This window comes from Papio anubis, chromosome 7 (assembly GCF_008728515.1).
Source record: "Papio anubis isolate 15944 chromosome 7, Panubis1.0, whole genome shotgun sequence".
Classification (NCBI taxonomy): Eukaryota; Metazoa; Chordata; class Mammalia; order Primates; family Cercopithecidae; genus Papio; species Papio anubis.
The window spans coordinates 10811864-10883112 of NC_044982.1; the positions used below are offsets into that span (position 1 = coordinate 10811864).

Genomic DNA, 71249 nt, shown 5'->3' on the forward strand with positions numbered 1-71249 from the left:
GGAGAACAGAACCAGCTGTGTTGAATAGCAGGATAACAAAACCGGAGAGGGACAATCATGACTAACATGTCCTGGACAAGAACAATTGCACATGTTGTCCTCACCACATGCATAAGAACAAGCACCCCCACCCCACCCTGTAACCCCTCCCCTGGCCACTGGGTTCTTACCCATCCCCCAGGTATCCTGCCTAAGGGAGGATGAGAGGCATACATGTTCTACAAGCCCTGTGTCCTCACCAGGTTCATCATGGCAAATGGCTGGGAATCTGACAACCCCAAATTTCCACCTAAATTTGCATTATAAACAGCAGCCTGCAAACTGGAAACACTTGGGTTGCTTGGACTCATCTGGTCCATGATATAATGATTTGAGTTCTTGGGAAAAGTCACTCAACCTTAGTCTCAGTTTCCTCATCCATGAAATGGATGCTTTCCAATCTGTCTACCTTCCAAGGTTGTTGCTGAACTGAAAACAGAAAGGAGACACCAAATGTAGAGTCATGTTGCAGAGAACCCTTTTTCAAAGTAAGAGAGTTACACTGAGCAATGCTCTCTTCTCTCTGAATTAGGGTCATGGGGCAGAGAAGCCAGGCGATGACCGTCCAACACCTGGTGACCAGGGAGGAATGCCAGCTTTTCTATCTCATGTTATGACCAAGTCCTCTCTACTGACCTAAGCCCACTGGGAGAGAGCCCCTTCTGAGATTCCATCAGAAGACTCCCTTTGTGGATGCCACCCGGCGTGACATGTGGCATGGAACAATCTTGCTGGAACAGCCCCCTTTGAGGCAGCCTGAACTGCTCACCTCATCCCTCCAACCTGACATTTTGCTCCGTGCTGGGGCTGGAAAGTGACAGCTGAGATACTGTTCATAACCACGTTTTCCTAAAACATAACTGAGGTGCATGCAAACGCCTTGTCAAAAACGATAGTGCTTGGTGATCCATGCTGCTCCTTACAGAGGGTGTGAGAGAGAGCTGGGAAACATGGTCCTTGCCTCTGCATCCTTCATCAGGAACTCTTTAGATTAGTAATTCTTGGCCCAGAGTGATTTTGACCTCCAGCGGGTGTTTGACAATGTCTAGAGAGATTTTGGACTGTCATAATGATTGGAGAGCAGCTACTGGCATCCAGTGGGCAGAGGCCATTGACACAGCTAAACACCTTACAATGTACAGGACACCCCCACAACAGAGATCCCACCCAAAATGTCAGTAGGGCTGAGGCTGAGGAACCCTGGTCTAGATAGTATTTCAGGGCTTTTAAAAACATTGGGCAGCTGTTGTCACCCTCACTAACCTTTGCCTGTCTTTCCCTAATGGCAAATGACTCTTGAGGGGGCTTCCTGATCAACCACGTAATGAACCCAATAATGACAGTCATTGCCAAAGAAAAGGTTCTCTCTTTTGAATAGAATGATGATGTTTGCCATCCTATTTTATTTTTGCCAAAATAATACACAGGCTAGTTTACATAGTCTGTCTGTCATCCCATGAATAATGGTGCTGAGACTTGCTCGATCATCAGAACAAGTTGGTTTCCAAGGGAAAGAGGTTCTTCTTTTCCAAATCAGAGCCCTTCATGTACACAACTAAGCGTGACATTTGCAAATCACAATGCTAATCCAAAATTATATAAAATTAGATGGAGATCGAACCCAAGTCTTCATTGATGCCTTCATCTGTCAGCCAACAGAAATGTGTCAAGCTCCTTTTATGCCCAAGACCTTGTGTTCCAGCATGGGATTCCAGTGAGAAGTGGCCTCTGCCCTTTAAGGGCACACTCTGATGGGAACAGACATTTGCAGAGAAGCAATTTCAGGAAAATGGGATGGGTTGAGTGTGGAGGCATGCAACAGAAACTGACCAGTTGTTCTCCAAACCTGCTCCCTTTCCTCCTGCACACATAGTCATACCCTATTTCCCAGCCTCCTCTGAAGCCAGGGTCTCTGCATTCTGGACATTGGACTATGAGTCAGAAGTGATGGGACTCACTCACAGCCTGGCCCATGGGAGCCTCCCATGGTTGGCTCCTGTCCTTCCCTGTCTCCTACCCAGATACAGAGGATCCAGCAAAGGATTCTGAGACCCCATGGGATTGCACAGCCACAAGATGAGAGGGACATGGCTACCTGGAGGGCCTTGGGAATGACCACCTCCAAACAAGAGTATCCACCATATTCATCAGAGTTCTCCAGAGAAACAAAATCAGTACAAAATCAGTATGATACACACACACACACACACACACACACACACATATTAATTTGTTGTTATAGAGGCTCAGAAGTCCCACCATCTTCTGTCTGCAAGCTGGAGAACCAGGAAAGCCAATGATGTAATTCAGTCTCAGTCAGAAGGCTTGAGAAGCAAGAGAACCCACAGTATAAGTTGTGATCCAATGCAAAGGTCCGGAACTGGGGAGGCTGATAGTGTAACTACTGGTCTTTCCAAAGACCTAAGAACTTACAGTGCTGATGTCTGAGGGCAGGAGAAGATGGATGTCTCTACTCAAATAGAGATAGCAAATTCACCCTTCCTCTACCTTTTTGTTCTGTTTGGGCCCTGGACAGATTGGATGGTGCCCACCCACATTGGTGAAGGCAATTTTCTTTACTGATTCAAATGAGGATCTCTCCAGAAACAACCTTCCAGACACACCTACACCCAGAAATAATGTTTAACCAGCTATCTGGGCATGGCTTAGCCCAGTCAAGTCAGCACATAAAATTAGCCATCATACCCACAATGGACTGAGACATCAATTTGCATTTGTTAACCTACTGGAACTTGGGACTTCAGTTGCTACAGCAGCTAATGTTACCAATATGAACTAACGTAAGTTTTGTGCCCAGGCCATCATCTTAAGTGGAGCTGACTTGCCTTTGTGTCTGCCTTATACGTTATGGAGACCTTTATCTCAACACATGGGAGGTTTTGATGCACTAGTGCATTTATCTCTCTGTCTCTCTACAGGGGTTGCCACAGACTTACTTGACAGAAGGGACTTAGGGATGGCAATTAGACTAAGAGGGGTGCTAGGAGATTTGTCTTCAGGCTATAACTGCCCAGAAAGAGTACTGTTGCACTCCTGATACAAAAATAAAAGAGTTTCTAGAGTGGTTTTGACACACTGCAAAAGAATGAGAAAATGGCAATTACTCCATTTCAAAGAAAGGGTAAGGAGTTCCCCTACCAGCTTGCTGAAGAATAACTGGGTTGAATCTAGGGTCTGCCTTTTACCATTTGTGATGTTAGATAAGTTACTTAATCATGCTCAGCCTGCTTCTTCATCTGTAAAATGGGAGTAATGAGATCACCTGCTTCATAGAGTTAGGATTAAATAAGATGATGCGTGAAGAATGCCTCTTGTACGTTCCGGCACCCAACGACAGGCATCCTGATTATTATTATCTCCAAATCCCCAGCACTTCACCACAGTGCCCAAAAGCGTGGTAAGTGTTTGCTGAGAGAATGAATAACTGAATTTTTAAAATCACCCAAGTCAGAAGAAGATAAGAGGAAAGATATTGCTCATCCAATGCTGATTCAGCTATCATGATTAATTTCAGAGATACATTTTGCTGGCATCTTTTCCACAAGGATTCTCCCCTAGATTTAATTAGGAAGGCAAAGTCAGCATCCTACCAAGGTACTTATCCTTTTTTTATGCTCCTCTTAAAAAAACAAAGCAAAAACAAAAACAAAACAAAACAACAACAACAACAACAACAACAACTGTGATGCTATTTAGTGCAATGAAAGGTATTGTCCAGGGTTCTCACTGTAGCAGTGCACACTGCACTGAAGAGCCAGTCAGTTGTGCTACCTACCTTTGCAGAGAGAAAAGAGAAAGGGCCCTGGGGATCTAAGAGCCAATGCAAGGTCAGAAGACAAAACGATGGGGCTCAGAGGCTACTAAAAACAAGAACCTTAGGAATCATCTCAAGTCGCAGATGGGGAAGCTAAGGCCCTGGGAGGGGCCGGCCAAATTGCCCAAGATTACAAGACAGGAAGCAATAGGTGTGGTTCCAATGGCTTCTCTCTTAAGCACCTCCAGGGGTTTGGGTGGGTACATTTTGATTCTTCTTAAGCATCCCCTCCATCTTCTGTCCCCAGGATCTGGTGCAGAGTAATTTCTTCTGGCTCCTCCAGAGGTAGATATGAGTATCTGAGGGCAGTGGACACAGTCTGGACCCCTTATGTCACACTGGAAGGCAACTAGACCAAGGAGCTGAGTAAGACTCACAGCAAAGGCATCCACTCTTCCAGGAAAAATAACCTCCAAGTCCTTGGAAGAGTAGTCAGATGTGTCAGCTCCATCTGCAGACAGTAGTAAAATCAATAATATCCTTTGGTGTCAAATTGGGATTACAGTACATTTTAGGGTCCCCTTGGGGTCAAATTGCCTGCAGAATAACTCAGAGGGGGGCGGTGGAGGTAGGGGTGGGAGTTAGGATGACAAAAATCTTGCTTGATGAGCTGCCATGGGCAATATGTCCCATCAATCCAACCCCAATCCAACATGCAGCCCAATGCCCATTCACCCAGAGTGGCCACACATGCTGGAGGTTAAAGCACACCTCTGAGGGCTAGACTACCTAGGCTGGAATCCCTGTTCTCTTGCTTATCTGTAAGACTGTGGGCAAGTCACTTACCTGTGCATGACTCAGTACCCTCCTCTATAAAATGGAGATATGAATTGTCCCCACCTCATAGGGCTGCTGAGAGGGTTACATGCCGCCTAGCTCCTTGTGTATACCACCCTCTCCAACACACACACAAATCGTGATTACTGTTTCTGAACCATCTCTTCTGGGTCTGGCACTGATCTCAGCACTTCAGAGAATACAAAGATGAATGGTTCGGTCTCTGGACTTAGACACACAGAGTCCTAAGACAAGCGTCAGAGGACTCTAATGTCAGAGTCCTGAGTGAGTGGGGCCCCAGGCAGGCTCACACCGTGTGTTTTGATCAAAGGAGGGTGCTGAGCCTGGTGGTCAAGAGCCAGGGCCGGCAGCTCATGGTTGTGGGTTCTGTGCACAGCTGGCCTGGGCAGAGGGGATCCCAAGGAGAAAGGTGGCAGGTGGCAGGTGGCAGGTGTGGAGGCTGGAGGAATTATGCTGAGAGCTGGATGACAGGGAGGGTGGCTCACAAGGCTGATTCCAGAGCCTCTTTGGAGGGCAGATTTTAAAAGGGGAGGGCTTCGTGTAGAGGAGCATGAGTGTCTCCCACGTGGTAGCTTTGCCTGCCTTGCAGTTCACAGTGTTCATTTGATCCCACAACAGCCTCGGGGCAAGGCTGAGTGATGCCTTGTATTTTAGAAGTCACTTCTCAATGCCCCTGTACACTAGGCCCCTTCCTCAGCACTCAGCCTAAGGTAACACATCCAATCCTCCTGACTGCCCTTATCATCATCTCCTGTCTACAGAGGGGAAACTGAGCAGTGAGACGTTAGGTGCTTTGTCCAAGGCCCCTCAGCTAGTGGAGAAGTCAGTCCCACATGAAGCTGGCTCCACAGTCCACACCTTTAACCAATAATCCAAACAGGAGAAGTGGGGCTCAGAGCCAGGCCTGAAGTGAGATCATGAAATAAACAAGCTCACAGAATCACCCCAAGAACCAGGGGGACAAGGGTGTGATGGGAAGACACTGTCCGTACCTCTGAGGATGCGGTTTGAGGTCTGTCTTTTCCACCTGCTCATGGCAGAGCCCCTGAGGACTCACATCCTCAGCTCTCTAGAATGTAGCTTCTGTCACAAGCTTCTGTCACCATCTCCCATGGCCGGCCGAGGAGATGTGGTCCACCACCTGCCCTGGGCCACGTTCTCTAGTCCCACTTTTGACTCATATATTCAAATATCCCCAGGGCAGTGACCTGTTCAGATTCCTGTTGTAGAAGATCTTACTTGGTAGAGGGCATGATAAGAAGATTCTAGGTACAGGGAGATAATTTAGCCTAAATAATTTAGCGTAATTAAGTCTAATATGAGGCTGCTACCAGGAGACCAGGAAAGAGGTGGTACAATCCCAAGGAGCAGCAAATTAGGCAGTAAAGGCTTTGAGTTCACTCTCCATCTCCTGTATCCTGGGATGCCTGTAACTCATGACATTACACCTCCAGGATTTCAGCAGGAGGGAGCAACCTTGCAGAGTCTGACAAAGCAAGCACATTTGGTATGGGGGACTCACAAACCCACTGTGAGCCAGCTTCTTGTCCTCAAATAAAAGTGCTGCTTCATCTCTAGGCAGGGCATGGAGCAGCCAAAGGGAATTAAGTAATAAACTGCATAATGACCATAGACCCATTCCAGTCCTCTCTGTGAATTATCCCAGCACCAATACCCTCAGCCTCTGTGCTGATGAACAATTGTTCCAATCCGGAAACCAGAAGCCTGAAGTTGGCTGTTTATATATTTATCGATGTCACCCACAGGTTCTTGGAGGTGGGAGATCTAGAAAAGACTTGCTATGGTTAAACCCAATATATAATACACTGTTTATTTAGGGACTAATAAAGGCTGTCTAGGGTTCTTTTTTTTCCACATAACAGTTTCATGCCAACCATCATATTTAACACTCATAACCCTCTGAAGGGGCATTATTTTTCATTTTACAGATGAAGAAACTGCAGCTCAGAGAAGCAAGTAACTTTATTAGGCTCATAGAGGAAAGTATGCCTCTCTCCATACCTACTACATCACACTGAAATTTCTTTTTAATCCTTTTCTTCAAAATTACACAAGGCTGTTCAGAAATTTCCCTGCATGGAAAGAACGGGTTATAATCATCAACCTATTTTTCAAAGGTTATTTTTTTACATAGAGCCAAAGGGCTTCTTTCCATTCATCAAAAGCCCAGCTATCTTTCAAGGCTGTTTAAATGCTCCTATTCAAGAAGACCCCTGGGACCTCTCCAGGCCACACCAATCACCTGTGTTCATCCTTTGTTTTTTTGTTTGTTTGTTTTTTGTTGTTGTTGTTGTTTTGTGTGTGTGTGTGTGTGTGTGTGTGTGTGTGTGTGTGTGTGGTGTGTGTGGCTTTTTTCTTTCTTTCTTTCTTTTTTTTTGAGTCAGGATCTCATTCTCTCAGGTAGCCCAGGCTGGAGTACAGTGGTGAAATCATAGTTCACTGTAGCCTCAAAATCCTGGGCTTAAGTGATCTTCCTGCCTCAGCCTTTCCAGTAGGTGGGACCACAGGCATGCACCACTATGCCTGGCTAAGTTTCTTTTTTTTTTTTTTTAGACAGAGTCTCACTTGTTGCCCAGGCTGGAGTGCAATGGCACAATCTCTGCTCACTGCAACCTCTGCCTCCCAGGTTCAAATGATTCTCCTGCCTCAGCCTCCCAAGTAGCTGGGATTACAGGCATGTGCCACCACACCTTACTAATTTTATATTTTTAGTAGAGATGGGGTTTCACCATGTTGGTTAGGTTGGTCTTGAAATCCTGACCTCAAGTGATCCACCCACCTCGGCCTCCCAAAGCACTGGGATTACAGGCGTGAGCCATTGTGCCCAGCCTCTTTTTTTTTTTTTTTTTTTTTAATTTTGTAGAGATGGGGTCTCACCTAGACTGTTCTCAAACTCCTGGCCTCAAGCAGTCCTCCTTCCTCAGCCTCCTAAAGTGCTAGGATCACAGGAATGAGCCAACACCCCTGGCCCCTTTGGTTCTTGATGGTCAGCATTTCAGAAAACTTCTCTTTATTATTTAACTGCTCATTGTGACACACCATTAAGAGGATGAAAAGGCAACCCACAAAGTAGTAGAAGATATTTGCAGTACATGTGTCAAAGACTATTATTCAGAATATATAAAGAACTTCTACAAATCAACATGAAAAGACAAACAACCCAATACATAAGTGGGCAAAATACTCAGAAACTTGGCCAAAGATATTAATTTTAATGTTGATAATAAAAACGCTTTAATTGAAGTATAATAGACATACAGCATAGTGCAAGTATTTTGAGTATACAGCATGGTGAATGTTCACAAATGCACCTGTGTGACCAGCACCCAGCTCAAGAAAGGAGATCATAACTAACACCTCCATTATCCTTCAACTTATACACCCTTCCAGCTACCGTCTCTCCCCACTGAGGGTAATCCCTCTTCTAACTTCCAGCACTACGGATTAGCTTGGCTTGTTTTTGTGTGTTCTGTAAATGGAATCATGAATGGAGTCATACAATGTGTACTCCTTTGAGTCTGTCTCCTTTTGCCCACAGAATGTCTGTGAAGTTCATTCACGGCTGATTTCTTCCCCCCAACCTTATGTCTGTGAGTTTCAGCCATCTTTTTGTGCATAGCTGTAGTTTGTTCATTCTCATTGCTGAGATGGGCTTTCAGGTACTTACAAGATTGAGGCTGTTTTGAACAGCACTACAATGCACCTTCCAATACATATCTTCTGGTGGAAATGTGCACACATTCCTGTTAGGTAAGAAGAGTAGGTCCCTGAAATCTGGAATAATACTGAACCCAATTGCTGTCAATCTGAACATGATTCTGTTCATGTATTCCACCCACAAATGTCATGCCTTTTCTGCCTTCATTAAGCACTTACCATGCACTGTGGCTGTAACTTTTGCAGTTTGAAGTGTGACAACAAAAGTAGCATGAATTTCTTTTTCTTCTTTCACAATTTCATGGATAGAAGATTTGTTCTTACTGTAGATCTTAGCAACCTCAACATACTTTTTTTCTTTTTCTTTAAGTCAAGAACTTTCACCTTTTCCCTTAAAGGAAGCACTTTAAAGCTTCCTTTTGGTATATCCAAATTGCCAGCATCAATACTCTTGCACTTTGGGGCTATTATGAAGTAAAGTAAGGGTAACTTGAACATGAGCACTGCGATACCCCGACAGTCAATCTGAAAACCAAGATGGCCACTAAGTGGCAACTGGAAAGGAGTGTAGACAGCATGGATATGCTGGGAAAAGGGATGATTCACATCCCAGGCAAGACAGAGCAGGACAGTGAGAAATGTCTTCGCAATACTTAGAATAGCATGCAGTTTAAAATTTAGTAGTTACTTATTTCTGGAATTTTCCATTTAATATTTTTGCATTGCAGTTGACCATGGATAACTGAAAATGTGGAAAGCAAAACCACAGCTTTAGTAGAAATTGCCAGTTTTCCAAAGTGGTTGAATAAATGTATACTTAACAAAATATGAAAATCCAGTTGTTCACATTCTTACCAACACTTAGTATTTTCTCTTTTTCATTTTAGCAATTCTGGTAAGTATGTAACATTGATGTCTAATATTGGTTTTAAACTCCATTTTCCTGATGTCCAGTGAGGTAGAGCTTATTTATGTTTATTGGATATCTCGATAACTCTTTTGGTGAAGATCTTATCTGAGTGTTTTGCTCACCTGTATATTGAGTTGCTTGTTTTTGCATGTTGATTTCTAAGAATTCTTTACATATTCTGAATAAGAGTCTTTTTTCTGACACATGCAGTGCAAATATCTTCTAATACTCTGTAGAAGAAGTAGGTTGCCTTTTCACTCTATTAATGGTGTGTCATGACGAGCATCTTTCATTTTATCCAAATTTAGCCCAGATTTATAAGATTTTCTTTTATGGTTAGTGATTTTATGTGCTCCTTAAGAAATCTGCCTACTTTAGGATTATGAATACGTTTGATCACATTTTCCTTTAAAAGGTAAAAACTTTTCTTGTTTAAATCTGCAATCCATTGTACATGGTGTGAGGTAAGAATTGAAATTCATTTTGGTCCATGCATATATGCCTGGGAAGGCCATCCTTTCCCCACTGCTGGTGGTGTCTCTTTTCTAGGTCTGTTTCGGACTCTCTTTGCTGTTCCATTGTGGAGTTTTTCTATCCTTGAGCCTACCAAGCTGTGTTTTTGTTGTTGTTGTTGTTTTTTAGACAGGAGTCTCACTCTGTCCCCCAGGCTGGAGTGCAGTGGCGTGATCTCGGCTCACTGTAACCTCTGCCTCACGGGTTCAAGTAGTTCTCCTGCCTCATCCTCCCAAGTAGCTGGGATTACAGGTATGTACCACCACGCCTAGCTAATTTTTGTATTTTTAGTAGAGACAGGGTTTCAAAATGATGACCAGGCTGGTCTCAAACTCCTGACCTCAGGTGATCCACCCACCTTGGCCTCCCAAAGTGGGAGGTTGGGATTGTTAGATATGAGTTCTAAATTTCTTTTCAAAGAATCAATATGTCAGTATGTTCAATTCTTTGCCTTCTACTTTTAAACTTAACTTCCTCAAAAAGCAACCTTTTTCGATTACCTGCTCCACCCTGACTTATTCCGATTACCTACTTCACCTTGACTCACTCGACTACCTACTCCACCCTGACTCATTCTGATTACCTGCTCCACCCTGACTCATTCCGATTACCTCTCTGTCATAACCATTTTTCCCACCAAACCACTCACCCCCCCTCCCCCCACTCTCTTTAAATTAGCCAATCGGAATTAGTTTAGCCTGTGCGGTCTAACCCTAGCTAATAGGGGAACGACACAGCAGCAGGGGCCACGTGTGTCAAGGATAAGAACCCCTTCCCCTCCCTTGTCCAAGTGTGCGCTCACCACTGCTCCATCTGTGAGGGTGCACCCTTCTATAGAATACCTTGCCTTGCTGAGAATTAAAAAGAAAATTTTATATTCAAGTGCTATTTATTTTGTGGCACTGAAACTTTATTTGTAACAGGATTACAGGCATGAGCCACCACGCCCGGCCCATACTGTCTTAATTATTGTAGCTTTTCATCTGGTAATCCTCCAGGTTTGTTCTACTTCAATATGGCCTTGGCTGTTCTTGGTTCTTGCAGTTCCATATGAATTTTACAATTTTGTTCTTGTCAATTTCTGACAAGAACAACAACAAAAAAGATTAAACTTGCTGGGATCTTGATTGGGATTGCTTTGAGTGATGTCTTTATAATATTGAGTGTTCTGATCCATGATATATTGAATCATTCCATTTATTTAAGTTTCCTTTCTGTAATGTTTTGCAGATTTCAATATACAATCTTATGCATATTTTGTTATATTTATATATGAATAATATGCTATTTTAATAGTACCTTTAAAATTTTACTTTCTGTTTCTTGCACATAGAAATACTATTGAATTTTTTGTATATTGGTTTTGTATCTAGCAAGATGGTTGCTTAAGTTTCAAAGCATGTATTTTATTTTCCCAACAGGCTGTAATTTCTAAAGGAGATTTTGACACTGGGCTCCCAGTTTGACATACCCTAACTCCCTCACCAGTCCTTGAGATAGGTATAAATGGTCCCAGTTGAAAGATACAGCAACTGAGTATCATCAATGACTCAGTTTGCTGAAGGTCACATGGCTTTTTGTGCATGACACAGCCCAAGGCCAATGCTGGAACGTCTGATTCCAAGGTCTATATTCCTTCTGCTACAGCAGACCGGGTGACTGATATCGTACCTGAGTAAATTTCTCTTTCCTCAGCACAGAACTAGGGTCACAGAAGGTGCTTAGTTGTTTTTTGTACAAGGGCAAAAACCTTTCAAACTCATCGCTTACTTTCTCATTCTCTGTCTTCCATGAGAGCAACATGTACGTGCCAAGTTGCCAAGTTCTTCCTTTAAAGAGAGTAACTCTGGACAAAGCCCTTGGGGCTTTAATTTTGCTGCTTTCTCATGTTGCAGATTGAATTTTGTCTGAGAACTATACTTTCTGCTCCCAAAGGCTTTCACCTTGTGTTACAGACACAGAGCATTGGGCACTTTGTTGGGAGTGGGGACTGGTCAGGTAAATGGATGCACAGAGGGAGAAAGAGGTTATTCAAGGCAGGGAGGAAAGGGAGCTGGGAGGCAGGAAACAAGGAATGGAGTCCTCCTCTGACCACTTTCTGTACCAAGAGCTGGTCTGAAATTTTGGGAGGTGGGTGGTTTTTAGGAGCTCAGGTGCACAGAACTGAGTTCCTCATGGTCACTTCCTGGCACCTTAGCACCAGTTTTGTCAGAGGCATTTGAACCAGAGAGACTCCATCTTGAATAGGGGCTGGGTAAAATAAGGCTGAGACCTACTGGGCTGCATTCCCAGGAGGTTATGCATTCTTAGTCACAGGATGAGATGCGATAAGATATAGGTCATAAAGACCTGGCTGATAAAACAGGTTGTGATAAAGACGCCAGCCCCAACCCACCAAAACCAAGATGGTGATGAAAGTGACCTCTGATTGTCTTATTTGCTCATTATGTACTAATTATAATATATTAGCATGCTCAAAGACACTCCCACCAGCACCATGACAGTTTGCAAATGGCATGGCAACATCAGGAATTCATCCTATATGATCTAAAAGGGGGAGGAACACTCAGTTCCAAGAATTGCCCACCCCTTGTTTAGCATATAATCAAGAAATATGTATCCTTAGTCCAGCAGCCCAAGCTGCTGCTCTGCCTATGGAGTAACCATCTTTTATTCTTTTACTTCCTTAATAAAGTTGCTTTCACCTTATTGTATGGACTCACCCTGAATTCTTTCTTGCGTGAGATCCAAGAACCCTCTCTTGGGGTCTGGATTAGGACCCCTTTCTGGTAACAGTTTTGGGCAAGAAGCCCCTTTGGTATCTCATTATTTCTTTCCTCCATCCTCCATCCATCATCCCAATTCTGTCGATGTTATAGAGTATCCAACCTAGTGCTTATGCATCCTCCCAATTTCCCTTCTAATATTTGTTTGGATGTATAACTTTTTAAAAAAATAATTTGAGGGGTGTGGTTTTAAAAATTACATGAATGAGATGTTTTTCAACAAATCTGATTTTGTTTTTCACTTCCTTCCTTTGACAGGTGCTTTTTCAGTCTATCCAGGAGGTTCCAAAACGTAAATACAGTTTGCTCCTTGTAACTACTGTAGTATCCTCTTCCACTTTTCAAGCAATGGGGTTTCCCCATCTGAATTTTCTGTATGGACTTTGCCCATTTCCTTTAGACTTTTTGTCTTTATATTGTTGATATAAAAAAGCTCTTAGAATGCGCTAGATGTTAATTCCTCATAGGTTTTAGATACTGCAAATACATTTCCCTGTCCTGGTACCTGTCTGTCATTTTTGCTGATAGTTTTCTTCCCAATTTTTTTTTTCCTGTATGCTTTCTTGCTTTCTTTCTTTCTTTCTTTCTTTTTTTTTTGAGATAGAGTTTCACTCTTGTCCCCCAGACAGGAGTGCAGTGGCATCATCTCTGCTCACTGAAACCTCTGCCTCCTGGGTTCAAGCGATTCTCCTGCCTCAGCCTCTCGAGTAGCTAGGATTACAGGCACCCACCACCACGCCCAGCTAATTTTTTTTTTTTTTTTTGTATTTTTAGTAGAGATGGGGTTTGACCATGTTGAGCAGGCTGGTCTCGAACTCCTGACTTCAGGTGATCCACCCACATTGGCCTCCCAAAGTGCTGGGATTACAGGCGTGAGCCACCATGCCCAGCCTCCTGCATGCTTTCTAATTTGAGGGTTAAGGAGATTCTCCTGCACTCCTGAGTTACAAACATTTATATTCTTTTGCCTTTCATGTGTGCCTCTTTAATCCATTTAGAGTTTTTGTTTTGGAGTTTTGTTTTGTTTTTAAAATATTGTGAAGGATAGGAACCTAGCTTTCTCCATATAGTAAGGCAGTTTCCAAAATACTGTTTATTAAAAGGCTCATGCTTTCCTCATTAGATGATACCTTGATCTTATACATAATCTTCACATATATTGGGTTCACTCCTCTATTCCTTTGATTTATTTGTCTGTTGTTGGAAAAATTGTGCCCAATTTTATCATTATGGCTATTAGAATATTTTAAAAATGCATAAGGAACACCCTCTTTGCTTTAACTTTGCTGTTAGAAGAACTCTATTCTTCCATAAAAATTTAGAATATGTCAAGCTTTTATTGTGATTGGAATCACACTGAATTTGTCAACCACTTTGGGGGAAAACTGACATCTTTACAATACTGAGTCATCACATCCATCCAGGTGAAACAATCTCATTGCCCAAGGCATCACTCAAAGTTCTTTGTTTCACAACCAAGAAAATTAAGGAGCAAGAACACCAAGGGAGAGGTTGGAGCAAAAGTTTAATAAGCAAAAGAAGAAAGTGCAAGAGTTAAAGAAAGAGGAAAGAAACAGGAAATGTGGCTGGTAGTTAAAGACAGGTTTTCTTTAGATAAAACCTGAGAGGGACTCCTGGCCGATTTTGGTGAGAAGTGCTTTCTCTTACAGACTGTAGGGAAAAGAAAGAGAGATCAGACTGTTACTGTGTCTATGTAGAAAAGAAAGACATAAACTCCATTTTGATCTGTACCCTGAACAACTGTTTTGCCTTGAGATGCTGTTAATCTGTAACTTTAGCCCCAACCCTGTGCTCACAGAAACATGTGTTGTATGGAATCAAGGTTTAAGGGATCTAGGGCTGTGTAGGATATGCCTTGTTAACAATATGTTTACAGGCAGTACGCTTCGTAAAAGTCATCGCCATTCTCCATTCTCAATTAACCAGGGGCACAATGCACTGCGGAAAGCTGCAGGGACCTCTGCCCTGGAAAGCCGGGTATTGTCCAAGGTTTCTCCCCACTGAGACAGCCTGAGATATGGCCTTGTGGGAAGGGAAAGACCAGACCATCCCCCAGCCTGACACCCACAAAGGATCTGTGCTGAGGAGGATTAGTAAAAGAGGAAGGCCTCTTGCAGTTGAGATAAGAGGAAGGCCTCTGCCTCCTGCATGCCCCTGGGAACGGAACGTTTCAGTGTAAAACCCGATCATACATTCGTTCTGTTCTGAGAGGAGAAAACCACCCTGTGGCTGGAGGCAGGATATGCTGGCAGCAATGCTGCTCTGTTAGGCTTTGCGACGCTGAGATGTTCGGGTGGAAAGAAGCGTAAATCTGGCCTATGTGCACATTCAGGCATAGTACCTTCCCTTGAACTTATTTGTGACATAGATTCCTTTGCTCACATGTTTTCTTGCTGATCTTCTCCCCACTATCACCCTGTTCCTGCCACATTCCCTTTGCTGAGATAGTAGAAATAGTAATCAATAAATACTGAGGGAACCCAGAGACCAGTGCCGATATGGGTCCTCCATATGCTGAGCGCTGGTCCCCTGAGCCCACTGTTCTTTCTCTATACTTTGTCTCTGTGTCTTATTTCTTTCCTCAGTCTCTTGTCCCACCTGATGTGAAACACCCACAGGTGTGGAGGTGCTGGCCCCCTTCAACAGACTAAGAGTATAACAGTCTTAGGGTGAGGGGGCTTATCACAAGCTTGGAATGTTTATGTGTGTGGAGGAGTTTATGGTGGGGTTGGACTCTCTCTGAGAGGAGAGGAGTTTATCTTGGGGTAGACATCTTTCCAGCCTGGAGTGGGGTTATCTCGGGGCTAGTATCTGTGGATGTGCCTGGTTCTGTGTATCAGCTGCAGGCATATTTTAGGGAAAATCCTCTGTGCAAGTTCCCTTATCTGAGTATGCCCAAAAAAGATAAGGGGTGTGCTCACTGAAGCCCACTGGACCTCATTTCCTTATCTGTGTTTGTAGCTTGATCTTCCAAGCTGCTCTTTTTGTTAGAAAAGAATTCTTCTGAGGCCTTGTCCTAACTATCTGCCTAACTTGTTCCTTCCTCTCTCCTCTCTCATAGGCATGTGGTGGTGTCTCTCCATTTACTTGGAATTCCTCTTACATCATTTCACAGTATTTTCTTTATAAAGGTCTTATACATTTTTTTTTTTTTTTTTTTGAGATGGACTCTCACTTTTGTCACCCAGACTGGAGTGCAATGGCATGATCTCAGCTCACTACAACCTCTGCCTCCCAGGTTCAAGCGATTCTCCTGCCTCAGCTTCTGCAGTAACTGGGATTATAGGTATGCAACACCATACCCGGCTAATTTTTATATTTTTAGTAGAGACGGGGTTACCCCAAGTTGGCCAGGCTGGTCTTGAACCCCTGACCTCAGGTGATCCACCCACCCCAGCCTCCCAAAGTGCTGGGATTACAGGCATCAGTCACTGTGCCTGGGTTTTATACATTCTTTAACAGATTAATTCCTAGATATTTACTAGATTTGTCTTCATTATAAATGGTGTTTTATTTTCTATTACTTTTTCCTTGTTGGTTATTACTTATATAAAGAAACGCTACTGATTTTTGTATGTTGATCTTATATCTGGCAACATTTAATTTCATTGCTTCCAGCCCTAGAAATAATGTGTCTCAAAGTTCCCATTAAGTGCAATGTCTGCTGTTAAACAGACTTCAGATAGATGTTATTAATTAAAATAAATTCCGATGTATTTCTAGTTATGTTGTCATATATATCATGTCTCAAAAGATCTGTAATTTACAAAATACATTTTCTGCATCTATAGAAAGTTCATTGGACTTTTCTTAGTTTCTCAATTTACTGTCATTAGTGTGATGAATTATGTTGAGAAATTTTCCATTTTTTGCATTTAAAATTTTTGTTTTCCTTTTCATTTTTTAAATTTTCTATTGAGGCATAACTTCACATACTAACAGGCACAAATCTTAAGAATACAGGTCAATAAATGTTCACATATTCATCTGCTCTTGTAACCACCACCATGCCCAAAATAGAAAACATCTCTAGTACTCCACCAAGCACTCTCATTTCCTCTTCCAGTAGTAGCACTTCCCCCCAAAATGCTTGCCATTTTGAATTTCATGTACATAAAATCACATATTTATTATTGTGTGTTTGGTGTCTTTTACTGAACATTTTAGATAGAGTTTAGTGACTCCTTGTGCTACCCTCTGCCCCACTCCAGGTGGCCCAATGAGCTTCTGCCATTTCCCAACATAAAGTTTCTTTCTGGACAGCAGTTCATTCATTCAAGTATTTCTTAAGCATCTCCTGTGTGACAGGCTCTCTCCTGGCTGTGTAGGATTCAATAAAACAAAACAAAAGCTTTGCCCTTATACAGCTTACATTCCAATAGGGAGTTAGAAAAGCATAAGTCTGAAATCTTCAATGCGAGTAATGAAATAAATCATCAAGACTGCTGAGTGGGCTGAGCTGGGATTAGACATGATGAATGTATAAAATCAGAAAGATGCTATGACCTTCTCCAGCAGCACTCAGAAGCCTGGGAAGAGATAAAGTCAGCAATAGAGGGTTGGAAATTAAAATGAGGGAAAAAAAAAAAAAAAAACAGCAACTCTTTGGCTTGATTTTCCAGCAATATATTCTAATCTCTAGAGGTTATTGCCACAACTGTTCTGCTCAATTTTAACACAATATAGCAATGCCCAGACTAATCCAGTGGTCAGCTTTTTGGCACAAACAGAAACTAGGAAATGAAAAAGATTTTAGTGAGGCCTCTAAGCTTTAGGAAAAAAATGGGTGTTATCCAGCCTTTGCCATCCCTAGCATCTCACTCAGATAAGAGCATGTAAAATTAGACAGGATTAGGAGAATGAAGATGCACAGAGACCATCAGAAAGTGACGGCTAACAGGAAGAGAAGAGAAAGTAGATGAACACCTTGCAAGGCAAATGGAGCTAAGAAATACAGGAGTCGGGGAGCACAGACTTTAACTCTTAAGGGGTGAGCATCCTGATTCAGGCTCCTTGTGAACATTTCCAAATTATTACATGGTGCAATAACTTGACATGATAGAGCCCGGAAAAGAAGAGTTATTTATATTTAGTCTACTTCATTTATGAACTCAAGGATAGATGTGATGTTGTCCTCTAGAGAGAATTCTCTGCCCAACCCCCTACTGCCAATGATATTTTTAAGTTGTCATAATTGGAGGAAAAAACTTAAATTATCATGAATATAAGCCACATGATCAGTAGTTCTTAACTTTTATTAGAGTCTTAGGCCCTCTCCCTAGAAAAAGAAGTCATTTATTTACATATAAAGAAAATTTTGCACATAATTACAGGACTCTGATGCCTAGCTTTGAACTTCAGCCTGCAATCTCTGACTTATATGTAATACTCTCATGTATTAGTGATACAAAAAAATAATAAATACTGTTACTCTTCTTATTTCACTTTGCCAAAGTTAGTGAATCTTCCATGATACCCTCTCAGTTATATTTCTTAATAACAATGAGCTTAAAACCCATGTTTATAAATACAGTGTAATCCTGGTTAATCTTCCCCAGCTCCACTTCATTGCTGAGTAATTTATGCAGGGCAATATTTATTCTATATTTATTCATCTGTTCAGTGCACCACCCTGTGGCCTCACCCACCTGGAGACACCCTGGCCTGATCTCAGCTTCTTCCCATCCTCAGGCCTGTGGACCCAGGTCACAGCATGCCCCCTGCCCAGGTGCACCTGACTGCTCAATCCCTACTTTCCACCACTACCCAAATTCCCCTACAGTTTTCCTAATTCCAATTTCTTTATTAAATGTAAGAATAATGTCCTCCTTTATGGAGAGGTACTGTGACATCATCTCTGCCCAGAGTGTACTTGAACAGCAGCCCTGATTGTGCAGGAGAGTTTCCAGGACTCGACAGTCACTGAAAAGCTCTCCGTGCAGCCTTTAGATGACTTAATATCTGCATATTACAGCTCATGTCTCTGCTCTTATGGGAGCCTCTCAGGCTCTGCTCAGAGCCCATCTGCTTGCACAACACACAGAATCCTAAGAAATTCATGAATTTTTTATTGACAAAGATTAAACGCAAAATGAAGAAAGCTGGCATATATGGGGATATGAGTAACACTACACTGCGTGTGTGTGTGTGTGTGCACACATGTATGTCATCTTTGAAATCCAGGGCGCATTTCACACATATAGTATATCTCAATATACTGGCCATATTTCACATGCTCAATAGCCACTGTGGACACTGGCCACATATTGGATGGCACATCTTTAGAAAATTAATCACACAAAGGCCTTATATATAAGGGCTCTTAGAGGAATTACTCCATCAAGAAGTGAATCTAGGAAGGAAAAATGGATATAAGAAGTAAATGTAGAGTGGTGTCACTTAAGATAGTGGAGTAGGAGAAAACAGCCTTCACCCACAAACAACAAAACAAATATAGACAGTTATCCACAAACCGAAATAGCCCTGGGAGGGCTCAAAAGCCCATTACCCAGCACTTTGGGAGGCCAAGGCGGGTGGATCACAAGGTCAAGAGATCAAGATCATCCTGGTAAACATGGTGAAAACCCATCTCTACTAAAAATACAAAAATTAGCTGGGCATGGTGGTGCGTGCCTGTAATCCCAGCTACTCGGGAAGCTGAGGCAGGAGAATTGCTGAACTTGGAAGGTGGAGGTTGCAGTGAGCCAAGATCACACCACTGCACTCCAGTCTGGGGGATAAAGCGAGACTCTATCTCAAAAAAAAAAAAAAAAAAAAAAAAAAAAGCCCATTAAAGAATCTGCAGCAACACAATAGAGAAAAAACAAACAAGCAAACAAAAAAAAAAAACAGAAAACAGAGTACCCACACAGAAAGGATTGCTTGTGAGACTGGCAGAACAGAGATGCCAGAAAATGGTTAGAAACAAAGAAGAAAGGCAGAGGCTACTGGCATCAACCATATGGTAGAAGCCATCCTGTCCCCAACAACCTGCTTCTCGGGGTATAACAGCATCTTCTGCCCTGATGTTAACCACGGCCATTACCACTGGCAGTATGAAAGAGGGAGAAACTCTTGGGTTTTCCCTGCCCAAGAAACAAATGCTGTTGTGTGCCTTCAAGGCTACAGCCACCATCCCCCCTCTTGGGTGTGACCCTGACACATAAGCCTCAGCTGCCTCATAAGTGACTACACTCCAGACACCAGGCTCTGTGGCTGCACCTCACTCACCCGTGTGTCAGACACCAGAGACATAGCCATAGAACAAGCTTACACCCCAGAGCCCAGAATCAAGGTCTCTCTGCACATGTACGTGCCCATCCTCCAGGTACCAGCTCAGCTGCCATAGAGAACTAGGCCCTGCCCTGACCCCGGAGCCACTGTAACTCTGACCATGTCTGTGCTCCTATTCTTGGCTGACACTTCACAAGCGCTCACATCTCATATATTGTTACCAGTGCAGCAGCAGGGGTGCCTTCTCCCAGGCACCAGCAGGCCCCAGAGCCATAGTTCCTCCACACATGCCCAAGCTTCAGATCTCAGCTCTATGGCTACTCCAGGGTACCATTCATCAATACTGATGCCGCTGCCAATGCAAATCGGCCCACAAGCTGGACCCAGTACCAAAAGGGAACTCCTCTCCACAACTTCCCCAGTTGGAGAAAAAGAAGTTGAGAGGATCTTAGCAGCTATTACCAGTGAAACCCCGACAATCTTCACCACCACTGCAGACATCCACACTGTTGGCCACTTGCAATCTTCAGCAACATCAACACCTGAGCTTACAGAGCTGCACAGAGACCACACAACAGTGGCACCCTCGCTGGTGTCAGAACTGCTACACAGCATCCAGGAAGTGCCTTCACACTTCCAAGTAGAAGAAGATCTTTCCACATTGAAACTAGCCCATAAAGTCTGAAAGGGATTGACCTTAACAAATGTGCAGAATTCAACATAAGGCAGCAAGAAACATGAAAAGCCAAGAATACATATCACCATATATTAGTCCATTTGCATTGCTATAAAGGAATACATGAGGCTGGGTAGCTTATATACAAAAAGGCTTATTTTGGCTTATGGTTCTTCAGACTGTACAAGAAGCATGGCACCAGCACCTGTTTCTGATGAGGCCTCAGGAGGCTATTACTCATGGCAGAAAGCAAAGGGGGAGCAGATATATTACTTGGCAATAGGGGGAGTAAGAGAAAGATGGAGGTCTCATACTCTTTTAAACAACCAGGTCTCATATAAACTAATAGAGCAAGAACCCGCTCATTATCATAGGGTGGGCACCAAGTCATTCATGAGGGATCTGCCCCAATGGTGTAAAACCTCTCCCAAAGCCCCACCTCCAACATGATGAATTACATTTCAAAATAAGATTTGGAGGGGACAAATATCCAAAATATATTATTCCTCTCTGGTCCCCTAAATCTCATCATGTCTTGCTCCTATTGCAGAATACAATCCGTTTCCAGTAGTCTCCCAAAGTCTTAACTTGTTCTAAACATCAACTCAAAAGTCTCATCTCAGAGTCAAGGCAAATTCCTTAGAGTTATGAGGCTGTGTGATCAAAACTAAGTTATTTACTTCCAAGATACAATGATAGTACAAGCACTGGGTAAACATTCCCTTTCCAAAAGGGAGAAATCTTCCAAAAGAAAGCGACAACAGGTACCATGCAAGTCCAAAACCCAACAAGGCAGACAATAAACCTTAAAGCTCCAAAATAATCTCTCTTGACTCCATGTTCCACATCCTGAGCACATTGGTGCAAGGGGTAGGCCCTCCAAGCCCCGGACAGCTCCATCACCATGGCTTTGTTGGGTGCAGGTCACGTGGCTCTGCTTTCATGGGTTGGAGTAGAATGTCTGCAGCTTTTCCAGGCTGAAAGTGCATACTGCTGGTGGCTTTACCATTCTGGGGGTCTGGAGGGTGTTAGCCCAGTTTGCACAGTTCTACTAGGTAGTCCCCTAGTGGAGACTCTGTATGGGGGCTCCAATCCCACATTTCTCCTCATCATTGCCTTAGTAGAGGCTCTCCGTAGGGGCTCTGCCCTTGTGACAGGTTTCTACCTGGGAACCCAGGATTCCCCATACATCTTCTGAAATATAGGTGGAAGCTGCCAAGTCTCCATAACTCTTGCATTATGCACACCTGCAGATCTAATACCATGTGGAAGCCCCAAGGCTTATGACTTGCACTCTTTGGAGTGGCAAGCTGTATCTGGGGCTGTTTGAGCCAAGGCTGGAGCCTGTGCTGCAAGTATGCCGGGAGCAGCATTGCAAGGTAAGACAGCCCAGGGCAATTGTGCCCTGGGCCTGACCCCTAAAACCCATCTGTCCTTTTAGGCCTCTGGGCTTGTGATGGGAGGGGTGGCCTGGGAGATTTCTGAAATGCCTTTTCCCCATTTTACTGAATATTAGCACTTGACTCCTTTTTAGTCATGCTAATCTCTCTAGAAGAGTTTGTTTCCCAGCCTGCATGGATCCTTCTCCTTTGGATTCCTCCCCTGAAGATGCTCTTTCCTTCTCTACCACATGAGCAGGCTGAGGATTTTTGCTCCCATATCTGACTGTAGGTTGTTAGAAGTAGCCATGCCACTTCTGGAATGCTTTGCTGCTTAGAAACTTTTTCCGCCAGATATCCTAGGTCATCACTCTTAAGTTTAGCTGTCCATAAAGTCCTAGGACATGAATAAAATGCAGTTAAGTTATTTGCTAGGGAGTAACAAGGGTGAATTTACTCCAGCCCTCAGTAAGTTTCTCATTGCCATCTGAGACTTTGTCAGCCTAGCCTTTACAATCCATATTTCTATCTGCATTTTTGTCACAACCACTTAACCAGTCTCTAATAAGTTCCAAAGTTTCCCTTATCTTCCTGTCTTCTTCTGAGCCCTCCAAACTCCTTCAATCTCTGCCTGTTACCCAGTTCCAAAGCCACTTTCACATTTTCAGGTATCTTTATAGCAACACCTCACTACTCAGTACTAATGTTTCTGTATTAGTCCATTTTTCAATGTTATAAAGGAATGCCTGAGGCTAGGCAATTTATAAAGAAAAGAAGTTTATTTTGGTTTATGGTTCTGTAGACTGTACAAGAAGCATGACATCAGCAACTGCTTCTGGTGAGGCCTCAGGAAGCTATTACTCATGGTAGAAGGTAAAGGGGCATGTCACATGGTGAAAGGAAGCAAGAGATTGTGGGGAGGTCCCAGACTCTTTAACAACCAGATATCACATGAATTAATAGAGCAAGAACTTACTTATTACTGTGGGAAGGCCACCAAGCCATTCATGAGTGATCTCTCTTTGTGATCCAAATACCTCTGGGCCCCACCTTGAAAATTGGAGATTACATTTAAACATAAGATTTAGAGGAGACAAATATCCAAAGTATGCCACACCATAAAACAAACAAAAAACCAATAATCTCCCAGTAGCTGACCCAAAAGAAATGGAGATATATAAATTGCCTGATGAAGAATTCAAAATAATTGTTATAAAGAAGCTCAGAGAATTTCAATAAAAATACAGAAAAGCAATTCAATTAAATCAGAGAAACATAAATGAACAAAATAGATCAAAATCATATACAAAATAAACAGAGATTGAAATCATATGCAAAAATAAAAATTCTGGAACTGAAGAATTTGGTGAATGTAATGCGAAGTGCAACAGAGAGCATCAACAGCAGAATTAATAAAGCAAAAGAAGAATCTGTGAATTCAAAGACAGGTTATATGAAAGTATACAGTCAGAGAAGAAAAAAGAAAAAAAAACTTTAAAAATGAAGAAAGCTTAAAGAATGTATGAGGCAGCATCAGGAGAACAAATATTTAAATTATGGATGACCAAGAAGCAGAAGAGAAGAACAACAACAACAACAACAAAAACAACAGAAAGCTTATCTAAAAAAATAATAGCTTCCTGGGGCATAAGGGGCACCAAAGAATATAAATAAACAAATAAATAAAAGTTAGAAATTTCCCAAATCTGGGGAAAGATATAAATATTGAGGTATAGGGAGGTCAAAAGTCTCCAATCAAATTCAATCCAAATAAGACTGCACCAAGCCATATTATGATCAAACTGTCAAAAATCAAAGACAAAGAGAGGATCCTGAAAGCAGCAAGAAAAAAGAAGCATATCACGTACAAGAGGGCTCTAACAAGGCTGGCAGTGGATTTCTCAGAAGAAACCTTACAGGCCAGGAGAGAGTGGGATGATATAGTCAACATGCTGAAGGGAAAAAAATCCTGCAAAGCAATAATACTTTACCTGACAAAGCTGTCCTTTAGGAAATGACAAAGACTTCCCAGAAAAGAAATCTGAGTGAGTTTGTCACCACTGGACATACCTTACAAGAAATGCTAAAGGGAATTCTTTAACCTGAAAGAAAAGGATGCTAACAAGTAACATGAAAACATATAAAAGTATAAAATTCACTGGTAAAAGTAAGTACAGTCAAATTCACAATACCCTAATACTGAAATGGTAGTGTGCAAATCACTTATATCTTTAGTATGAAGGTTAAGGCTGGGCATAGAGGCTCACGCCTGTAATCCCAGCACTTTGGGAGGCCAAGGTGGGCAGATCACCTGAGGTCAGGAGTTTGAGACCAGCCTGGACAACCTGCTGAAACCCCATCTCTACTAAAAATACAAAAATTAGCCACGTGTAGTGGCACACGCTTGTATCCCAGCTACTCAGGAGGCTCAGGCAGGAATCACTTGAACCCAGGAGGTAGAGGTTGCAGTGAGCCAAGATCATGCCATTGCACTCCAGCCTGGGTGACAAGAGTGAAACTCTATCTCAAAAAAAAGCGGGGGGTGTTAAAAGACCAAACTATTAAAAAGAATAACAACTACAACGATTTGTTAAGGGATACACAATATAAAAAGATGTAAATTATTACACAAACATATAAAATGTAGTTGGAGGGGCACTGGAGTAAAAGCGTAGAGGTTTTTGTGATCAAGGTTAAGTTGTTATCAGCTTAAAATAGCCCATTGTAACTATTTGATGTTTTATGTAAGCCTATGGTAACCACAAAGCAAAAATCTATAGTAGATACACAAAAGATAAAAAGTAAAGAATCAAAGCATGCCACTAGAGAAAACCATCTAATCACAAAGGAAAACAGCAAGTGAGCAAGAAAGGAAGAAAGGATCTACAAAATAACCAGTAAACAATGAGCAAAATTACAGTAGTAAGTCCTTACCTATTAATAATTACCTTGAATGTAAATGGATTAAATTCTCTAATAAAAAGAGTGGCTGAATTGATTTAAAAAAAGGAAAAAAACAGACTCAACTACATGCTACCTACAAGAGACTCACTTTGCCTTTAAGAACACACATAAATTGAAAGTGGAGGGATGGAAAAAGATATTTCATACAAATGGAAACCGAAAGAGAGCAGAGATAGCTATATTTACATCAGATAAAATAGACTTTAATTCAGGAGAACATTGACTACATAAAAAAAGAGACTAAGTTAAAAACTATAAAAAGAGACAAAGGTCATTATATAATGATGAAGGAGCCAATTCATCAAGAAGATAAAATAATTACAAATATATATACCCTCAACCTCAGAGCATCTAAATATATAATGCAAATATTAATAGATCTGAAGAGAGAGATAGACTGCAATACAATAACAGTAAGGGAACTTAATACCTCCACTTTCAACAATGGACAGATCATCCAGACAGAAAGTCAATACAGAAATATTGAACTTGAGCTACACTTTAGACAAAATGGACCTAATAGACATATACGGAACATTCTACACAACATAAGCAGAATATATTCTCAGGAGCACAGAGAACCTTCTACAAGATAGATTATATGTTAGGCCACAAAACAAGTGTTAACAAATTTGTGAAAACTGAAATCACATCAGGTATCTTTTCCAATCACAATGGCATGAAATTAGAAATCAATAGGAGGAATTTTGAAAATTTGCAAGTATGTGGAAATTAAACAACATGCTCCTAAACAACTAGTGATTGAAGAAGAAATTACAAGGAAAATTTTAAAATATTTTGAAACAAATGAAAGTGGAAACACAACATGCCAAAACATATGAGATGTAGCAAAAGCAGTTCTAAGATGGAAGTTTATAGCAATAAATGCCTACATCAAAAAAGAAGGATCTTAAATAGACAACCTAACATCATACCTCCACAAACTAGAAAAAGAGAACAAATTAAGGTTCAAATTAGCACAAGAAAGGAAATAATAAAGATCAGAGCAGAAATAAATGAAATGTACTAGAAAAACAGTAGAAAAGATAAAAGAAACTAGGAGTTGATGTTTTGAAAAGAGCAAAATCAACAGAGCTTTAGTTAGACTAAAAAAAGAGAAGACCCAAATAAACAAAATCAGAAATGAAAGATGAAACATTACAACTGATACCACAGAATATAAAGGTTCATAAGAGCCTGCTATGAACAATGATGTGCCAACTAATTGTATAAACTAGAAGAAATGGATGAACTCCTAGATATATATAACCTACGAAGATCAAATCATGAAGAAATAGAAAATCTGAACAGAGCAATAACAAGTGAGAATATTGAATAAGTAATAAAAAGTCTCCCATCAAAGAAAAGCCTCACAACCCGACGCTTCACTGCTGAATTCTACCAAACATTTAAAGAACTAATACCAACCCTTCCCAAGTGCTCCAAAAACTTGCAGAGGAAGGAATACTTCCAAATTTATTGAATAAGGCCAGCATTACCCTGATACTAAAGTCAGACAAGGACACTGCAAGAAAAAAATATATTACAGAAATTCCAGGAGGGTGAGCGAGTGCTGTGCTTTCATGGGCCTCTTCTTTATGAAGCAAAGTGTGTAAAGGTTGCCATAAAGGACAGGCAAGTGAAATACTTTTTACATTACAGTGGTTGGAATAAAAATTGGGATAAGTGGGTTCCAGAGAGCAGAGTACTCAAATACGTGGACACCAATTTGCAGAAACAGTGAGAACTTCAAAAAGCCAGTCAGGAGCAGTATGCAGAGGGGAATATGAGAGGGGCTGCCCCAGGAAAGAAGACATCTGGTCTGCAACAGAAAAATGTTGAAGTGAAAACAAAAAAGAACAAACAGAAAACACCTGGAAATGGAGATGGTGGCAGTACCAGTGAGACCCCTCAGCCTCCTCAGAAGGAAAGGGCCCAGGTAGATCCTACTGTTGAAAATGAGGAAATATTCATGAACAGAGTTGAAGTTAAAGTAAAGATTCCTGAAGAGCTAAAACTATGGCTTGTTGATGACTGGGACTCAATTACCAGGCAAAAACACCTCTTTTATCTTCCTGCCAAGAAGAATGTGGATTCCATTCTTGAGGATTATGCAAATTACAAGAAATCTCGTGGAAACACAGATAATAAGGAGTATGCAGTTAATGAAGTTGTGGCAGGGATAAAAGAATACTTCAACGTAATGTTGGGCACCCAGCTACTCTACAAATTTGAGACACCACAGTATGCCGAAATTCTTGCAGATCATCCCGATGCACCCATGTCCCAGGTGTATGAAGCACTACATCTCCTCAGATTATTTGTACGAATTAGAGCAATGTTGGCCTATACACCTCTGGATGAGAAGAGCCTTGCTTTATTACTCAATTATCTTCACGATTTCCTAAAGTACCTGGCAAAGAATTCTGCAACTTTGCTTAGTGCCAGCGATTATGAAGTGGCTCCTCCTGAGTACCATCGGAAAGCTGTGTGAGAGGCACTCTCACTCACTCATGTTTGGATCTCCGTAAACACATTTTTGTTCTTAGTCTATCTCTTGTACAAATGATGGGCTTTGAAGATGTTAGTGTATAACAATTGATGTTTGTTTTCTGTTTGATTTTTAAACACAGAAAATAAAAGGGGCAATAGGTCCTTTTTTCTTTTCTTTTTTTTTTTTTCATTTCAAATTTGCTGCCAGTGTTTTCAATGATGGGCAACAGAGGGATATGCTGTAGAGTGTTTTATTACCTAGTTGACAAAGCTGCTTTTGAATGCTGGTGGTTCTATTCCTTTGACACTACGTACTTTTATAATACGTGTTAATGCTATATGACAAAATGCTCTGATTCCTAGTGCCAAAGGTTCAATTCAGTGTATATAACTGAACGCACTCATCCATTTGTGCTCCTTTTTTTTTTTTTTTTTTTTAATAGTGCTTAAAGTAAAGAGCCCATCCTTTGCAAGTCATCCATGTTGTTACTTAGGCATTTTATCTTTGCTCAAATTGTTGAAGAATGGTGGCTTGTTTCATGGTTTTTGTATTTGTGTCTAATGCACGTTTTAACATGATAGATGCAATGCCTTGTGTAGTTAGTTTTCTGGAAAAGTCAATCTTTTAGGAATTGTTTTTCAGATCTTCAATAAATTTTTTCTTTAAATTTCAAAAAAAATTATACATATATTACAGGCCAATATCCTTGATGAATATAGATGTAAAAATCCTCAACAAAATACTAGCAAACTGAATTCAACAGCACATTAAAAGGATCATTCATCATTATCAAATGATAATTTATCTCAGGGATACAAGGATGGTTCAATGTACACAAACCAATAAAAGTAACATATCACATTAACAGAATGAAGGACAAAAACCATATCATCATCTTAATAGATGCAGAAAAGGCATTTGACATAATTGAATATCCTTTCAAGGTAAAAACTCTTGACAAATTAGGCCTAGAAGGAATGTACCTCAATACAATGAAGGTCATATTTGACAAGTCCACAACTAATGTCATACTGAATGGTGAAAAGTTTAAGGCTTTTTCTCTAAGATCAGGAACAAGAGAAGGATGTTCACTCTCACTACTTCTAATCAGCACAGAACTGGAAATCCTAATCAGAGCGACAGGTAAAAGAAAGAAATAAAACGCATCCAAATGAAAAGGAAGAAGTTAAATTGTCTCTGTTTGTGGAAAATATGATCTTATATGTATAGAAAACTCCTAAAGATTCCATCCAAAAGCTGTTAGAACTGATAAATGAATTCAGTAAAATTGCAGGATACAAAAACCAACATACAAAAATCAGTAACGTTTCTATACACTAACAATGAGCTATGTGAAAAAGAAGTTTTAAAAACCCCATTCACAATAGCTACAAAAAGTAAAAAAAAAAAAAAAAAAAAAAAAAAAAACACTTAGGAATAAATGTAACCAGTGAGGTGAAAGATCTGAACACTGGAAACTACAAAATACCCATGACAGAAACTGAAGAAGACACAAACAAATGGAACAATCTCTCATGTTCATAGATTGAAGGAATTAAAATTATTAAAATGTTCATCCTACTCAAAGCAACCTACATATTCAACTCAATCCCTACCAAAATTTCAACAACACTTTCACATTAACAGAAAAAATAATCCTGAAATTCATATGGAACCACAAAAGATCTGAATAGCTAAAGCATTTTTGAACAAAACGGAAAAACAAAAACGAAGCTGTAGGCATCATAGCATCAGTAGGACAGTAACACCCAAGGTGTGGAGTCATCCCAGGATGGAGAAATGTTTCCAATACAAATGTAGGTCAACTTGAACTTGCCTCTGGCAAATGGGAGCCACAGTTGTAGCTCAAAGTGTCCAGTGCAATTCTATCACATCTTGCTCACTCACTAGCTTGGCAGAATCAACTATTCAGTGCATTTTGAGTAGCGGTTGCGAGTTGTGTTTTTCATGTGTGTTTTGTGCGGGTGTCAAGGGTAGTATGGGGGTTAGTATAGGCCCTTGCTACCCAGAGGTGATTTATAGACCATTAGCACCTGCCTCAACTCCAAGGATATGAATATGTTACAAATTCAGAATCTTGAGAATCGCCTCGACCCTACCAAATTAGAATCTGTATTTAAATAAAATCTCCATATGCACCTTAAAGTTGGAGAAGCTTTAAGTTTCTTAGAATTGTTAAGTTTAAAGAGAGAGAAGATAGCTATGTAGTGGGCAGAGTAGGATCAGTCCCTAATTTCTACTTGAAATATCCTTGTCTCAGATTCTCCATTAATTTAGAGATACCATTTCATCCCTTATGAGTAAAAGGCTACAACATCTTTTTACCCTCAAGTCACTTGATCAGCTGCCTTAATTATTTAAACTACGGCCCAGACATAGGAATAAAAAAACAAACAAACAAAAAACAGGCCAGGCGCGGTGGCTCATGCCTGTAATCCCAGAACTTTGGGAGGCCGAGGTGGGAGGATCACCTGAGGTCAGGAGTTCGACACCAGCCTGACCAACATGGAGAAACCCCATCTCTACTAAAAGTACAAAATTAGACAGGCATGGTGGTGCATGCCTCTAATCCCAGCTACTCGGGAGGCTGAGGCAGGAGAATCGCTTGAACCCAGGAGATGGAGGTTGCAGTGAGCCAAGATAGCGCACTGCTTTCCAGCCTGGGCAACAAGAGGGAAACTCTGTCTCAAAAAACAAACAAATGAAACACTCCAGGCATGGATGCCTTCAAAGCTACATATATATCACAGAATCTGTGTTTTACACATTAGCAAGATCTCAGACCTTTATGATTCCAGTAAACTTAGGGCTACGGATCCCTGACCACAAAGGATTGGAAGCAGCAAAGTAGGGCAAAGGGAAAGAAGTAAAATATGGAGTTGGGGTGAAGTTCACAATGAGAATTGATGGTAGAAAGAATAACTTTGACATTTTCATAGTTACTTAGATTTATAAATCTGTGCACACATCAAAACAATCACTCAGGTCTTAGAGAAATTGTACTCAACCCTGCCTGCGTGTTAGAATCACCTACTTTTCCCAAGCCTCAATCTCAGAGATTCTGATCTAATTGGTTTGGAGTGGGATCCAGGCACAGGTGTTTTATTAAAGCTTCCCAGGTGATTCTCAGTGGTTTAGGGTCAGTCATCATAGGGCCCAGAGGCCTAAACATCTGAGTAGCCTCTAAATAGGTTCTTTACAGCTTGCTATAATCATTGACAATCAAAGACCCCAGGACTGGTTAGGATGACCTTGCTTACAGGATTTTCTTTTAAGAGGAAAACACTCTATATATTAGAGGTGATTTTGACAGAAAATAAGATAGCCTGGAACTAAATGATACACAAACATCAGTATAAGTCCTGTGTCATAGTTGGAGAAATCTAGAGGGCACTGGTGTGTTGAATTAGACACCCCCTATCACTCCCTGTTGACCCTCCCTCCATGTAGCCCAACATTTACCATGCCCATGAATCACCTGGGGGTCTTGTTCCAATACAGATTCCGACTTAGTAGGTCTTGGGGGAGGCTCCAGATTCTATCATTTTTATGAGCTCCAGATGATGCTATTGCAGCTGGTCCAGGGACCACACTTTGAGTCAAGGTCATCCTGATGGCCTTGACTACCCCTCAACCCCTTCTTTGGAACTCAAACAAGAAGAATGGCTTCCATGAATTCCACTGGGGTCTTTGATCCAGAACCACTGTGCCTGAAACTGTAGGCTTTCCTGAACTAACATCGTGTATTTTGTCCATCTCTTTTCTTAACTATTCCCTCCTCCCACTAGGCAATGTTATGGGAGGATTGGGGCCCATTGAGTTAGAAACAGGCTTAAAGAGCAGGTAGTTTGGCCCATTCATTACAAAACTACGGCACTGAGGCCAAGTTGGCAAAGGAGTTGCCTGGTTCACAGGTGATCGTAGTAAAGGCGAAACTCGATCTAAATCAGGACATGAATGCATCCATTAAGGGTTCTGTCAAAATGATTGCTTCCTGTAGCTTTCTGTGTGAAACATAGGGAAATCAGACTAACAAAGACTCAGACAGGAACATAAAATTCTAAAGCTAGGCTTATGGCCTTTATAGCCCTTAGATGGGGCAGATAACATGCCACGGAGGCTCAGAGACAGCTCTGAGACTATGCAATAGCTACTGGTTCCCCTCTTGTGGAATGTTCACTTAAAAAAGCTCTATAAGTTGCCCAATGAACTCCACAGTCATCCTTAATTCATTTTCATTTATTGGAACCCTTTCTCAAATAATTTTCCAAATCCCACACAAGAATGATATATATTCCTGCTCAATAGTAAGAAGCCCTCATGCAAAACTGAAGAAATAAATTGTTCTTACAAAAGAAGGAAAAAGGAATTATATTCCCAGAACATTCTGCTTACCCAGACACACGGATCTGATTCTTGCTCCATTGTTTGTAGCATTCTCGGTCCTAGGGCCATTGATGTGGCTGGGTCAGTGGCCACACTGGCTCCTGGGTACCCCTTCCCTGGTCACAAAAGTCCGTCCCAGCAGCACTATTTAAACTGGACTTGTTATTTCTCACCTCAAAGCTCTGGCCTGGGCTAAGACCTCCCCAACAGAGCTTATTAGTGAGCTTTTCATCGTGCTCTGTGGCTATCTGGGTCTGGAGTCAAGAGCCATTCACAGGAAAATCAGCGTGAAACCTATAAGTTTGCATATTAAATATTAACACCACTAAGGGCTACAGTGGAAAAGAGGTTTGCTGAGCTTAAGGGCTCTCCCTCCACCCCCAACTGCCCTTGACTTTTCTCTTCTATGTTGTATTCCTGGTAAATCCCGTTATATCTCGACTACCTTAGGCCACCTCAGCTCCTTCTTGGGAATTAGGCTGTCTGGATAGGCAAAGAGGCAGATATCCAGCTGTCAGGTGAATCAGATGTCCTCATCAGATCTCTTAATTTCCACTTTTGTGATATTTCAAATGATCACAAATTATTTTCTTAGTGCCTGGTCAGAGAACCGGGAAAGAGCTAGAAGGTGAGACACCAAACTCCGTTCCATGGTGATGTTTGAACCAGGTTGGAGCTGGTTTCACATGTTTTTCATTGTGTATGACTTTCTTAATTGCCTTAGTGGGAATGGGTTACTGCAAAATAAAGTGAAATTGTTTTCCTTATTGCTTGTAATTTACAGAGGGATGGTTTTGATAATATAAACCAAGGACTTTTCAAATCCATTGATCTTAGGGTGGAAGGAGGGGTTTCTTTTTAAGTATTCATTTTGAGCTATGCTTTCACTAGTAAATTCAAAGCCCAAGGGGAAAAACCCATGTTTCTCTGTTTTGTAATAGCTATTAGATGTCCACAGCATCATCAGACCTGTGGAAAACGCATGCTTTGTGTATGGAAGACGGAGCGTCAGGAGTTGTCCTTTGCCAAGAAATGGACCCTGACACTCAAAGGCACAAGCTGGAGGAGATCCAGGGAACCCGGGAAAGCCCAGGCCTAACTCAGGCCCGCGTGGGTCTCTTCTGATCCCAGAAGATGAGGACTGGGTCCTGGCTCTGGGCATCCTAGTGTCGACTGTGAGTTCCCAGCAGAGGCCCATAGTCCCGGTCCGGCAGCCGAGGGAAGCGGCGGGGTCTCCCAGAAGAAGAAAGGGCCAAGGTCACCCCGGGTGACTCTCCAGCAGCAGCGGAGGGCGGCAGTCGGGGTCGCTCGCTGCTGGCCGGGGCCTCGAGGAAGCCGCGGGTCAGCCAGGGCTGGGTCTCCGTTCCCAGGCGCTGCCACCGTTCCAGGGAGCCAGTCAGGCCGGGACGTAGCGCCTGCGTGGGACCCTCACTTGCCACCGGGACCCCCACAAACCCCGCCCCATCCTGCCTTACGCCCCGCCCCAAGGTCGTCCTCCCGACCCAGGGTCCCGCCCCAAGGCCGTCCTCCCGCCCCGCCGCTTGGTGGCGGCCGCATGCTGCCCGGATATAAAGCGTCGGCCCCACATCCCAGGGACCAGCGAGCAGCCTCCAGAGGCTCTGGCTCTTGCTTCTTAGGCGGCCCGAGGGTGCCATGGCCGAGTGCCCGTTACGTGGGGAGGAAGTCACCGACCACCCGGACCGCCTGTGGGCCTGGGACAAGTTCATATATTTGGACGAGAAGCAGCGCGCCTGGCTGCCCTTAACCATTGAGGTACAGCCAGCTCTGGAGCGGATGGCGGGGCTCCCCCGGGAGTTTGAGATGCCCTAGGAAGGGTGAGGCCTTGAGAAGCACCCACTGTGGGGCAGGGAGGATCCCCACAGATGAAGCCACTTTGAGCCGGGCTCTGGAGGATGAATAGGAGTTCTCCAGGCAGGGAAAAAGGGTGGGAAAACCGCAAAGGAATGTCGGCCAAAGGAGGGGACCCAGTGCCTGTGGAGTGTGACTATAATGTTGACTACAGCAGGGCTTTTCTGGGCTTCGGGGTCCTAATCCTTAAAAATGGGTATCTCTAAGTGACTCATCCATACGGCCGATTATCGGAATCATCTTAGGTGGGTCCCAGAAATCTGTATTTTAAAAAGAACTCTCAACAGCTCAAAAGAACACGTCAACCAGGCATAGCAACCACTGCCCCGGTGTGTGAAGTATTTTCCATGACCTCTGTGCTTTATTTAGAAAACAAATTTAACAAGTGATGTCGTAGTATAAGCGCCGGTATTGAATCAATATTGACTTTGTTTTATGTGTGATGCCTTAAGATGGGTCCTTAGTCCATGTTAAGTTTTTGTTAAACAAATATATAACTCTTTTACAAGTATTTGGATTTACTCGATGAAAAAGAGTCAAAAAATGTTCAAACTCTTTCCATAGACTGAAGAAAACATAAAAATTAAAACAAATTAGAACATGTATGTCCAGTAGCAAACAATCAAAAATTATTGAGTGTTAACTGTGTCTCTACAGATGAGAAACTGAGGCACAAAAATGTACATTTGTCCAAGGTAGGGCTGCTATTAGGTAATGGGGTTGGAATTCTAGGCTGTTAACCACCACCAAAATTTGCATTTTTATTGGCACTTCAATTTTTTAAATACGTTTTTACTTTAATAATCAAGTTAAACATTTACTTTTTTAAAATCAAAATTTGAAGAAATAATCTGAAGATTCGGTGAATTTCTTTTTTTAAATCTCTGGTTGAGAAATCTCTTCAACGTGACACCAGAATCATAAACCAGACAGTTTTTCATATAATCATGATAAATGCCACACAAAAACCCACTAGCAAACTGTGGGACAGATTTTGCCTCACATCATTGAAAAGGCCAGTATTCTTTTTCTCTCTTTCTTCTTTGTCTTTTTTTTTTTTTTTTTTTTTCTGTAGAGACAGGGTCTCGCTCTGTCACCCAGGCTGATCTTAAACTCCTGGCCTCAAGCGATCCTCCTGCCTCGGCCTTCCGAAGCACAGGAATTACAAGTGTGAGCCACTGCAACCCGCCAGAAAAAAAGTGTGCCTTTCATGGCCCTGTCTGGGTGGCTAGACACATGTGCGTGCTGGTGGTCCTGGCCCAGCCAGAGTCCCTGAGAGGAGCATGCATGGCCTAAGGAAGTGAGCTTCAGGGAACAGTAATGACCGTCATTTCATACTCGGACCCCTGCCCAGATGGGTGGGTGGCTGGCAGGAAGGACTCTGGTTTTCCGTGCCTGGAGGAGCCCTGGCAAGCGGAACCTGAAAGAATGCCCTGTCCTTTTCTTCTCCTCAGATAGAGGATAGATTACGGGTGCTCTTGCGCCAGGAAGACATCGAACTGGGGAATCCCATGACCCCCACCCAGAGAGGCCCAAGCTTGCTGCCTATCTTGTGGCAGCTCTACCCTGATGGACGATACCGATCCTCAGACTCCAGTTTCTGGCGCTTAGTGTACCACATCAAGGCGAGTGTGCTTCTCCCAGGGATCCATCGGGTGATCTTGGGTTTCCCCTCCTCCGTGTCTGGCCTTAGTGGTTTATCTTCCCTTCATCCCAGTCCCAAAAGCATCAAAAATTGGGGGGAATGGACAACTGAGGATTTCTAAAGGACTTTCCCAGAGAGAAGATAGATCCTCTGAGGTATCTAACAGAACCCTACCTCCCCTTCCTCCCAGCCCCCCAGCTGGCCGCAGGAAGACATCTCTGGTGGGCAGCCACAGGCTGAAGGCTGGTGGGAGGAGGAGCAGTCTCCGAGAGCCCCTGAAATTCACACTTGGGTTCCTACCTGCTGTTTCCAGCTAGGGGAAGGCGCAGGAGTGAGGAATGGAGGGAGTGGAGGGCTCTGGCCGATCAATGCCTTCTCTGTCTCTCTGCTTCTCAGATTGACGGCGTGGAGGACATGCTTCTCGAGCTGCTGCCAGATGACTGAGTGTGGCACGGTGAGCTCCACTGACTGGGGCTTGACCCCTCTTAGTCCACAGTGGCTGTACCAGAAGGAAAGACCACCCCTTCTCCATGAAGGCAGTGCTAACCCCTCCCCGACTGCTGCCATCTCAGGGCTCCCAGGGATGGGAGAGTCTTCCTGGAGGCACCCATGTCTCTCCCTTACCACTTTGGGAGCCAAGGGCTTTGTAGGCAGCCCCCTTTATCGCAACTGCTCATATCTACACATTACTTCACAACTTCACAAGTGTCAGCCAGCACTTTCAGTTCCCATTGCCTTTTTTTTTTTTTTTTTTTTTGAGACAGAGTCTCGCTCTGTCGCCCAGGCTAGAGTGCAGAGGTTCAAGCTCTGCCTCCTGGGTTCACACCATTCTCCCGCCTCAGCCTTCCAAGTGGCTGGGACTACAGGTGCCCACCACCACGCCCAGCTAACTTTTTGTAATTTTTTTTTTTTTTAGTAGAGGCAGTGTTTTACCGTGTTAGCCAGGATGGTCTCGATTTTCTGACCTCGTGATCTGCCCGCCTCAGCCTCCCAAAGTGCTGGGATTACAGGCTTGAGCCACCATGCCCAGTCTTACCATTGCTTTATTAAATAAGCACTGGTGCTTGATAATATAACTGAGCCAGATATTAGATATGTTACTGAGTTTACATAAGATTACAAAACTCCAAAATGAGTTTTGAGGACGTACAGTGAGTGACATCTTCAGATTGCAGAGCCAGGTGTATTCTGACCATAAGCCTTCTGCCCTGTTCAGAATTGGCCTTGGCTCAGAAGGCCTCTGGGGGCCATCCCTGACCACGAGGCTTCCCACTTAGACTTGCTCGCCACTGCCCGGTCCTTTCCTTCACCCTTGACTCTGTCTTCTCTTGTCCTTTCCCAGGTCTCGCAGCACCTGTCTCCTTTCGCCCCAGGGCCTGAGTCTGGCCAGCCTACGGTGGGGATGTTATGTTTCTGTTCACCTTCGTTTACTACGCCTGTGTCTTCTCCTCCACCACGCTGGGGTCTGGGAGGGAACGGACACACAGAGGATGAGCTCTCCCCAGGGCCTGCTGGACCTGCCCGTAGCCCACTCTGCTCCCCTCAGCACTACCACTCCTGCCAGGGAGGACTCCATTTGGCAGAGCTTCTTCCAGGTGCCCACCTTTACCTGTGCCTCAGCTTTTCTCAGCTGGCTGATGCTTTTCAGCCTCTTTCTGCCCCTGCTGTCCCTCACAGCACTCCTGTTTCATGTTGCACACCCACTCAGCTCCGTGAACTCGTGAGAACACAGCCGATTCACCTGAGCAGGGCCTCTGAGACCCCGGACCAGTGGTCTCACATGGTGCTGTGCCTGCAAACCCTGCCTGAACACAGGTTCAGGTGCAGCTCAAGAAAAGGCCTGAAAGGAGCCCTTGTCTGCGCTCAGGACTCAGAAGCCTTTGCGTCAGTGGTCCACAGCCCGGGACGCAGCAGGAGGCCAGGCCGGCGAGCCCTGTGGACGAACCCTCAGAACCCTTGGCTTGCCCATGTGGAAAAGGGATAGAGGTTGGGTTTCCCCCCTTTTATAGATGGTCACACACCTGGGTGTTATATGAGGTTGTGTGTGTCATGAATACTTTTTGTAATGATTGATTAAATGCAAGATAGTTTATCTAACTTCATGCTGAATCAGCTTCTATCCTTGACTTAGATTCTGGTGAAGAGAAGTGAGAATAGGCAGCCACCAAGTAAAAAAATTCATGGATTTATTTATTTTACTTTGGAGATAAGGGACTACAATTTTTTTTCCCATGTAATCCAATGCTTAAAACCCCAGTGTTCTTGGAGGCATACGTTGAGAACCATTGGAGTAAGCAATCTCAAAAACGTCGGCAATGCCTGGTATTCAAGAGCCCCTGTGCCTCCATCTGGTCCTGCCCCCCTCACCCTCCTCATTCCCATGTGCCCTCGGCTCCAACCAGCGCTGCCTTCTCCTCGCCCAGGCATTCACCAGGCTCTGTCCTTGCACAGATACTTCTGTCCTCTCTGTTCACAATACCAGCAGAAGCCCCTCCTGCCTGAAAGTGTCCCTGGCCACTCAGGCCCCAAGCAGACTCCCTTCCCCACCTCCCATGACCTGCAGTCACAGCAGATCCCACCCCTTGCCCTGTCCCCTTGCTCCCTTCTCAAGGCCCCCCTGCCCCTCCTGTATCTCCATAGACAGTAGCTGGACCTCAAATATTACCAGGGGATGCCTTCCAGAGAAGGGAATCCATCCTGTGTTGAATCCTGGCCCTCCCACTTTCATGTGTCTCTAGTCCACAGCTTTCTTGTCACAGATGAACTTAGAGGGTTCTTCTGAGGATTCAGCGGGATATATAACTGCAGTGTTTTAACAGAATTGTATAAGAAAAACACTACTTCTCCCACTTTACAGTCTCTGAACCCAGGTTTCTTAACCAGCACTAGACAGAGAAGAAACACTTGATGCCCAATGTGCCAGGGTTTGTGTCTCTTGTAACCCAGTCACCCTGCACAGCCCATGGCAGCAATGGAGCTTGGTCTGTGGGAGCAATTACTGTACAGATGCCTCTCAGCAGGGCCAAAACATGGAGAGGCGGAGCAGGGGGGTCCTGGGCAATCAGGCAGCCGCCTCATTTTAGGAATAGGAATGCGGGGACCCAGGAAGAGGAAAGCTTTTGTGCCAGATTCTTTTGTTGACCAAATATTTGACCATCACCATGAACACTGCCAGGAATTGGGACATAGCAAGGACAAGGCGAAGGCCCTACTCTCATGCAGCCTTAGTTCTGGAAAAAGATAAAAAGAAGGTGCGAAATCCCAGAAGAAAATAGAACAGGGGAACAAAGTATAGGGAGTTCGATTGGCTGGTGAGGAAATTCCTGTCTGTGGATGTGGTATTTAAGATTGGGCCTTGAAAAAGAGGGAGCTAGATTCTTAGGAAGAGGGGATGGCAAGCGCTGTGCAGATTTGATTTGCTGTGGAAATTAAAAACATAGCAAATACTTCTTACTAAAAGAAATGCTGTTTTGTAAGAATAAATGACCCCAATAAATTAACTAAATGCAATGCAGAATCTCAGTTTTCCACCAGACTGACTCTAGGGTTTTGGCTGGAAACACAAAGTTGTTTTGCCAATGCATTCTAAATACCTCATAATTTTCCACATATATATATTTATATATATAGAGAGAGAGAGAGACACGGAGTTTCACTGTTGTTGCCCAGGCTGGAGTGCAGTGGCACGATCTTGGCTCACTGCAACCTCCACCTCCCAGGTTCAAGCCATTCTCCCACCTCAGCCTCCCAAGTACCTGGGACTACAGGCACCCACCACCACGCCCGGCTAATTTTTTTGTATTTTTAGTAGAGACGGGGTTTCACCATGTTGGTTAGGCTGGTCTCCAACTCCTGACCTCAGGTCATCCACCCACCTTAGCGTCACAAAGTGCTGGGATTACAGGCGTGAGCCACCGTGCCCAGCCTCCCTCTACATATTTTACTGCATACATATTTATCTATATTTTATTTAATTTCTTTCAATAACATGTTGCAGTTTTCAGAGTATAGGTTTTGCATTTCTTTTGTTAAATTGATTCCTAACTTTACTTTTTTTATTATGATAAAAAAAATCTAATTAACCTGGCATGGTGGTATGTACCTTTAGTGCCAGCTACTTGTGGGGCTGAGGCAGGAGGATCGCTTGAGCCCAGGAAGTCAAGGCTACAGTGAGCCATGTTCCTGCCACTGCACTCCAGCCTGGGTGACAAAGCAAGACCCTCTCTCAAACAACAAAAAAGCGCAAACAAAAAAACTAACATGAAATTGCCCTCATAACAGACTTTTAAGTGTACAGTACAGTATTGTTTATGATATGAACATTGTTGTACAGTAGATCTCTAGAACTTTTAAAAACTAAAAAGAAGTTTTACTCTTGCATGACTAAAACTCTATGCCCTTTAAAGAGCATATCAATTCAAGGTTCTGTTTCGTAAGTTGGATTGCTGAGCCATATGGTAGTTCTGTTTTTAATTTTTTGAAGAGTCTCCATACTGTTTTCCATAACAGTTACGACATTTTACGTTCCTACCAACTGTGCACAAGGGTTTGCCACAGCCTCACCAGCATTTGTTGTTTTCTGTTTTTTTGATAACGGCCATCCTCACAAGTATGATGTGATATTTATTTTACTTATTCTGTTCCAATCTGGATGATTTTTCTTTTGTCTTCTTGCCTAATTACCCTGGCTAGAACCTCTAGAACTGTGTTGAATAGAAATAGTGAGAGTGGGCGAGGCTCGGTGGCTCATACCTGTAATCCCAGCACTTTGGGAGGCCGAGATGGGTGGATCACCTGAGGTCAGGAGTTCAAGACCAGCCTGGCCAACATGGTGAAACCCCCATCTCTACTAAAAACACAAAAATTAGCCAGGTGTGGTGGTGGGTGCCTATAGTCCCAGCTACTTGGGAGGCTGAGGCCAGAGAATTGCTTGAACTCGAGGCGGAGGTTGCAGTGAGCTGAAATCCTACCACTGCACTCCATCCTGGGCGACAGAGCAAGACTCTGTCTCGGGACAAAAAAAAAAAGAAAGAAAGAAAGCGTGAGAGTGGACATCCTTGCCTTGGTCCTGATCTTAGAAATCTTCATCTTTCACCATTAAGTCTGATATTAGCTATGGCTTCTTCATAAATGTCCTTTATCACATTGAGGAAGTTCCCTTCTATTCTCGGTTTATTGAGTGTTTTTTTTCATGCAGGGATGTTAGATTTTGTCAAATGTTTTTTTCTGCATCTGTTGAGATGATCATCTATTGAAATGTTGGTGTTTGTCCTTTATTGTATTGATATGGTGTGATACACTCATATTTCTTTTTGTATGTTGAACCATTTTGCATTTCTGAGATGAATTTTAATGGGTCCTAGTGTATAATCTTTTTTATATGCTGTTGGGTTTGGTTTGCTAGTATTTTGTTAAGGGTTTTTTTTTTTTTTTTTTTTTTTTTTTAGAACGGGGTTCACCTTTTTCCCCTGGCTGGAGTAGTGCAATGGCACGATCTCTGCTCACTGCAAGCTCCGCCTCCCGGGTTCACACCATTCTCCTGCCTCAGTCTCCCAAGTAGCTGGGACTACAGGTGCCCGCCACCGCGCCTGGCTAATTTTTTTTGTATTTTTAGTAGGGACGGGGTGTTAGCCAGGATGGTCTCAATCTCCTGACCTTGTGATCTGCCCGCCTCGGCCTCCCAAAGTGCTGGGATTACAGGCGTGAGCCACCGTGCCCAGCCTGTCCTTTCATTTTTATTCATATAATTTAAGCAGGAGGGAAGGAATTACTACTGGTCTGCAACTAAAGAGATCAAGAATGTTGCAAGAATAACATAATTTGCTGTATTATTAAAAAATCAAACAGTTGGCTTGAGATGCTCACCTTAAAAAATATGGCATATAATCACAAATAATTAGGTCGATTTTTGCTCAAAGTTACAACTGCCTTTTTTCAACATCTCTACTTTCTTTGGCAACTGTTCAACAGGGTGACAGGCACCCCCACCTACGTTTGCTTCAGGCTATCTCAGAATGAATGTAGTCAGATGCTAATGTCACAATAGGAAAAACTAAACTTGAAGTAAAACTGTATCATTAGCTTAGTAATTACTTATAACAAAGGTCTTTGTATATATAAGGAAAACAGTAAAATATGTATATTATGCATTTTTCTCCTTGAATTTCTAGAAAATCCTTTTGTAAAGATGGATTTGTACATACCATATTCTGAATTTTATTAATCTGTGTCTTGATATTTTTTAAATGAACATCACCACCTTTGTTACAAGAAGCTCAGGGTAATGTGCCCAGGAGTTGGCAATGCTAGGCTGAAAGTGTGTGATGTCATACAGAATCAGGAAGCTGGGGTTTTATTTACTCCTAACCATCTACGATCTTAGCCCAGGAGAAAGCCTGGCCAGCCTCATTTGGCACCTAAGGTCAAGATAATAAATTCTGGATTTTTTTTTTAGGAGGCCGGGGGTGACAAGTACATACTGTTGTGTAATGTTACACTAAGCAAAAAACAGCAGCCACTCAGAGTCCTTTACTGTGAAGTGTAGGTAACATTGTGTGGTATGCCTTGATTGAGGAATTAAAGGTAGTTTAACTGAAGATGTTGAAGAAACTTGGTTCTGGTTTTAGTACACCAGAATAACTTTTTTTCAATTTTAGAAAACCAAGGAGGTTGGAAAAACTAGAGGAATTGGCCGGGCGCGGTGGCTCACACCTGTAATCCCAGCACTTTGGGAGACCGAGACGGGCGGATCACGAGGTCAGGAGATCGAGACCATCCTGGCTAACATGGTGAAACCCCGTCTCTACTAAAAAATACAAAAAACTAGCCGGGCGAGGTGGCGGGCGCCTGTAGTCCCAGCTACTCGGGAGGCTGAGGCAGGAGAATGGCGTGAACCCGGGAGGCGGAGCTTGCAGTGAGCTGAGATCCGGCCACTGCACTCCAGCCTGGGTGACAGAGCGAGACTCCGTCTCAAAAAAAAAAAAAAAAACGAGAGGAATTAGGGGATACTTTTTTATGGGTTCATTTATAAGAAGAAGAGAACTCACCATAAATACTTTGTGAGATTTGTCCTGTCTTAAACTTGAATTGTAATATGAATAATGCTTAAGGGAATTTAATAAAGAAGGAAAGCTAAAAAAAAAAAAAGAGAGAGAGAAAGGCAGTTGGTCCAAAAAGTGATCCCAGTGGACTAGCTAGTGTGATGTGTGATGAACACAGATTATCTCCTTTAGGCCTTACGAAGAAGTAAGTACTCTTGTTACCTCCAAGTTCTTGGTGAAGAAACAGGCTCCAAGACTAGAAGTTACTTGCCCCAAGTTAGTAAGTGGTGTGGTCCGGATGTTGCCAGAATCTACCCTGTTTCTCCCTTCTGGTCTTTGTTTATTCAACTCAATCTTTGGCCCTGAGCTAGGTGCAGAGGGTATGCATTCTAGTACAGAGGGAAGTCCCGTGATGGAAAGAAACAAGAGCAGAGTGATCAGGAAGGCAGGAAGAGCTTTGTGTGGGCCCTTCAGGCAAGGCCCCTCTGGGAATTCCCCATTTGAGGTCTCTTTTTCAGCCAAGTAGAAGAGATGGACTGACACAGCCATCTCTGATCCAGGGGAAAGCAGCTTACTAGAGAAACCTGACAGAATTGCTGAGCAGATCTGGCCTTTTGAGGTTTGCAGGCAGGAATTCAAAGTGGAAATTGTCAGCCTGTCTTTATGAGTATTTTGTCTATCAATATTTTTCTGTCAGGTTTAGAAAATAAGAAGGGAAAGTGGGTTCCACCAAATGTGGCATTTCACCTGGCAAGTGATACAGAAGAGCGGGGCAGACAGTCTCCGTGTGTGAAGGAGTTTTTGGAACACGGAATCTAAGCTGGTGAGGGATGAATGAAGTGTGGAAACAGCCATAAAGAATCTTTGGATATTCAGGAAAGAAGTCCTTTGTCAGTGTTTCTCCACATACTTATCTGTGTTTTCGCCATGGTTACGTTGTTTTGTACTTTATTTTGTTGTTGTTTCTGCTAGGCAGAAATGTTTTATTTTTTAACATTGTCATCCTATATATTGCTTTTCTTTTGTGTATTCTGGGTTTAGGTTTTTCTTTTTTTTTCTTTTTCTTTTTTTTTTTTTTTTTTTTGAGACTGAGTCTTGCTCTGTCTCCAGGCTGGAGTGCAGTGGTGCAATCTCAGCTCACTACAACCTCCGCCTCCCGGGTTCAAGCGATTCTCCTGCCTCAGCCTCCCGAGTAGCTGGGACTACAGGCGCCCGCCACCACGCCTGGCTAATTTTTTGTATTTTTAGTAGAGACGGTTTCACCATGTTGGCCAGGATGGTCTCGCTCTCCTGACCTCGTGTTCCACCTGCCTCGGCCTCCCAAAGCGCTGGGATTACAGGCGTGAGCCACCGCACCCGGCCCAGGTTTTTCTTAATAAGGACTTCTCTGCTCCACAATAACAAATTTCCTTCATGTTTTCGTCTATCCTTTTGTCCTTTCCTTTGTTTAAATCATTAATCTATCTGGAATTTACTTTTATATGAGAAATGAAGCAGTGATCCAACTTTTTTAGGCAAATGGCTAGCCAGGTGTCATGACACTGTTTAGTGACTAATGTATCCTTTGGCAGTGCTTTGAAATGCCACCCTGATTGTGTAAGGAAGGCAAAAGTTCACCTGTACCCTCTTAACATTTTCGGCTGGGCTAGAGAATTAAATTGACGTAAAACAGATTCATAGGAGAAAAGCGTATTGATTTCATATAAGTTTTCTGTGACACAGGAGCCCTCATAGGAAAACAAAGACACAAAGAAACAGTTAAACACTAATTTTGGACAAAGAGTAGTATATGGTGAAAATGTGACCAGGCAAGGGGCCTTGGGCTAGGGGAGTTACTTGTGGCTGAAGGAGAAAGGTTCATTTATGATGTTAGTTTATACGGAATTCTCTCAGCCCCAGTGATGTGTTACTTTCCTTCTGATAGAGGGAGGACATCTTCCATCCACATGGAGGTTTCTCTCTGCCTTCAGGAGGAGAAAGGAGAAGGCAGAGTGCTCTTTGTCAACGGCCATTAGATAAAATAATCGTTATGCCAAAGTGGGACCTGCCTTCATTCATGAGTGAAATTTCCACTAGTATTTTCAGTTCCCTCTCAGCCTGTTCCATTTTACTGCTCTGAGGCCTGCACGTGCGTGAGCACCACCAGCGTTAGCTGCTGCAGCTCTGGGTTGCTTCTTGATGGCTGCTAACCCTAGTGCGCCCTCACAGCTCTCCTCGTTCAGATTTTTCCCAGCTTTTCTTACATCTTAAATTCCCCGTATCAATTTGAGGTTCAAATTGTCCAGGTACAAAACTCTTTTAAGTTATTTGTTGTGATTGCATTACATTTATAAATAGGCTTAGGGAGATATTATATCTTTGCGATAACGAAGCCTCCGATTGATTTAGGCAACACTTTTCCATAGCCCTGTGTACCACTAAGAGCTTTACAAATGCTTACTTAACCCGATATGTTAATCTGTACAACAGCCCATGAGATGGCTATTTTTATTGTCCCTGTTTTACAGATGAGGAAACTGAGGCATAGAGGTAAATTGTTCAATTTACATGACTATTTTAAGATTTTTAGGTTTATTCAAGACTTGTTGACTGTCCTTCAGAATTTTAAAATTTGCTTCATATAAGTATTTTACATGTGATTACCCATTATTTTTTTTTCTAACTGACTTGTGTCTATATAGTAGAAAACTGTTGGGTGTTACGTGTTAAATGTATAAACACTTGTTGAATTCTCTTATTGGTTCAGATATATTCTGGAAAGGTTGTTTTTCTTATATAATTCAGAAGGTCTGCATTGCACTTTTAGAGCTTTTATTATTTTTTTTGAGACAGGGTCTCACTCTGTCACCCAGACTGTAGTGCAGGGGCATGATCTCCCCTCACTGCAATTTCCACCTCCCAGGCTCAAGCAATTCCACTGCCTCAGCCTCCTGAGTAACTGAGATTACAGGCGTGCGCTACAACCACCCGGCTAATTTTTGTATTTTTAGTAGAGATGGGGTTTCACCGTGTGGGCCAGGCTGGTCTCGAACTCCTGACCTCAAATGATCCACCGACCTCGGCCTCCCGAAGTGCTGGGATTACAGGCGTGAGTCACCATGCCCGGCCCTTTAGAGCTTTTATATGGCCGTTCTGTTTATTGTTCTACGACCTCTCCCAACTGTCCCCTGTGAAGGATGAGGAAATAGCATCCTTGTGCTTCCTCTCTCCTCCTGTCCATATCTCCTGCTGCCAGTCTTGGTTAGTTTTTTTATGAGTCTTATTTCTTCTAGTTTTTCCTTTAAATAATATGTTCCTAGCTCTGTGACTTGATCTTTCATCTGTATTTTCTGGACTTATTTCCATGGGAAAACCTACGTACTTTACCTTCTCTCTTCTCCCCTTCCCAATGTTTGGAAACACTGTTGTTATTTTTGTATTTCCTGGAGGTCAGAAGGGTGGGACTAAAAGTTCCAATCCTGTAATCACATGGTAGGTTGAAAGGGGTTTATTATGAAGAACAAAAGATGCTCCTCTCACTCCTATCACTTAGAAAATTCCAGAGGTTTCAGGAGCTCTATGCTAGGATCTGGGGATGGAGACCAAATCTGTATTTCTTAATGTATCACAATGTTACAGAAACTTAACAGCAAAAGGAGCCTGGGCCAGAGCCTCTGGGCCCAGGCAATGTGAAAGAGTCCACTATTGAAGGGGCTACTTTGTCTGGGGTATATACCCTGGGGTTCCTTATACGACACAGACACATGAGGAGTTTAAGAGCAGAGGTCTAATAGGTAGAAGAGGAGAGAAAGAGAAACAGCTTCCTCTATAGAGGAAGGGGTCTCCAAGTGGAAAAAGGACAGTTGGTGGTGAATGCTCCGAGTTTCATGGCCCAGTTGAGGAGGCGGTATCCGATTCATATAGGACTCACACATTAGTTTTGGCGGGGAAGGCTGGTCACCCCGCACGGATCTTACGCAAATGGGCTTCCCAGTTGATTGGCCCCATCCTGTCTGCTCCTTACAATACATGTGGCTGACAGAGAAGTCTGCCGCCTTGCACATGTCTAGTCCTTAGTTCCCGCCAGCATTCACCCGTGCAGGCTCCCAGCTTGCAGGCTGCATTAGTTAGAAAATGATTTGGGGCTACTTTCATTAAAAAGAAAAGGCTGGGCTGGGCACGGTGGCTCACGCCTGTACTCCCAGTACTTTGGCAGGAGATCACCTGAGGCCGGGAGTTCAAGACCAGCCTGGCCAACATGGAGAAACCCCGTCTCTACTAAAAATACAAAAAATTAGCTGGGCGTGGTGGCACATGCCTGAAATCCCAACTACTCAGGAAGCTTAGGTAGAATCACTGGAACCCAGGAGGCGGAGGTTGTGGTGGGCCGAGATTGCGCCACTGCACTCCAGCCTGGGCAACAAGAGCGAAATCCTGTCTCAAAAAAAAAAAAAAAGAAAAGAAAAGCCTTACTGAGGACTCCCATGCCCTTGCTATCTGCCTAAATAATTCCTTTTTAACTCCCATATCACTATGGTGAGGTGGGGTGAGAGGTTCTCTGGAGTGCATCTTCTGTGGGGCACCGCCATGCCCCATCCAGCACTGATGCCAAGTGCCAGGGCTGACCTCAGCAGAGGCTTGGGTGTGGACCAGCCAGATGGCAGCTGGAAAGGGGTCACAGCAAACAGCTGGGGCAGAACAAGCAGTAGGATCCCAGGTGAAGCCAAGTCACCCAGGCCCTGGGAGTCACCAGGCACAGAATATGCGTTGTTCTGCTGCAGACCTCAGCAGTGAGGCCAGGAGAGCACGCAGACCACCAGCAAGTGCAGGACGGCACCCAGGAGGGGCAGCAGATCCCAAAGTGTGCTTCCCTGGGGACCAGCCTGGGGCTGGGGGCCCCTCCCAATGCTACAGGACTAATGGTGCTCTAAGGTCAAGGAGCAGAGGTGTCCTAAGTGGCAGGGATGAGGGCCTATTTCCCAAGGAAGAAGCAGCACCCAAGCTCTGCTTCCCATGGAACTGATGGCTTCCTTCCCTCATCCTGGGAGCCTGAAACTTCCCCCCTTGCAGTTTGCATGCTGGGTTCTGGACAGAAATAGCCATAATTAAGCATTGATCAGGCTGCACTCAGACCCACTTTCTTGTTGCTGAAAGTCACATAGCACTCTAGATGGTGACCATTTGCATACCCGATGTTTCTACAGATAGGATTTCTGTCTTTAGGATTGTAAGACTGACTGTTTAATAATTTATTTGTATCCCTTTTGTTCCTATAGACAGGATCTCTGACATTAGAATAAATCACTTAAGATGTTTTTCAGAGTCTGAATTCCAACAACCAGTTTGAACACAGAGGACCAGATCAGCATGAGAATACAGCGGCTTCATCTCCCTGTCCCATGATGTCATCCTGCACTTTTCAACCAATCAACAATCTCCACACTTCGGCCCATTCCTAATCCAAACTTCTCTGGGAGATGGATTTGAGGTTTCCTCCTATCCCCTCCTTCGGTGACCCTACCATTAAACTGCTTTCTCTGCTGCAACCCAGTGTTGGGATATGTGCACATTTGACAACAAACCTATTACAATTACACATAGACCCCAAATGTCCAGGCACTGGATGGCTGGCATTCCCAGGCCCCACCCACCTGGTACCCAGGAAGTCTGTGCAGCCTTCATCATTGCACTTGTGCCCAGCCTGCCCTGTAAGAAGGCAGCTAAGGGACTGAATTCTCTTTCCTGGATGCAGACACTCACCACCCACTGTGTGTCCAGCAGAGCCCGCTCCTTTCTGGGGGGCACGTTTCTGTGGGTAGGAAAACAATGCCTCCTTCCCTCTCTGGCTCTGTCAATTTCCCATTTAACAATAAAAACCTTCCCTAGGCCGGGCGCGGTGGCTCACGCCTGTAATCCCAGCACTTTGGGAGGCCGAGGCGGGTGGATCACGAGATCAGGAGATCAAGACCATCCTAGCTAACACGGTGAAACCCTGTCTCTACTAAAAATACAAAAAAATTAGCCAAGCGTGGTGGCAGCCACCTGTAGTCCCAGCTACTCAGGAGGCTGAGGCAGGAGAATGGCGTGAACCCAGGAGGCGGAGCTTGCTGTGAGCCGATATCGCGCCACTGCCCTCCAGCCTGGGCGACAGAGAGAGACTCTGTCTCAAAAAAAAAAAAAAAAAAAACACTTTCCTAACTCTTGACTGGTGTCATCATGAAATCCTTCTCTGTTGGCTGGGATGCATGCTGCATGACACACCCTCTCCTGCACACCCCCGACTCAGGCCAGTGGGAGGGAAGGCAGGCTAGGGGAAGAGGGTTCCTGAAAGACCAGGCTGCCAGATCAACATAAGCTTCTCAGCAGAAGGTACAATGCCAGCCTGCAGTGCTCACCCCAGCCCCTGTTCACAGGGCCTCCCTTTAACCATGCCAACACTGTGGAATCTCAACTCTTACCCCAAGGCTCCCTCTTCATGCCTCTTGTGTACACCACACATGCAAGTGTTTGTGCAAGTGTTTATCTAGGGTAGTGATTCTCAGCCAGGGCAATTTTGCCCCCTCAGGAGCCATCTGACATTTTTGGTTCTCACAAGTTGGGGTCAGGGGATGCTTCTGGCATCCAGTGGGTGGCAGCCAAGGATGCTGCTAAACATTCTACAATGCCCAAGACAGCCCCTCGCCGCAACACCACTGGCCTTGAGCAAGTCCGCTCCAGGCAAACATTGGCGTGCCTTATGTACCATGCTAAATTGTGATTGACGCTTCCTAGTATTTTGTCATACAGAAATGCTTCACTTGAAAAAGTTTGTTTTACACTGTCTTTTGCTTACACCTGTGTCTGTCTTGGGTTTTTTTGTACCCCACATTCATGAACATATTTCCCCAAACTTTCTATGAATGCTTTTACAGATTCATTTTGTAGGGTTGGGATTCTAGCCCATGGGTGATTTTTTTCTTGTGAATGGCATGAGGGAGGGAATCCCCTCTCCTTGCCACCACTGCATGGTCACCCTGACCTGCACTGTATCGTCTGCTTCTTCCTGGTCACAATAGCGGCCCCGCTCAGTGCCTTGGCCCCCTGCCCCATCCCTCCCTGCTCAAGGACTCTGCTCCTCTGTCATGTCATCTCTCCCACACATGGGCCCTTCGTCCCTTGCACCTGCATTCTGCATCTCCTGCACTGACACGCTGTTGCACTGTCTCATTTTGGAAGCTCTCCCTTGCTCCTGGTTCTCCTGTGACCACCATGGCTTTCCTGCCCTTTCACAGCAGGGCTTCACCCAGAGCCCATGCGAGTCTCCTCCCCTTCCTTCCCTTCCGCCAGCGTCCTGCTGCTGAATGGACTGATTACAATTTCCTTCCCAGTGTGGAAAAATATGAAAAGGAACATTAAAATGTTACCTTAACATTTCGATACCAGAAGCTGCATTTCTATGCTAGAAAGAGGCCAAAGAGAAGCTCCAATTCAGCACAAAAGTGGACAGTGTGCAATAAAGTTTAATTAACCAGTACTGCGAGGCCACCTTCATGGACTAGCATCCCTTCGTGAGCTGAAGAACTGAACAAGCAGAAACACAGGCCAAAACCGTCCTTCCACGCTCCCCACTGTGCAGATGGGCTCACTGAGGCTCTGGCGTACACTACTGGCTCAGCACTGGATCTATTTCCGGCCAAAGTGTCAGCAGAACTGATACCCACAGGGCATCCGAGTCCATATCCAGACTGGGCTCCCTCTGCGGCCGTCTCTTAAACCGAGCCACTGCCTGCTGATGGTGAGTTTCCAATCACGAGCTGCACTGGGGGTGCCGGAGGCCTGGCTGGGCACACATCCCGGTGGGTATGAAGGGAATTTGGGAGTGGCATCTAGAAGATCAGCATGAGGGGCACGGAGGAGAAAGAGAACCCACAGCTTGCAGCCAGCAGGGGAAACTGGCTCAGCGCACAGACAGCGCCCCTAGAGAAGTCCATCCAGGCCAGTTGCCCTAAGTGCAGATCCAAGCAGGACAGGACAGGACTCATAACTGAGGAAAATGAGAGAAGCTGAGTGTTCAGGGGCCCCACTGCCTCCTGCCTGCAAGGAGGCTATGCTGGGTGTGCAAACAGAAGACGGTACATGAAGATCCTCACTGAGGGGGCACGAGGAGACACCAGGCCAGAGGGGCAGGGCCAGCAGGGCCTGGGAGAAGACCAAAGGTGATAGTCAGTGAACTATGAAGGAGCCTGGCACCCCATCCAAGCTGCTGGGGTCAAAGGCAAACCCAGTGCCAGCCCCTCCAATGGACCAGGCCCTGCCTGGCCTGCTCCAAGCTGCAGCCCATCTGGGAGGAGCCCTCTGTGGGTCAGTGCTGGGTCCTCGAAGGCCACCGTCGCATGGCACCTCAGTGCCATGGTTAAGTCTAGGGACCTGAGATCATTAGATGTGAGCTTGATCACTGCTATTTCCTGGCTGTACGGTCTCGAGGAAATCATTCCCATCCCCAGAGTCTTAGTCTTTTCATTGTGAAATGGGTCATTAACATGTACACCTCACAGAATTCTCACAAGGATTAAATGATTAATCTTATTCGATGAGATCCCATGCTTTAGGAACTTATTATAGGGGCCCACCCACGGTGGACCATCACATCCAAGGGGCTGGGGAGCAGAGGTGACAGGTGGCTATGTAAGAAAAATCTCAGGAAACAGCAGGGAGGAGAAGGAGGCCATGCCGTCTTTCTGAAAAGAGGAGACGTATTCTCGCTTTCGTCTGATCCCTGCACCGAGAGGCACGGGCCCCCAACATACCAGCCACTCCCACTGTCAGTCTTTCCTCTCCGGCTGATATGTGAGGACCAGCTGCTCCATGGAGTCGATCTGCAGGAGAGGGAACAGCCATCAGAACCTCTGGGAGATGCTCCTCCAGTTGGCCTTAAGGGCCGCCCATGCAGGCTGGCAGCAGCAGGCAGGGGCGAGGCAGGTGGAAACTCCGGTTTGTGGATTTCCCTAGCCCAGGGAAGGCAACCCTCCCTCCCTCACCCATTCTGCCTACATCCCACATGGGAACTCATGTACTGATCCACCCATACACATTCAGGCCTCCTTGAAGGAAGACTTGAGCAACAGGAAGAGGAGAGACAAGAACCCCGAGGGGGCCAGGGGTACAGAAGAGAGAGGGCCATGGCAGTCACCAGGGGCCACCTGTCGCTTTCACCTGGAACCACCACACACTTGCCTGGCCGTGGTCCACTATTTCCCAGAAACTGGAATCCGCTGCTCGGTACTTCCTCCCGGGGTAGAGCTGCCACACGGGGGGCAGCTGGGAGAAGGGCATCTGGCTGGAAAAGAGTGGCTCCCGGGTATGCACTGCCATCTGCCACAAGTGCACCGTGATGCTGGGTTCATACTGAAGGGACCGGAAAGGAGGCGGCAGATCAGGGATAGGGTTCCCTGCCAACTGGGCTGCATACTAGCAATGCAGGCCTAGATGCCCCGGCCCGGCCAGTGGGCTGCCAGGGTCAGAGGTAAATGTTTTCAGAATTCCTTGGCACTGGTGCCTGTGGCTACATCTAGGATGACTGGGGCTCTTCTGGTCCCCTCTGACCTGCACCCTGCCTCGCCCCACTGCAACCCCCAAATTTAGCCACTGTTTCCAACCTGTCACCACCCTGGGTTAAAGCTAAGTATTCTCTTGGGGCTCCATCTCTGCCATTGCCATAATTTTTAAATCTTCGTTTTAAAAACAAGGTATCCATGGACTCCTGGATCTGAGGGTGATAGATTTTCCCCCCAAAATATACCGCAGTTCTGATCATGACCTTCACATACTTGTAGTAAATATACAAAATCAGGCTGGGAGCAGTGGCTTATGCCTGTAATCCCAACACTTCGGGAGGCCGAGGCAGGAGGACTGCTTGAAGCCAGGAGTTCAAGACCAGCCTCGGCAACATAACGAGACTCTGTCTCTACAAAAAATAAAACATTAGCTGGCCATGGTGGCATGTGCCTACAGTCCCAGCTACTCGGGAAGCTAAGGTGGGAAGATTTCTCGAACCCGGGAGGTAGAGGCTGTTGTGAGCTATGATCACGTCACCGCACTCCAGCCTGGGAGACAGAGAAAGACCCTGTCTCAATATAAATACATAATAATAAAAATAACAAAATTAGGCTGGTACTGGAAGTTAGAAAGATGAAAGGAAAAGTAAAACCAAAGCTTCTTATGTTATGCAACAAAATGGAAAGTCTTTTACACAATTTTCTAAGTATTTGTCGTTAGTGATAAAACGTCTTTTTGAATTAAGAATATTAGTGCTTAAAAAAACACGTTGTGATGATTTTTCTCAGTTTGTTGTCCTAGCTTTTTTATGGACTGCTTTTGCAAAGAGAAATATTTTAAATTACGTGGCAAAAATCTCTCCTTCTCTGTGTATTCTGACTTTAGATCAGAGATCAGCAAACGAAGTCCGGCTTGTCATCTGCTTTTGCAAATAGAGCTTTATTGTAAATAAACTAAGGCTCCTTCCCTCATTCCTTTACCGTTGCCTTTAGCTGCTTTTGCACTGCAATAGTAGAGCTGAGTAGCTGCAAGAGCATAGCTCTCAAAGTGGAAAATGTTTACTATCAGATCCTCTACAGAAAAAGTTGGCTGCTCTTTGCATTAGATGTGCCCAGGAAGCTTAATTCCCACCCTAAGACATCGATCTATTTTTAAGAAAGAGGGAAAAAAATACTAAGTAGGTCCCTTATCCCACCCATGGCTAAGTTATTTGAAGAATCCATTCTATTTCCATTGAATCATTTAAAAAAAAAAACAAAAAAAAAAAAAAACAAAAAAAAAACCAGAACTGTTTTTAAGAGTACAGTTCGGTGGCACTAAGTGCATTGACATGTGGAACCGTTGGCACTATCCACCTCCAGAACTTTTTATCTTCCCAACTGAGACTCCATACCTGTTATTAACATTAACTTCCCATCCCCGAATCCCTCCAGCCCCTGGCAGCCACCACTCCACTTTATAAATGAGACCACTCTGAGTACCTCATACAAGAGACTCTGCCCTTCCGTGACTGGCCTATTTCATTTAGTATAATGTCTCCAAGTTTCATCCATGTGCCTGACTTTCCTTCCTTTTTAAGTGTGAATACTTCATGGTTTGTGTTTTGTTTACCCATTCATCTATCAATGGACACTGGGGCTGCCTCCACCTTTTGGCTACTATGAATGATACTGCTGTGAACATGGATGTACAAATACACGCTTAAGTTCCTGCTTCAAAGTCTTGTGGGTATACACCCAGAAGTGGCATTGCTGGATTGTGCCGTAATTCTCTTTTTTGAGGAATCCTATTTTCCATAGCGGCTGCACCATTTCACAGTCCTCTCCATTAACACTTTCTCAGGCTTTTGAAAAACTTAAAATATTTGCTCCACAATTTTTGCATGCTTTATTTAGTGTATGTACAGAAAGGCCTTTCCATGTTCTCCACCAACGTTTTTTGAAAGAACCTATTTGAAGATTTTTTAGGAAATGTGTTATATTGTTTAAAATGTCAGTGAACTGGCTGGGCGCGGTGGCTCGCCTGTAATCCCAGCAGTTTGGGAGCCAAGGTGGACAGATCACTTGTGGTCAGGAGTTCAAAACCAGCCTGGCTCACATGATTAAACCTTGTCTCTCCTAAAAATAACAACAAAAAAAAATAGCCTGTAATTCCAGCTACTCAGGAGGCTGAGGCATGAGAATTACTTGAGCCTGGGAGCTGGAGGTTGCAGTGAGCCGAGATCACACCATGCACTCCAGCCGCAACAGAGCAAGACTCTCTCAAAAAACAAACAGGCAGTGAATTGTTTACAATGACCTAAATGTTTGGAGTTTTTTGTTTTGTTTTTTTGTTTTTTTGAGACGGAATCTCGCTCTGTCACCCAGGCTGGAGTGCAGTGGTGCTATCTCGGCTCACTGCAAGCTCTGCCTCCTGGGTTCACGCCATTCTCCTGCCTCAGCCTCCTGAGTAGCTGGGACTACAAGCGTCCGCCACCACGACCAGCTAATTTTTTTGTATTTTTAGTAGAGACGAGTTTTCGCCATGTTAGCCAGGATGGTCTTGATCTCCTGACCTCATGATCTGCCAGCCTCTGCCTCCCAAAGTGGTGGGATTACAGGCGTGAGCCACCGCGCCTGGCCTTAAATGGCATTTTAAATATCCGGATAAACTTTCACTATATTACACTAAGGTACAGCCAGCTCCCCATTTCCATAGATACTGCACCCATGAATTCAACCAACCTCAGATTAAAAATATTTGGGGGAAAAAAAATTCCACAAAGTTCCAAGAAGGAGAGCTTGAAGTGATGTGTAGGTGTAGCATTAGGTGTTATTAGTAATCTAATTTCAAATATAGGAGAGGATTGTGCTGAGGTTGTATGTAATTACTACCCATGTAATTTTCTATCAGGGACTTGAGCATCCACAGTCGGCCCTGGAATCAATTCCCGCCCTCACCAGAGACTCTACTGTATTTACTTTATCCCTCAAAGACCGGCTGTGATCTAAAGCCCTCATCTACGGCCTTTTCCTGAGTCATTATCATTATCACCTGGGGAGCTTTTGAACAGCAAAGAATCTAGGACTCCACCCAAGCCTCCTGAATTAATTTCCAGAATCTGTTATCAGTCAAATGCTTCCCCAGGCCAGTCAGGCGGTGAGCCACGTACATGAGCATGTCTGTGACTCACTTGCCACAGAGGTATATTATTCTCATTTTGCAGGTTAGTAATCTGAAACCAATCTCACATTCATCCTATTGGCCCACCTGGTGCCTCCAGGTTGCAATGCTTTTGCTTATACTACTCCTGCCTCCTTTCTAGACCTGGAGAACTCCTACTCATCCCACAAAGCCCAGCTCAATAGCTGCCCCATTTGTGAACCTTCCCAGCATGCACTGGAAATGGCACTAAGCCCTGAGCTACCTTAGTCTCGGCTTCACCAGGCAGGACCATATTACCTCATGTGGATAAGTTTGTGCCTGTGGTCCCTTCACGGGGGTGTTCCTGGGGCCAGGGCATTGCTGCGCTCCTAGACCTGCACAGAAGAGTTTTCCAGCGCGGGTAACAACGGCCCTCTCTGACCCCCACCGCGGTCCCACACGGGCAAGGGTCAGTGCGCAGCCCTCCCACAGCCTCCCCCCCCGTGCCCAGGACTCACTGTGCTGCCCTGGGAGGCGCTGCCCTGGGTGTTTGAGGCCCTGGCCCATTCCCTATGCGAGGGATTGAACCGCACGACCACAGTCACCCAGGTCCTCCCCTCCTCGTCTTCGTAGATGCCAGGCTTCTGGATCCACAGACGGTCAGGGGGCGTCCCTAGACGCACAGAAGCTTCGGAGGCCATGGCAAGTCTGCACCCGGGGCCGCCTCGAGGCTCACATGTGTGGACCTTTCAAGGTGCGCAATCTCCTTAAATGCAGCAGCTCCCGCGTGGGTGGGGCCAGGGCCGGCAGTGGGGGCGGGGCCAGTCGGGGAATGGGGGATGGGGGAGGAGGTGAAGGAGGGCAGAGGAGCGGGGAGGAGGAATAAAGGTTGCTTAATATATGGGGATCCCCTATGCCATGTCAGGCATTTTTCATAGGGTATCTCACTGACATCTCCCAACAACTCCATAAACTAGAGACTGTCACCCACATTTCATATAGAGATGAAGTATCAGAGGCTTGGAGTGGCTTAGTAACCTGAACCAAGTGGGTAGCAGAGGAGGAAGAGGTAGCAGAAGCGAGGAGGGGAGAAGGGGGAGGGAGGAGGAGGGGGAGGAGGGGAGGAGGGAGGAGGGGGAGGAGGGGGGAGGAGGGGAGGAGGGGAGGAGGGGGAGGAGGGGAGAGAGGGAGGGGGGAGGAGGTGAGTGGGGAGGAGGGGGAGGAGAGGGAGGAGGAGGGAGGAGGGGGAGGAGGGGAGGAGGAAATAAAAGCAACCTGCAGCAGGGGCTAGGCAGGGACGAAGCCAAAGAGCAGTGGGGTGAGGAACCTGGCCTGGGTCTCCTGGAGGGGCGGGGGCTGGACTGGGAGCTGCTGGGGCAAAAGGGCAGCTCCCGGGGAAAGAGCTGCCCAGGCTTCAGCCCAGGCCTCTGCAAGGAATTTGGCTCCTAAGACCTATTCCACCTCCCTTCCACTGGTCCCGGTCCCTCCTCAGCCTCCTCTCTGAGCTCCCCCTGCCCAATTTTCTGGCAGGTGATTCCCCTCCTTTGCTCCTCGCGACCCCCTGCCAACCATCCTGCCCCAGATCCTGAGCTGGCATGCACGACCCTGGTCTCTCCCACCCTGTGGCCATTCCTGTAACAGGACTCCGTGTCAGGGATCCTTCTTTGAGCTTAGAGCTTAGAGGCATGGGGGGCGGGGGCGCTGTAACCTGTGTGGACTCTTGCCCCTGGAGGTATCTGGTGAAGGCGCATCCTGCACAAATCAAGCTCCCTCTCCTTAGAAAATAAGCTAGGGCCCTATCAGCATCTGAGATCAGGATCAGATAAAGCCGACAGAAACAAGGCCACGGGAGGCCACATGGCCACCTGGCCAGCCCATCCTTGGCCACGGGACCCAGTGCGCCCACTTGGCCTGGTCGTCTTATTTGCTCGACTTTGTCACGAGGCCACAGAAGCTCAAGAACATAGCAAGGTCCGTTCTATTAAGCACCCTGGGCTGCTCCTAAATGCACCATGAATAGGAACCTTTTCCTTTTGAAATCCACACGCATGATTCTTCTAGTTCAAGTGAAAATTAGTATTGAGATGACGCCATTCTGCTGGGGAGATGTGAAAATGATTTCTGGACAGTCCTGATCCACTGTAAGTGGCAGGTAGGATAACCACTTTTGAAGAACTCACTGGGCAGCTTCTGTGGAGGTCTGAGCCTTGTTTTCACAGCAATTCCACCTCCTTCCCCAGTGTTTTTCCAAGAAACCAACACTTGGGCTGGGACTGGAGTAGGCCAGGAAGACAAGGGACATCACAGTCTCATATAATGTGATGTGGAATCACGTTATATGTGGAATCACGTACGTATGTCACCTTTGCCGCATTCTATTGGTCAGGGGTAGGTCCTACCCTTACTCAAGGTTATGAATACTAGGAGGCAGGGATCATGGGGACACCTGGTCTCCTGGGCCCCCCGTAGCCTGTTTGCTGTAAGTACCTACCCTATGGGACTCCTCTGAGGATCCGATAAGGCTGTGTGTAAAGTGTTAAAGCCTGACACATAGTTAACACTTGAAATACCCTGGTCAATAGTTATGTTCTCAGACGAGTTCCCTCTCTCAAGCAGAATCCATCAGTCCTACCCTTGTAACCCCAATGCAATTACTATTTATCTCTATCACTTTCTATTGCAAATATATATATTGATATTCTCAACCTCATTCCCTGATGGGCAGGTGTGTGACTGTCAGTGGGGTTGGAGGTAAAGGTTGCTTAATATGTGGGAAGCCCTTATGCCATGTCAGGCATTTTTCATAAGGTATCTCACTGACATCTCCCAACAACTCCATAACTAGAGACTGTCACCCACATTTCATAGATGAAGTATCAGAGGCTTGAGGGGCTTAGTAACCTGAACAAAGTGGGTAGCAGAGGAAGCATATGGACCCAGCTGTTCCTGATTCTAACATGCATGCTGCTTGTTGTCTGCCTTGGCCAAGTTTGGCTCATTACATGGAAGAGGCAGAACCTGGAGCAGGGAGATCCACAGTGGCTACTGAAGAAATGGTGGTGGGCTCTGAAGGTGCAGACGGAGAACACCTTCCCATGAGTAGGTGGTCAGAAGGAAAGTAGAGGTCTCCATAGGCAGAAAGAAATAACTATCAGCCTCGAGGTGGAAAATTGATTGCTTCACCGATCACCCGCCTTGGCCAGGTCTCCCACTCCTCAACCCTTGGACCTGCTCCAAAAAAAGCCTCAGAGCTGCAGGTGAGAACAGTTTGGTCCGTGGTCCTTCAGCTGGCCTTTGCCCATGTCATATCTGAGATAAGGCTATGTCTTCTGGCCAAGTTGTCCATCTCTGGTACCTGTGACCTGAAGGATTCACTCTTGGGGGTAGGTGCCACCAAAGTCTTTGAGAAGCACTTTGATCTCTCCAGAATTTCTCCCAGGATTGCCTGGTACTGACAGTGCACTCATGCCTGGGCGCAATGCTCTCCTCTTCCAGCAGAGGGAACCCTTCATAAGCCCCAAGCCCCCGGGGGACCTGCTTGCTGGAAGGATTCCAGACCACAAACAAGGAGGCACTGTGCAGGGATTGGAAGGCTGGGTAAGAGTCACTGATACCTCTGCACAGTTCTGTTCAGCTCCTCCTCGGTACTGGGCCAAAATGGCAGGGCAGACAAGATGTCAAAGGCAGACGGTCTAGACAGAGCGTGGTATAGATGGACCTGGCAAAGTTATCCCACCAAGGAAGCAGCATGAGTAGACCTGGACGAGAGGTAATTCAGGGTGTGTCTGGAGATCAGGAATAATGAGGATTATCCAGGCTCATACGATAAAGAATAAGAATGTGGTGGTGGTGGGGTGGTGGGGGCAGGGGTGGTGCTGATGCTCCATTGTAAGGATCAAACACATCAGTGCCAGCAGCTGGTTTTGAATGAGGAGCAATGAATGTTTGAGACAAGGAGTGACATAAGTATGCACTTAATGTTTGAACTAATGATAAAACCAAAGAGTGGCTTAGTAATCAAGTAGATCGTGACTACTAGAGAAAAGACTGGATGGAGACTGTGCAGATAATAACAAAACAAGAACGTCCAGAGCAAACTTGCAAAGTGGTAAAAGAAACTCAAGCCAACCATGGAACTGAAGAATGGGGGTTTAGGAAAGTTTTGCTCATTTCAAGGTGAAAATGTACACTATTTTCTTCTAAAGGTTTTATTTAGATTCATTTGTCCATGTTGATATCCAATTAACTTAATGCCATTTATTTAAAAGACTACCCGTTCTCCTACTGTACTGTATCATCACTTCTGTCACAAATCTGGGAATATTCATGTTTGAGTCTGTTTCTGGACACTTTTCTAGTCCACTAGTCTGTTTGTCTCTCCTTGTGTTGATACCACATTGCTAATTACTATAGCTTTAAAATAGGTCTTCATATCTTATAGTAAGATTCTGTTTCTCTGGAGAACCCTAATACAGCTATTCGCTTCCCTTTACATACGCATATGCATTTTAAAATCAGCTTGTTAATCCTTCCCACCTCCAAAAGCCTGCTAAGATTGATGGGGATTGTGTTGAATCTATAGGTCTATTTGAAGAGAATTAACACCTCCACCATATTAAGCCTTACAATCCGAAGCGATTGCATAGTGTATCCTTCCACATTTTGGGTTGTCTTTCATTGTTCTCTCTGATTTTATTAAATTAGCTCTTAAGTATTTGATTGATGCCATTTTAAACGTCATTTTAAATTCTGTATTATGTTTGTTGCTGTTATAAAAAAATGCAACTGGTTTGTGTACATTGACACTATATCCAAGACCTAGATAAATTGACTTAACTCTAATAGTTTATCCATTCTTTGAGGAAATGTCTTAGCCATTGTTATCTTCAACTATTCCTGTCTCATCCTTTCTTCTCTTTCCCTCTCTTTCAGTAACTCCAACTACACATTGTCAGACCCTTTAAACTGTGTGCCATGCTCTCTATGTTCTGTCCTGTTTTGTTTCCCCTTTTTTCCCTCTCTGAGCTTCAATTTTGATGTTTTCTATTGGTTTATCTTCCAGTTCATGAATGCTGACATCTGCTATATCCAATCTGCTCTCAATTGATTTCTTTGCTGCAAATATTATGTTTATTAGTTCCAGGATGCCCACTTGATGCTTTTTTTGAAAGATTAAAACTTTATCTGATAATCTCTACACTTTTAATCATTCTGTCCATCATTCTATTTCTTTGGACATAATTATAGTTAAAGTTCTTGTCTAATAACTCTGGTTTACTGGTGGACCTCCTTCTATTGTCTGCTTTTTCTCTTGGTTTTTAGTTAAATGGTCTTTTCTCTTGAGTAATATATAAAGGAATGCCAAATTATTTTGTATAAAAGCACTGGAAAGGCTCTAGTGTTTTCCCCCCAAGTACAGTTAACCCTATTCTCTGCTAGGCAGACAGAGTGAAGTATTAAACAGTTTAATCCCAATAGGGACTGAACTGAGTCAGGGTTAAGTTGCAGTTTGGAAAAGAATCAGTCTATATGGCCAGGCACAGTGGCTCACTTTGTAATCCCAGCACTTTGGGATGCCAAGGTGGGTGGATCGCTTGAGCTCAGGAGTTTGAGACCAGCCTGGGCAACAGTGAGACCCCCATCTCTACAAAAAGAAAAAATACAAAAAGTAGCTGGGTGTGATGGTGCATGCCTGTAGCCCCAGCTACTTGGGAGGCTGAGGTGGGGAGGATCACTTGAACCCCAGAGGGCAAGGCTGCAGTGAGTCAAGATCGAGCCAGTGCACTTCAGCCTGGGTGACAGAGTGAGACTCTATTTAAAAAAAAAAAAAAAAAAAAAGCCTATCTACCTCTAGTTTGCCCTGTTCTTAGAGTATGACCTTCAATCAAGAGGCTGATAGGTCTTTGTCTCAGCACCGTGAACAAAAGTTCTCTGGAAAGGATATTGGAGGAAAGAGACTTTATATTCCAGTGAATAGTTTGCACACCAGGGAGATGCAGCCTTCAGTGTAAAACAAGATGTGTTCCAGAGAACAAAGGGAGGCTTGGGGTTCTGTAGCAAAAATTCCACCCAGGTTCCCAATCAGGTCCATTTATGCAACGGAGAGATTCAGACTCAGGTAGTTCCAATTAGTTGGTACAGCTGAGCCTTGATTGGTCAAGGCAGGTGGGCTCTGACTGGTTGGTTTAGACGTGCTCTGAAAGTCCTCAAGTCGAACAGAGGTGTTGGATTTCTGGGAACTCAGAGTACCTATGTGATTTCTAGTTAGCAGATGGCTGCTTGGCTCTGTTTTACATTTAGGCCCCATTAGCCACTAAGGATCTTTCTTGAAAGATTGGCTCTTTCGGGTTCACATTTGCTCATGACACTAGGAGACTGCAGGAAATTATTTTGCTTTTGGGGGTTTGGCTTTGCTCTTCAGCATCCTGCCCTGAACTGCTTCAAACTGTAAAAAACCTGTGGTTAGAGGGTACTGGCCACAAGTCTGAGATTCCCTCAAGTCTCCACATTTGTCCAGCTGCACAAAGACTCATGGCTAATGTTCTCAGAAAAGAGCAGCTGCAGATGCCTGACAGCAGGGGTCAGTTCACCTGCTCTCCAGCGTTTTCTGCTCCTGCCAAGTTGTTCTCAGGAACTCCACCCCCTGGTGAGCCTTTGTCTTCTCAGGAGACCACAGGGAGCCTGGGCAACATGGTCAGACCTACTCTACAAAAAATACAAAAAGTACCCGGGTGTGGTGCCACGTGCCTGTGGTCCCAGCTACTTGGGGGCTGAGGTGGGAGGATCACTGGAGCCTGAGAGGTCCAGGCTGCAGTGAGCTGTGATTGTGCCACTGCATTCCTGCCTGGGTGACAGAAAGAGACCCTGCCTCAAGAAAAAAAAAAAAAAAAAAAGACCGCAGGAAATTCCACTCTACTTTTCTGAGGTCTTCAACTTAGCCTGTTAGCCTCTCATATTACACAGCTTTACAGTTCAGCACATCTTAAGGAGGAAGCTGGCTGGATGCTTGAGGCCCCTGAGGCCTTTAATTTGATTACTCCACAGCAGCCCCCGACTAGACTCGGCACGAATTTCAGTCTTTAGCCTGTGCCCGGAATTATCAACTGACAGCAAGGGAAAGGCATCTGCAGATGCTCACCTCTGAGCTGTCCTCCCTTCTCCAGAATTTTACTTCCTCTGGCCCTTGTTGCTTCCGTAGCTCCCCGACGGTTTGGAAAATACAATCTTTATTTTTATCTAGATTTTCCATAGCGTGGCTGTAGTGTTACCAGAAAGGGGTCCCAATCCAGACCTCAAGAGAAGGTTCTTGGACCTCATGCAAGAATTTGGGGCAAGTCCATAGGATAAAGTGAAAGCAAGTTTATTAAGAAAGTAAATACAGAATGGCTACTCCATAGGCAGGGCTGCTGGTTGGCTATTTTCATGGTTATTTCTTGATTATATGCTAAACAAGGGGTGCATTATTCTTGAGTTTTCCAGGAAAGGGGTGGACAATTGGACCGGAGGGCTCCTCCCCTTTAGACATATAGGGTAACTTCCTGATGTGTCCATGTCATTGTAAACTGTCATGGTGCTGGTGGGAGTGTCTTTTATCATGCTAATATATTATAATTAGTGAATAATCAGCAGTGAGGACGACCAGAGATCACTTTTGTCACCATCTTGCTTTTGGTGAGTTTTGACTAGCTTTTTTTTTTTTTATCACAACCTGTTTTATCAGCAAGGTCTTTGTGACCTGTATCCTGTGCTGACCTCCTATCTCATCCTGTGACTTAGAATGCCTAAGCTCATGGGAATGCAGTCCAGTAAGGTCTCAGTCTTATTTTATTCAGCCCTTATTCAAAATGGAGTCACTCTGGTTCAAACGCCTCTGAAAGTAGCATTAGCCTGTTGCAAACCACTTCATCTTGCCCTAAGAGAGGGAGAGCTTTTTTTTTTTTTTTTTTTTTTTAAGGTAGAAGGAATTAAATTACGTCTTTGTGCTGATGGAATTGAAGCAGGAGGGAATGACAAGGTATAAACTGAAGGCAAGCACAGTGGTGAGAGCCCAAGGGGATGACTTGGCTTGAAGGAAGGAGGGACTCTTCTTCCAATGTAACTGAAAGGAACAAGGAGAATCAGCTCGGAGGCAAGTAAGGGTTTTAGGTTTGGGGGCAAGAAGAGGAAATTCCCTTCCCCCACCTTTCACAACATGAAATTACAAATGGTTATTTTGTAATTTTCTAAGACCTAACCTTGGAAAATAAACATATGAAAATATTAAGAACATGTTTATGACCTTCGATAGGGATGACCTTCTGAAAGATGATGCACAAAGCAAAAGTATGACTTTTTTTTTTTTTTTTTGAAATGGAGTTTCGTTCTTGTTGCCCAGGCTGGAGTGCAATGACACGATCTCTGTTCACCACAACCTCCGCCTCCCAGGTTCAAGCAATTCTCCTGTCTCAGCCTCCCGAGTAGCTGGGAATACAGGTGTGTGCCACCACACCCGGCTAATTTTCTATTTTTAGTAGAGACAGGGTTTCTCCATGTTGGTCAGGTTGGTCTCAAACTCCTGACCTCAGGTGATCCACCTGCCTCGGCCTCCCAAAGTGCTGGGATTACAGGCATGTGCTACCGAAAAGTATGACTTCTTATGACAATACATGAATTTTCAAAAGTGACCAGAGTAAGAGAAGATAGTAACAATATATAGCAAAGGATTAGTTTCCAGTATATGTAATGAACTCTTACAGATCAGTAAGTAAAGGGAATAACCCTTTGGAAAAATAGGGAACAGCTAGAATTCGCAGAAAAGGAGATGCAAACGGCCAGTTGCTGTATGAGAAGACGCTCCGTCTCACAAGTAATCAAGAAAATGCAAATTTTAAAAGTGAGATACATTTTTAAAATCTATAGTAGTGCCAAACAAAAGCACTTGGCAATATCAAATGTTGGCAAGTGACGTCATTTGCCTTATTGACCAGGTCCCTTCTTCACAGGAGCTGGTGAGGGAGAACCAGGCTCTTCCTCTCGTGGCCACCCTGGCCCGTCAGTTTCCACGGAACTAGCACACCAGGCTGGGCAGGCCAGCGCAAGTTTCTTTACTGAAAGTTGGGTCCGTTTCAAAAGGACAATTTGGACACAGAATAGACAAATGTTAGAGTTTGAGAGTTTTCCCTTGAGTTTTGCAAGACAAAACATCTAGTAACTTCAGTATTCACCCAGAAAAATTCTCCAGTGGCCTCTCCCTCCGGCCTTTTCTCCTGCCTGCCTTCAGGGTCACCCCTTGTCTCATAGGCTTTAGTTTTTCAGGTCTCCTTCTTGGATAGATTCTATCCTGCCCACAGGTGAGCCCTCTCTTCCCATGCCAAGTTTCCACCTAACCTTGGTCTGGAGCAGGTGCAGGCTTCGGCCAGGTGGAAGCTGCTGGGTGGGTGCTGCCTAGCCTTGGATGCTTGGGTAAGGAGAAGCAGGGTGAAATTAGGGTGATGGGCTCCAGCCTGTTGGCCAAGGTTGAGCCTGGCTTCTCTCATTCAAGTTTCCTCATTGGCAAGAACTATAAGCCTGCCAGTTCTTTTATTAACAGATCTATAAAGTTGGCACCTCTCCCAAGGGCAGACCTTTTCTCCCCCATAGGACAAGACAGTCTAAAACCAAATTGAGGAAACAACACTTTGTCCGTTAGCACGGGCTCGTCCTGCCCTTGCAAACTTTGGTCTCATTATTGTCAGAGGGGCTTTTGATTTCTCCCCAGCTCCACTGAGAGGGGGTGGGGAGAGCTGGATTTATCCTTCATAGCTGAGCTTTGTTGGAAGAGGACCAAGGAATAAATTAATTCAGCCTAGCCATTCTTTCTCCTTCCCCATATAAATGGAGAAAGACGGTTCCTACAATGCAATAGTATTTTCCATTTGCAAATGAGTTAGGAAGCCAGGGGCACATAGCATCAAGCCTATGGCAGGAACTCTTGCCTCCCTTTCAGTCAGAATAATTGTCTCCCACCTTTTCTTCAGACTTCCGTTATCACATCAGCCTCACTCTGACTTGGCTTACAGCATGTAGGTTTACATTGCCTGGATCCTATTTCAGGCTTTCTATCTCTGTCTCCACTGGACTCTGGCTCCCAAATGAAAAGGGGACCTGGAATATTTGGAAGTGAAATGGGAGAGTTCCCTGACCCCTGTCCCATGACATGTGACAGGGGCATAGCTCTTATGTTCAGCCACCACATCCTCAAACCCCTTACCACAGGGGGAGCATGCAGATGGGCAGGTGCAGGAGCCAGGGTGAGCACTTTTGGGGCTCCGGCCCCACAGTAGCATCTATGGGTGGGTGTCTATGACTCCCAGAGTCCAAGTGGGCACATGTTACAGTGTTCTGTTAGCCTTGCTGTCCGTGGATTACTTAAGTGTTAGACAGTTCAGTGGACCCTCTTGGTATCTAGGTCTTTGTCCAGTGTCCAGGAAGAATCAGGTCACACATAAACTTGAAGGATGAATGCAGGGGGTTCATTGAGTGGTGGAGGTGGCTCTCAGCAGGATGGATGGGGAGCTGGAAGGGGGATGGAGTGGGAAGATGATCTTCCCCTGGAGTTTGGCTGTCTAGTGGCTAATCTGCTCTCCCACTGCCCCCAGCCAAATTCCTCTCAACATTCAGATGTTCCTTTTCTTCTCTCTACTGTGCCATTCTGCCATTCTTCTGCTCTTCTGTTTGTCTCCTCATCTGCTTCTGGAGCCTGGGGTCTAGGGTTTATACAGGTATAGGATAGGGGACATGGTGGGCCAAAAGGCAACTTTTGGGCATGAAAACAGGAATGCCTCTTCCCATTTAGGGCCACAGGTTTCCAGGTTTGAGGGTAAGGCCTTTGCCAGGGAACCACCCTCTTCTACCCAGTATTTCCAGGTCTCCTGTCTGTATCAAAAGCATATAGGGTTTGATGGTGAACAGTCCCAAATCCAAAGGTTAGTTTTACCTCTGACTAGTTGTGTGACTTTGACCTTATAACTTAACCTTTTTGAACTTCCTACTCCTTACCTGTAACACAAAGATGCTATCTACCTTACTATGTTGTTGTAAGAAATGGTAATAATATTTGTAAAGTCCCTGGCACATGGCAGATCATCAATGATAATTGATAATTGATAATCAGTTGAGGGACAGAGACCATTTCTTATTCATCTCTATGTCCTCAGCATCAAACCAGTGCCAGAAACATTGGAAGGGCCCAGAGAGTATCTGTTGGATTGAAATATCTTTTAGTCAAATGGTTTCCTGGGTCAACATGAACCCAGAGGTGTGCTGAAAATATAATTCATTCTGACTCCCTTCCTGCCAACTCCTCATAGAAAATGTACTCAGGAATGAAAGTGTTCACAGCAAAACAAAGGCCCTGGGTATTGAGAGTTTGCAGTGAAATAGAGAGGTCTGAGGAGTCAGGAGAAACAAAGCATCAGTCCGCACAGACGGTCCCCCGGGGTCTCTGTAATTATCATGTCTTCTTTTGCAGGTCTGCTGTGTGACTGGTCTATTTAGGTTAGCAGAGTTGCCGAGGTGAGAGGTGCGCTCTGATTGGCCATGGGGGCTGCCCTTGTGTGCCTGGAGCTTTTCCTGACCGTGGTACAAAGCTTCCTTATGCAGTGCATGAAGATCCACCTGCATCTTCCCTCTGCTGCCTCTCCCTCTGGCTCTTTGGGCTGTGGTTTTAAATGGTTCTTCATTTAATCCATCAGAATGACCCAGAAGGAAGCAATTGTTTGTAAATGGGTCACTCCCTCAAGCATGGTGGCAGCCTTCTTATGATGAAGAAATTGGGTCTTTGCAAATATTAAGTATCTAACTGAAGGGTGAGGGGAGAGAGGCCAGTATGTGTTACCAGCTCTCCATGGAAACTGGGCAGTGTTCCTATCTTTGTTTTAGAGATGAAGAACCAAGGCTCTGAAAGCAACCATCAGGATGGGCACGGTGGCTCACACCTGTAATCCCAGCACTTTGGGAAGATGAGGTGGGTGGATCGCTTGAGCCCAGGAGTTTGAGACCGGCCTGGGCAACATGGCGAAATCCCATCTCTACAAAAGGTAAAAAATTAGCTGGATATCATGGCGCATACCCCACAGTCACAGCTACTCAGGAGGCTGAAGTGGGATGATCTCTTGAGTTTGGGAGGTTGAGACTGCACTGAGCCATGATCATGCCACTGCACTCCAGCCTAAGAGACAGAATGAGACCTTGTCTCAAAAAAAAAAGTGACCATCAGTTAGCCAAGATCACAGAGGTAGCTAGTGGAGGAGCTGGAATCTAAACTTCAGCATGTTTGATTCCAAAGTTCAAACTCTCTTCTACTACACCACAGGTACCTGGTGGACACTGCAAACCCTGTTCACTGATTGACAGAAGTCAGGGTGGTACTCATGAGCTGGGGACATATGCCCCAGTAACTCAGCAAGCCTCTCAAGTTACATTGCCAAATACTAATGACTCATCTAATCCACACAGAGCATCTGGGGCCCAGCTCCAAGCTACTCCATAACAACAGAGGGTACCATCTTATTTATACTCAGGCCCTGTAGGACCCAACTTGTCTAGGAGATATTCTGGGGATGAAATGGAGGGGACCTCACTACACAACTCTAATAAATAGAACGCCTGATTTGCAAGGCCATGGTTGCTTGAATATCTGAGGTCCCAGGGATGCCAGCCAACATGCCTGGCTTTCTGGGGTTGGGAGAGGAAGTAACCCACCTCTCCCTACTCTCTGTAAATACAGATATTATGAGGACCCTCCCATCCTTAGAAACAAGCCTGCCCACCACCATCTTTTCATGATGGTCAATATAGTATGTGGGTTAAAAACACAGATTCTGGAGCCAGATTGCTTGGGTTCAAATCAGCTCCGGTATTTACTAGCCATGTGAATTCCAGCAAGTAACTCACCTGTCAAAAGGTATAATGAAAAGACTACATGCACTTCCGGATTTATTAACAAAGGCATTTATTAAATAGGCTAGAGAATGTGCTGGGATTCTTAGAACAGTGCCTGGCACATTCAGCACCTGTATACGTGTTATTGTACTGAGTATTGTGCTAGCTCTCCAGCCTTCCCTTTGAGGCCAGACTTCTCAGAAAAGTCTAGGGGCACTAACCCTCAAGCCTGATTCCTGATACAGACCATCTCATAATCTTGTTTCTGCCAACCTGCCCATAGCCTCCACTGAAATTGTACTCTTTTTTTTTTTTTTTTTTTTTTTGGGGGCGGAGTCTGGCTCTATCACCAGGCTGGAGTGCAGTGGGGATCTCAGCTCACTGCAGAAGCTCCGCCTCCGGGTTCATGATTCTCCTGCCTAGAGCTCCCGAGTAGCTGGGACTACAAAACCGCCACCTCACCAGCTGGTTTTTTGCTTGCTTTTAGTAGGGAGCTGGGGTTTTCACCATGTTAGCCAGGATGGTCTCAAGATCTCCTGACCTGAAGTGATCCGCCCATCTCGGCCTCCCAGGAAGTCAACAGGATTACAGGCTTGAAGCCCTTCGGCTGGAATTGCTCTCTTAAAGGGCCCCAGGCGCCTCCTTCCTGAAGGTGGTGGATGATCAGTTCAGCTAGCAGAGTCATCCAGTGTAGCTCTGCTGCCTGCCACACTGCAGCCCTTCCCACCTTCTCAACCCTCTGGTTTTCCTTTGGTGTCCGTGCCTTGGCTCATTTGGCAGTTCTCCACCTTTTTTGAGTATACCGAGGTTTAAAATGTTGAGTGCGATTAATTAACCTCATCCATCCTCCTAAAGCTTTCCCCCAAACTGCTTTTTCCTTTTTTGGGTGGGGTCCTCCTCCACAACCAGCTGGGCTCAAATTACAATGGGTGTCATCATGGCTCAACAGAGCCTCGACCTCCTGGGCTCAAGCGATCCTCCCCACTCTGCCTCCCAGTGAAACTGCTTGATGACTGCAGGGTGCATGCCACTGCACATGGCCCCCGCCAGACTTCTGGTAACAGCATGTATTTTGTCCCCACCATTCACCTTTCTCATCAGAGAGATCTGGTAAATGAGGCTTCACTGAACACACAGAGCCCAAGATGTGATTGTTTAACAACCATCCATCTTTATCCACCAAACCTGGATTCCCTATGAAATTGTCAGGGAAAGGTTATTCCCATTTTCCAGCATATAGGGACCCCTTATGGGAGGTGGACAGGCATAGGGGCAAGGCAGAAGCAATGAACAGCCACTGGCTGGTCTCACTGGGTTATAAAATTAGTAGCTGGACTCTCAGGCGAAATCAAAGGAGTCTCAACTCAAGATCCTTACACACAGACGTCAACATACGAAGCCAAGTCCAGCAGTCCTGTGACCTGCCAGGTTCATCATCCATCCCTTCTCCTTCCCAGTGTCTAGAACCATTCATCTCCCTGCATCCTCAGCCCTGAACCAGCACTGAGTCCAATTCTACCCTGATTTAGAGAAGAGGAGTGGATTAAAGACCTAGCTTAGAATTCAGCAACTCCAGCCTGTCTGCTGGCCATACTAGTGTTCGAAGTCCCCACTTCAAAACTAGGGTTCAAGTCCCCACACTCTAGTCACTCCATCAAAGATTTGCCTTAATACCAACAGTTCAGGGAGAATTTTCTGCCCCCAACCCCCAACATACACACACCCTACACACAGTGCATGTATACATGTACACACACTCACTCATCCTTTGCAAACACCAGAGGCCTGCATCTGATTCAGAGCTGTGCCTCAGGCCTCGAGTCCTGATAACAGTCTCTCTGATGCTCAATAGATAGACACGGACCATGTCATCTTGGGGTTTACAGTAGGCCTGGCACATACCAGGTGCCTGAGAAATGTCAGAAGAGCCAAATTCTTGCTCCCTCATGCCTGCTGCAAGAAAAGTCATAAGGAACAGGATAAAGAGTACGTCCTTGGGGATGAGACAGCCTAGCTTGGATTTGGGTTCTGGCACTTCGTTGGCTTTGGGATGGTGAACACATTCTTCAACCCCTTTGCACCTCGGTTTCCTCAAGATTGCGAGGATTAGCAATGACATATGGAAACGTGTGCTGTAAAAATGCCTGCCTGGGTTTGATCTTGAGAAATGGTGCTATGAAAACAGAATATTATAACTCCCCTCCCCTTTCAGAGGGGAAATAAATCAGAAATATACATTTTTCTTCAGGAAAAGAATTACTTGTAATGAAAATAAACTATGAAGAAATTACCGTACCTTTGTTTATCCAGTGCAGAAATGCTGCCTCTGCTCTGAAATATTTGTAAGGCCTTCTGGGTTATAAAGTGTGTTAGCTGGACTCTCTGGGCAAAAATCAAAGGTCTCAATTCCGAGCTTTCTTCTGAGTTTTCACCCTCCCTAAGCTACCTGATGCTCAAGGTCCAGAAATGCAAGAGATTGCTCAGCTGTGCACTCCATCTTTGCCTCTTTATAAAATACAAATCAGGCTGGGAGTGATCGCTCACACCCGTAGTCTCAGCACCTTGGGAGGCCAAGACAGAAGGATCGCTTGAGCTCAGGAGTTTGAGACCAGCCTGTGCGATATAGTGGGATCCCATCTCTACAAAAATAAATAAATAAATAAATAAAATATGAATCAGAACCCTATATTCTGTGCAGACTCCTAGCTTTGTGAAGCACATTTTATATGACTCCATGAAGCCATAAAACCTGGCAAGTGTAGGAGTTTGCTGAATGTTACACATTTACTCACTCGAGATATACATGTACAGAATTTAGTTTTGTTTGGGATTTTTAAAAAAATGTTCTCTCCCTCTGTCCTCCTCCTCCTCTGGTTGTTCCCCAGCACTGTGAATAACTCCAGGAGCCTTTAGTGTTTGAGGGGGCAGCTTCCTGTGCTGATTCTCCCTGTTGGAGGGAGGTGTAACAAGTTTCTATTGATAAAAGTGCTTTGGACAATTTCAGAAACTAAAATTCATCTCAAAACAAAATAGTAGCGACTGTTACTGCTGTCATTATTGTCAAGTCCTCGTACATCAGCTTTCCCCCAGACAGTGGTAGTCACCCACTTGCTAAGATACCAAATTTACCTCTTCTTGGAGTCTCCCTCCTTCTGCCTTCTGTCACCTTTCATTTCTTCAATAAATATTCCTCGGGCTCCTACTTTGTGCCGGCATGGTCCTGGATGCAGCAGATCCACAGGTGAATGAGACAGGCACGTGCCTCCCTGCTTCATCCATGTCCTTTCTCGTGGGGTGGCAGATGATGCACAAAACCAACTGATGTTATCTAGATGGCAATAAAAGTGTTATGGCACTGTAATGGGCTGGAGGGATGGAGGAGGGTACCATGTCAGACCACAGGGCCAAGGAAGACCCCTCGGAAGA

At 44.7% G+C, this 71249-nt stretch overlaps 2 protein-coding genes and 1 pseudogene across 10 annotated transcripts; 2 read left to right on the plus strand and 1 right to left on the minus strand.

Annotated features, from left to right (window-relative positions):
• The first annotated feature begins 26589 nt into the window (after positions 1–26589).
• On the plus strand, positions 26590–27776 carry LOC101013231 (annotated as a pseudogene). Its single transcript, XR_650085.4, has one exon. The product of XR_650085.4 is annotated as a mortality factor 4-like protein 1 pseudogene (transcript).
• Positions 27777–33261: 5485 nt separating this feature from the next.
• Positions 33262–47808, plus strand: TCL1A (T cell leukemia/lymphoma 1A). Of its 8 annotated transcripts, XR_002523512.2 has the most exons (5): positions 33262–33506; positions 35057–35227; positions 35644–35701; positions 36590–36643; positions 47577–47808. XR_002523512.2 is itself a non-coding variant. In XM_017961509.3 (4 exons), the coding sequence occupies exons 1-3, from the start codon at positions 33387–33389 to the stop codon at positions 35689–35691; spliced, it is 339 nt and encodes a 112-aa protein (XP_017816998.2). In that variant the 5' UTR covers positions 33262–33386; the 3' UTR covers positions 35692–35701; positions 47577–47808. The 8 variants fall into 8 exon arrangements, 5 of the variants coding, with proteins under 5 accessions (XP_017816998.2, XP_021797230.2, XP_009210470.2 ...); XM_017961509.3 differs by lacking the exon at positions 36590–36643; XM_021941538.2 differs by lacking the exon at positions 36590–36643 and having other exon boundaries at positions 47588–47808.
• A 1937-nt stretch (positions 47809–49745) lies between these two features.
• Positions 49746–55676, minus strand: TCL1B (T cell leukemia/lymphoma 1B). Its single transcript, XM_003902238.3, has 4 exons — positions 55442–55676; positions 51480–51650; positions 51053–51121; positions 49746–50444 (listed from the first exon to the last, which is right to left on the minus strand). The coding sequence occupies exons 1-3, from the start codon at positions 55622–55624 to the stop codon at positions 51068–51070; spliced, it is 408 nt and encodes a 135-aa protein (XP_003902287.1). The 5' UTR covers positions 55625–55676; the 3' UTR covers positions 49746–50444; positions 51053–51067.
• Between the last annotated feature and the right edge of the window lie 15573 nt (positions 55677–71249).

What these genes read in the sequence shown, in the direction of transcription:
- TCL1B (XM_003902238.3), bottom strand. Translation starts at nt 55,624, where the DNA reads ATGGCCTCCGAAGCTTCTGTGCGTCTAGGGACGCCCCCTGACCGTCTG. An exon ending in GCGCCTCCCAGGGCAGCACA is followed by an intron (nt 51,651 to 55,441) that starts GTGAGTCCTGGG and finishes CGGTCCCTTCAG; the next exon opens with TATGAACCCAGCATCACGGT. An exon ending in AAATAGTGGACCACGGCCAG is followed by an intron (nt 51,122 to 51,479) that starts GCAAGTGTGTGG and finishes CCTCTCCTGCAG; the next exon opens with ATCGACTCCATGGAGCAGCT.